Below are 72,089 nucleotides of genomic sequence, written 5' to 3' on the forward strand. Positions count from 1 at the left end.
ACAATCTTAGTGCCTGCCTGTGAAAGGGGGACATCTGTGCCAGGCATATGGAGTAAGATTTGCAATGAGTAATGAGGGAAAGCAGGAGTAAGGTAACTTCCAGAATACTTTTATATCTACTTCACAATTTTTCCAAGGCTCACATGCATAGTTATACTTTGTGTGGAGACTTAGTTCAGATGTATTTCATTGGTCCATTTGGCACTATTGAGATTTGGGATCCCTTGTATTTTATGATGAAAATGGTCAATAGGATAATAATCATCAATGAAGGGCAAGCTTCAGTAAGGTATGCTGCAAGATCAGCATATTCTGGAGATTAGTGTTTATCAAAAATTTTTTAAAGAAACTAACATTCCCTTTTTGGTAAACAAAATATCCCCCACAAAACACCTCTAGAAACTCACAAACCTTCCTAAGCTCCCACCCCAAACATGCCTCCAGTACTTGAAAATCACCAATGCTGTCTACAAGCAACAAGAAAATATCATGGAGCTTTACTTTCCTGAGCTCATGTTATAAAGATTATGGTATTTTTCATCTTTCAATATTAACCTTTATTATAACATTGAGTTTTATATTTCCATACTATGACTCCCTTCCCTGCACCCCCAAGGGCTTCTCCTGTCTCCCTGGGTGGGGGGCTGTTCTATGCCTAGCTAGCACCTTGGGGTGCATGGCCTTAGCAATTTGATTGAGTCTACTGGGAGATAGAGAAGGTGTTGCCATATTGAAATGTATTCTGAAAGCTTTATACCCTACTCACCCCATTTCAGTTGCTCAGCCTGTGATATTATGGTCAAAGAGGTGGGTCAGTGTGTATAGTACGTTCTTACTTTGGGTTGTTATCTGAATTACACACTGGGAATTTTAATTTTTCAGTTTTTTGACACAATTAAAAACACTGAAAAGTATGTATATTTGGTGACTGATGCTAATTTGGAGCATAAAGTATACAGCAAATGAAAAATATTTGACTTTTTATATCAAATTTCAGGGGTAATATTGTGAATAAAAAGCATACCCCATATAAAGAAGGAACACCTTGTGCCAGTTGCCCCAATCACTGTGAAAATGGACTATGCAGTAAGTTTGAATTGATAACTTTCTATTATAATAGACTTAATGTTTCTTTTTTCCTTTTAAGGAATAAGAATTCTTCTGAAAGTAACCAATTTAAGTAATTTCCTTATGCAAAAGACAAAAAAGTTACTTAACAGAGTTGGTGTTTAATTATTTTACACATTTCAATGACCTACATGTTATTTTTAATGAAAAGTATAATACCATATGTATTAGTTAGGGTTCTCTAGGGAAACAGAATCAATGAGAGGTGTCTCTGATGATTATCAAATTGTAAAAGCGACTCATGCAACTGTGGGTATGCACGAGTCCAAATTCTGTAGAGCCATCAACAAACTGTCAACTCCAAGGAAGATGTCCGATGAACTAACTCCTCAGGAAACGAACCAGGAACTTTGACGAACTCCTCAGGAAATGCTTCATTGGGCAGCCGAAGAAGAAGTGAAGGTCCTCTATCTGTCTTGCTTGTAAGTCTTCAACTGATTAATTGGATTAAATCCAGCCAATTGCATTCTCTCATTGTGGAAGGCACGCCCTTTGGTGGGTCATCAGTCACAGCTGCAGTCAATTGACTGATGACTTAATAAACCAGCCTCAAACGTCCTCACAGCAATTGTCAGGCCAGTGTTTGCTTGACCAGACAGCTGGGTCACCTGGCCAAGTTGACACATGAACCCAACCATCACAGTCCACCCCTTGTCAACTTGGCAGTTATACACATCACCTAAAATCATACCTTCAAAATGAACATTACAGCTTATGCCATATGATAAGGGGATAAGACAGAGAAGAAAGCAAAGATATTTGCTTTACAGACAAATACAAACATACTCATAACAAAATGAAGAGGAAATATTCATGTCATCATAGTCCTCGTTTCTGTAACTGGTCACATGGCCGTAGTTCATACTTATCACGACCTTCTTCCACTACCCATTCCATGCTCCCTTTACCCTCAGCAAGCACTTCAGCTGGCCATGGTTCTTTGCCTGGTGGGGTGACCCAAACCTTCATTCCTGAAGTTTCTTGGCCATTGGTAGTCCTGCCTGGATTGTGTTGTTGCAGTTTTCCATTGGCTTGAATCACAGAGCATGGTAGTACTAGGAGACGCCCTAGGGGATCTCCTGTATTCCAGGAAAACTCTTCTTTACTTCCATTGTGTAGTTGCAGTGCTATTTCCCCTTGATAGTCAGGATCAATCAACCCAGCCAGTACAGTAATCCCCTTCCTTGCCTGTTGATTCAGAGGCATAAGAAGCCCAAAGTGGCCAGGTGGCAGTCTTAACTTCCAGTTCAATGGGTTTGTTGTTGTGTTTCCTGGTGGAAGCACTCCTCCTTTTGGAACCAAGACCTGTAGACCAGCAGAGCTTAGGCTTGCAGGGACAGGAAGCAAAAACTTACCTAGTGGATCACTAGGAGGGATAGTGAGTGGTGCCACTCCTGTTTCCACCCCTTGATTCCTGGACCCATGAATCCTGGCTATGGGAGAAACAGCACCATAGAGTGGATGCTGATTCAGAGCATACACAGCCTCCTGGAGAACATTGCCCCAACCCTGCAAGGTATTGCCACCTAGTTGGCACCGTAATTGAGTCTTCAACAGGCCATTCCACCGTTCTATCAACCCAGCTGCCTCTGGATGATGGGGAACATGGTAAGACCACAGAATTCCCTGAGCATTTGCCTATTCCTGCATTTCATTTGCTGTGAAGTGGGTTCCTTGGTCCGAAGCAATGCTGTGTGGAATACCATGATGGTGGATAAGGCATTCTGTAAGTCCATGGATGGTCGTTTTTGCAGAAGCATGTCATGCAGGGAAGGCAAACCCATATCCGGAGTATGTGTCTATTCCAGTAAGAACAAATCGCTGCCCCTTCCATGATGGAAGTGGTCCAATGTAATCAACCTGCCACCAGGTAGCAGGCTGATCACCTCGGAGAATGGTGCCATATAGGGGACTGAGTGTGGGTCTCTGCTGCTGGCAGATTGGACACTCAGCAGTGGCTGTGGCCAGGTCAGCCTTGGTGAGTGGAAATCCATGTTGCTGGTACCAGAGAAGTGGGGTGCTTTTGCTGTTGAGTCTGCAAATACCAAACATGTTGGAACGGCTTTTCAAATGGATAAGGGGAAGATTCTGGAAGAATTGTGAGGAGCTTGATAGAAAAGGCCAAACCTGCTTTAAAGAGACTGTTTATGGAAATATGGACTCTAAAGATACTTCTGATGAGGACTTGACCAGAAATGATGAATGTGTTGTTGCAAACTGGAAGAAAGGCGATCCTTGTTTTAAAGTGGCAGAGAATTTGGCAAAATTGAGTCCTGGTGTCAGATGGAAGGAGGAATTTGAAAGCAACAACCTGGAATACTTAGCTGAGATCTCCAGACTGTGTGTGAAGGATGTACCCTGGCTTCTCCTTGCAGCTTATAGTAAAATGCGAGCGGAGGGAGATAAACTTAGGACTGAACTCTTGGGTTCAAAGAAACCAGAAGCTGATGGCTTGGAAAATTATGAGCTTCCAGGGGGTGGAATCCCAGAAGCTACAGCCCAATGTGAGGATGTAACCAAACATGGAACCCAGATGCCATTTCAGTACAAGCCAAGATTGGAGATGGAATTATTCAGAAAGGATTTGTGGAAAGTCCTATTGTCTGATGGCTTTGACCCCTGCATGCTTCATGCGAAGCCAACAGAATTTTTGCAAGATCTTTACAGACAGAGCCATTGCCAGTCTGGACTGGAGAAGACAGACAAGGAAAAAACTGAAGGAAAAATTTCGTCAAAGACAGAGCCATGGAGATTGAGGTCTGGAGTCAAGAGGTCTTGGGCTGGGAGAGCGGAGTGGCCCACATGCATGGAAAGGGTGAGTTTGCCCTGGAGGTCGAGGGCGGGCCTTCCGCCTCAATGCTCAGTAAATGTCCTACCACCCCAAGCCCCAAAGAGGATGGAGCACATTCCCAGGGAATTGGAGAGAGCCTGGCTGCCACCGCACTGTTCTGAAGGGGTTGAGCATGTGCCCCAGAGATGGAAGGGAATCTGGGAGCTGCCCTGATGTTTGAGGAGGGTGGGGCCAAGAAGGTGGTCTCCCCAATGTGTGGATATGTTGGAGCACTCACATAAGCATTTGGAGAGGAAAGGGCTGCCACAATGGCCCTTAGGAGGGGTTAGACTCCCGTTCTCTCAAGCCCCAAGGATGCAACATTGTTCTGTAAATGACTCTCAGACTTTGAAATCTAATGGAGTTTGCCCTGAGGGTTTTAGGAACGGTTTTGGTCCTGTTAACCCTGTTTTCCTTACTGTTTCTCCTTATGGCAATGGGAATGCTTATCCTATGAATGTCCCTCCTTTGTATACTGGAAGCATATAACTTGTACTAAGTCCACAGATCCAAAGCTAAAGGAGAATGATGCCTTAGGACTCACCACGCCTGTAATTGATTTTGATAGGATCTTCTACTTAACTTTTGTTACTGAAATGATTTAAGTTTTTGTGATACTCTGATGGAATGAATGTATTTTGCATTTGGAAAGATAATGTCATTTTGGAGTCCAGGGGGTGGAATGTGCCAGTTTGAATGTATTGTGTCCCCCAAATGCCATTATCTTTGATGTAGTCTTGTGGGGCAGATGTTTTGGTGCTGATTAGATTTGCTTGGAATGTGCCCCACCCAGCTGTGGGTGATGACTCTGATGAGCTATTCCCATGGAGGCATGGCCCCACCCATTCAGGGTGGGCCTTGATCAGTGGAGCCATATAAATGAGCTGACTCAAAGAGAAGGAACTCAGTGCAGCTGTGAGTGACGTTTTGAAGAGGAGCAAGCTTGCTAGAGAGGAATGTCCTGGGAGAAAGCCATTTTGAAACCAGAACTTTGGAGCAGATGCCAGCCATGTGCCTTCCCAGCTAACAGAGGTTTTCTGGACACCACTGGCCATCCTCCAGTGAAGGTACTCGATTACTGATGTGTTACCTTGGACACTTTATGGCCTTAAGACTGTAACTGTGTAGCCAAATAAACCCCCTTTTTATAAAAGCCAATCCATCTCTGGTGTTTTGCATTCTGCAGCATTAGCAAACCAGAACACCATACCTAACATAATGAAACATCAATGCATTTTTGTCACTAGGCTGAGCCCATTAATAGTAAAATATATACACATATTTTTGGTGGAATCATCAAGTTTAAAAAGTACAATGAAGATAGTAATTTGAAAAATCAAAATATATAAATCTAAGGGTGTGAAATCACATTATGACTCAGTCTGGACAGGGACAACAAATATTACCATTTTATTTTGCATGACTTCATCATGATGAATTCCTCACTTTTTTCCCATAGAGGAATTAGAATCATAGTATTTGCCTTAATAAATGATCACTTGTGGTTGATTGTAGTGTTTGTGCACATTTTTAATGACAAAACCCAATTTATGTATAGTGTTAGCTCACAGAACTTGCAAATAAATTGTCACAAACGGTAAGAATAAATTAAATGTCACATATCTCATTTCTAATGTCATTAATAGAAGTAAAAATAGCCTTGGTTTTCTGAAGTAGGGTTACTTTATTAAAATCATTAGGAACAATAGAGCTGACCCATTCACTGCCTTTGACCCATTCAGTTTGCCTTTCAACTGCATCCACATTTAGTTAGCATTCTTTGTTACTGATCATAAGTGATAATTCAGATTATTTATATCATAGCTATAAATCAACTAAAGCAGAAAAAGTTACTTAACCTCTGCTGAATGCACTGTACTAAATAGCTTGGGTTTTATCCTATTAGCAATGAGCAGCCAAATGATAATTTTAAATAGGAGAATGATAAGTTCATTATTGTGTTTATAAAGAGCTTTCTGGTAGTGGTATGAAGAAATATTGGAAGGATGCCAACTAGGTGGTTGTTGCGTTATCTGTATTTGTAGATGTGCTATAGGAGACAAAGAGGAAGGCGTTCTGGCTGATACATCATTCTTGGCTTGAATTGCTGAGTCATCTGGAGTACAATTTCACCAAGATTGAGGGAGGGGTGCAGGGAGACTTATCCAAGAACTTCAGCTTTTGGGTAGTATGAGGATACTAGTTTCAGGTTTGTTGAGTTTGGAATCCCAGGTGTAAATGGGGTATAGTCTCCTTGTTTTATCCCTGTATCTTTCCATAAATATAACTCATCTCACAGGGAAAGCCTGGTGGCACTAGAGTCTAGAACAGTGCTGTTGAAAAGAACTGCGTGAGATGATGGGAATAATCTGTCAACACTGTCTTATAAGTAGCCACTATATCTGCATGTGACCTTTGAACACTTGAAATGTTATTAGTGAGATTCAGGAACTAAATTTTTCATTTTATTTGAGTTCATTTAAATTTAAATAACCACATGTGGCTAGTAGCTACTATATTGGACTCTGCAGATGTTGACATTTAATTACATTCATTTTATTCTGTTTGCTGAGGGAAGAAAGTAGGTCAGTTCATTCTAGAAACATGTCAGCAAGTTCAAAATAAAAAACTAATGGATTAATGTTCTAGTTTGCTAATGCTGCAGAATGCAAAACACCAGAGATGGATAGGCTTTTATAAAACGGGGGTTTATTTCAGTACACAGTTACAGTCTTAAGGCCACAAAGCATCCAAGGTAACACCCCAGCAATCGGGTACCTTCACTGGAGGATGGCCAATGGCGTCTGGAAAACCTCTGCTAGCTGGGAAGGCACGTGGCTGGCGTCTGCTCCAAAGTTCTGGTTTCAAAATGGCTTTCTCCCAGGATGTTCCTCTCTAGCAAGCTTGCTTCTCTTCAAAACATCACTCCCAGCTGCACTCCGTTTCCTCTCTTTGAGTCAGCTCATTTATATAGCTCCACTGATCAAGGCCCACCCTGAATGGGCGGGGCCACGCCTCCATGGGAACATCTCATCAGAATCATCTCCCACAGCTGGGTGGGGCACATTCCAAGCAAATCTCTGCCCCACAAGACCACAAAGATAATGGCATTTGGGGGACACAATACATTCAAACCCGCACAATTAATCAGTGGGCTTAATACATATCTCTCTCAAGAAGTGAAATAGCTATCATAGTGTAAGTGATGCTAACTTGTTTGTTCCATATTAGCCTTCCTTATCAACTTTTAATTTATGGATTGTTTTGATGCTGTGGAGGAAAATGATAATGAGATGACTAATCTGTTTTGTTGCAGCTAACAGTTGCGAGTATGAAGATTCCCTTAGTAACTGTGCAGAATTGAAGGATACAGCTGGCTGTGAACATGCATTACTGAAAGAAAAATGCAAGGCTACGTGCAATTGTGAAAACAAAATTTACTAAAATATCCAACATGCATCATGTGGGGCTAAGTGGAAAAGGGCCAAATCATCTACTTAGATTTAATTGACATATACCAGGAGGCAAATTTAGGCATGCTAGTTACAAATTTGATTCCAAACAGTAACAAATCATTTTCTCCTGGATCTGCTTTTCTTTATAGAAATCTTTCTGTAGGTGAACAAGAGTAATGTAGTCTATGATAACAACTTTGGATTTTGACATGAATTTAATGCATTGAATCAAGTTCAGGATTTTAAAGTTGTAAAACCATTGAACTTAGAACTCTGGAATAAAACTGAGTTACGTGTTTCCTGAAACAAAATGTTCAAAAAGTAAAGACTGAAACATCTTTTTCACTCCTCCTACATGATTTTTCACCTGTATGTAGAATGAATTCAATGATTTATGTCTATGTTTGTCTTACGGCCTTCTCTTTGAACAAATGTAATCAGCTTTTAGAATAAAGAAATTGTCTAAGCAACTACCTGGATGTGATTCATGTGCAATATTTCTATTGTATTTATAATTAACCCCATTTATACTCTTAGCACAAATAACTGATTAGACAAGGCGCAATTTCTAAAACATTTGCCTTAAGTTAAATATTAACTAAAAAAATTCATAAGTTCTGTTTTTACTTGCTTTTTGATCTACCTGCATTTTAGTCAACCAAAAAAACAAAAAAAACAGAAAACAAAAGAAACAAAGAGGGGATTATCTTACAGCATATACAAATATACCATTCAAGGAACAAACAGGAATAATAATAAATATCTCAGAGAGCTCTACCATTTGTATTTTATTACATTCTTATTTAACACTGATAACATGGTGAAGCAGGCCCATTTTATAGATGAGAAAACATACACTAAAAATCTAAAGCAATTAAATAGGAGGAAAGTAAAAGTAGTTAGAAAATGGGTCTGGCCTGACAGACAGTGAATTAGCATGGACAACTGATGCTTTCAAAGTGAAATAGATAATCAATTTTTTCAATAACTATTAAAGAAATTGAATTTGTAATTCAAAAGTTTCCATAAAAGAAATTTCCAGGCCCAGATGTTCTCACTGTAAAATTCTACCAAACATTTAAAAAATTGACGTCAATTTTACACAATCTCTTACATACAATTGAAGAATACTTCTCAACTAATTCTTTAAAGACACCCTTATCCTAATAACAAAACCAGACAAAGACATTACAAAAGAAAATAAACCTACACATCTATAGCTATGATGAACATAGATCAAAAATTGTAAACAAAAATTTAGTAAATTAATCCAACAATATAGTAAAAAGATAATACACTCTGATCAAGTGAGATTTACCCAAAGAGTGTAGAGTTGGTCTAACACCCAAAACTCAGTTTAACTATATTAGCAGACTAAAGAAGAAAAATTGTTCTCCTCAATAGATGCAGAAAAAGCATTTGGCAAAATCCAATATACAATCCTGATAAAACTCTCAGTATACTAAAAATAGATGGGAATGTTCTCAATTTGATAGAGATGTTACAAACAAATCTACAGCTAATTTTATACTTAATAGTGAAAGACTGAATGCTTTCTCCCTAAGATCAGAAATAAGGCAAGTATGTCCAGTATCACTACTTCCATTTGTCATTGTGCTTTTCTGGTCGCTTGATAAATAGGCCAGAGTAGCACACCCCACAGAGGAATATTTTGTTTCCAGAATCCAAAGAGACAAACTAAGGGTTGTGCCTCTTTTTTGGTCATAGGAGGGGCCAGATGCAACAACTTATCCTTTACCTTAGAAGGAATATTTTGACATGACCCACACCACTGGATACCTAGAAATTTTACTGAAGTGGAAGGCCCCTGTATTTTTGTTGGATTTATCTCCCATCCTCTGCCACACCAATACCTTACTAACAAATCTAGAGTAGTTGCTACTTCTTGCTCACTAGGTCCAATCAATATGATATCATCAATATAATAGACCACTGTGATGTCTTGTGGGAGGGAGAAATGATCAAGATCCCTGTGGACAATGTTATGACACAGGGCTGGAGAGCTGAGAGACCCTTGAGGCAGCACAGTAAAGGGATACTGCTGGCCTTGCCAGCTGAACACAAACTGCTGCTGGTGGTCCTTATTAACAGCTATTGAGGAAAAAGCACTTGCCAGATCAATAGCTGCATACCAGGTACCAGGGGATGTGTTGATTTGCTCAAGCAATGATATCACATCTGGAACAGCAGCTGCAATTGCAATCACCACCTCGTTAAGTTTACAATAATCCACTGTCATCCTCCAAGACCAATCTGTTTTCTGCACAGGCCAAATAGGAGCATTGCAAGGAGAGTGGCATTAATCTCTGCAATCCCTCCAAGAACATGTTTTTGCTTCTGGTATACTATTTTGCTAAGCAGGGGCAGTTCTAGTGGCTTCCACTTGGCCTTTCCTACCATAATAGCCCTCACTCCATGAGTCAGGGAACCAATGTGAGGCTTCTGCCAGTTGCTGAGTATGTCTATTCCAATTATGCATTCTGAAACTGGGTAAATAACCATGGAATGGGTCTGGAGACACACTGGACCCACTGTGAGATGGACCTGAAATAAAGCTCCACTGATCACCTGACTTCCATAAGCTACAGCTCTGACTGGTGGGTGAGAGTGATGTTTTGGGTCTCCTGGAATTAATGTCACGTCTGAACCAGTATCCAGTAATCCCCAAAATATCTGATCATTTCCTTGTCCCCAGTGCACAGTTACCCTGTAAAAGTCTGTAGGTTCCCCTGAGGAAGGCTGGGAGGAAGAATAATAGTATAAATTTTTGGCATTGTAACAGGGTCCTTTCCCAAAGGTACCCAGCCTTCCCCTCATTCAAGTGACCCTGTGTCTCTAAACTGTCTCAAGACTGGGAATTGATTAAAGGCCATGACTATTTTTGTAATTCAAGGTAGACTTTTGTTCACTTGACCTAGAATGCTTCTGTTTATACAAATCAAATGAATTTAGTAGACTGCCCATCTATTTTACTTCTAGGTACTCCATGATCTACTAGCCAATGCTATAAGGCTCTGTGAGGCAGATGATTTTAACTGCTGCTTTAAGCCTGTTTTCCATTATGGTATCCACTCCCACCTTGTCTTTGGTGATTAACTGCTGGTGATTAACAGCTTCTGCTGACTCAGGATCCAATTATCCCCATTGTGTTTAAGGATTCCAGCTCAGTGACAGCAGTTCCCACAGTAATATTTGACCTACACAGAAGGGGACTACAGAGCTCTTCAGGGATGATGGAGCTGGTCTCACAAATTTATTCCCTGCAGTCCTGGTAAATGGTGTGTCCTCTGGACATTCCAAGGGTGTGAGAGCAGGTCTTCCAAGATAAATACATTTGAACATTCCAATCTCTCTAAGCCTTTGAATCCCCTCCTCTACATTACACCAGGACAGTTCTGGCATTTCAACCTCAGGTACTGTCAGACACCTTCCGATCCATGTTTCAGTCAACCACCCAAACAAACTGATAACGCCCTTTCTAACCCCTTGAGCTACAACATTGAATGCAGAATCTCTGCTTAGTGGGCCTATATCAATAAATTCAGCCTGATTCAACTTTATATTCCTCTTACCATTATCCCACATCCTTAATATCCATTCCCTCACATATTCCCCTGATTTCTGTTTGTAAAAATTGGAAAACTCATGCAATTCTTTGAGAGTATAGCATACTTCCTCATGGGTCACACTTTGTACCTCACCCTTTGGTATCTGTTGGGACTTTAGTTATAGGTCTTGAAGAAAAGTCTGGTGGGGAGGGGTGGATCATGAAAAGAATTAGAAATATCCCTCAAGCAATTTACCTCAGGATATTCCACTGCAGTTTCATCTCATGAAACAGGATAAATCACACCAGACAGAAGAATGAGGGCTGCTTCCTTAGTGGAGCTGATTATAGGTTTAGCAGGCACTGAAGAGGTTAACCTCTTCAGGTGGAGGTTGGATGGCAAGCTCCTCAGGGCAAACTGGATGTTGGGAAGCTGTTTCCTCAAAGCAGGCTAGAGGATGGGTAACTGTGTCCTCAGGGCAGACTGGAGGCTATTTCCTCAGGGCAGACCGTTACAGGTATATCTGGCAAAGACTCAGCAGAATCCAGGGTTCCAATGTCCTCACTGCCATTATTATCAATCCATATGTCCCCATCCCAAGTGTCAGGATCCCATTCTTTTCCAACCAATGCCTTTACTTTAAAAGCAGACACCCTGCGAGGTTGAGATTTTAGTTTATTTTTGTAAACCTGCTACTTGCACAATGAGACTCTGGAATTGGTTTTCAGAAATCTCAAGTCTGAAGCCACAGGAAATAAGATTTTCTTTCAGGGCACACGTAGAAACCTTTACATCTATCATACAGCACTTAAGTTTCAAATTTGAAGCTTTTATCTCATCCCTTTTTCTTATAACTTTATCCAGCATATCTAAGAGTAACCAGTCAACATCATTATACCTCTACTCCACAAAACTCTGTTAAGGTGTCAAAAACACTGTCATCTAGAGCCTTGCTTAGTACAAGAGTATGATTAGGAGAATCAAATGGTGATATTTTCATATCTCCATTGCCAACTCATGCCATGAACCATCAGTGCCATCTTAATTATTGGAAATGGAGTCATTAGTGCCTTTGAATCTAATCAAAATAGAAAACGAATTGCAAAAGCCTATTTTAAGATTCTGTTTCTCAAGAACCACTCCTGGTATCAAGCTGTATTATTTAGGATTCTCTAGGGAAACACAACTAACAAGAAATATCTGTAAATAGAAGATTTTACAGAAGTGTCTCACACAACTGTGGGGATGCACTAGTCCATATCCTATAGGGCAGGATACATGAGTCCAAATTCCATAAGGCAGGCAGCAAACTGGCAACTCTGATGAAGGTGTTTGATAAACTCCTCAGGAAACACTTCGCTGGCCAGCTGAAGAAGTAGTAAAGAGTCTCTCTCTCTCTCTCCTCCAAAAGTCCCCAACTGATTGGATCAAATCCAGCTGACTGAATTCTTCCATTATGGAAGACACATCCTCCATTGCTGCAGTCAGTCACAGATGCAGTCACTGACCAGTGATTTAACAAACCAGCCTTCTGTTTTATCAACCAGCCACAAATGCCCCTGCACTAATGGTTAGGTCAGTGCTTGCTTGACCAGACACCTGGGCACCAATACCTGGCCAGGTTGACACATGAACCTAACCATCACAGTGATGTTCAATAAATATTTACACTTTTCATTTTGAAAAGTTTTAAAACATGAAAGAGGGATTAGACTTCTTCCTATCAAATCCTCCTACTTTACAATGTCAACACTGAGATGCATACAGTATTATTATTTTTTAATATTCTTGTGTCCTTGGGATCTTGCTTTTTTCCCAAGAGACTTGTTATTAAAAGGAATACATAATTTTCATCAAGGGTTTTCCTTGTGACCCTGAAAGCAGTCTGTTGGAAAGGAAAAAAGAGAAGGCTTTCTTGAGTGTCTTCTTTTAGAAGAATGAAGACATGATTCCCCTAACCTCAAGTGACATATTTAAGGGAAAGAGAAATGAAATTTATCCTTGTTATTACTCTTCTATTTTTACCCCGAACATTCTGAGGGTTTACACTGGTATACACCTCCACATTCATATGCCTTTGTCATCTTGAGCTGAGAAAAGCTGCAACAGTGACTGAGGAGAACAAGGGAGATCTCAGATAAATACTAGCTGCATAAAGTAAAAATTCCAGTGCTGCAACCACTTACTCTACAGCTACATTCTTTTCACTCTTTGTATAAATGTTAATGAAATCTGTAAGTCAGAAAATGTTCAATAGCCAAAAATTTCAGGCCAACTCCCATGTTTTCCATTTTCCTCTGTACCTTTGTGAACAAATTGCTCTGATTTTCTCACCTCCCCCTTTTGTTTTATACAAAGACATAGCTTTCATTATTTCTACTATGTAATAAAATTTTGTCATTAGTCTACTCACACTACTCGCTAGAATATCATTGGAGCATTGATTTAGATCAAAGGGAATGTAGCATTTCAAAGAACCGTTTGTTCCGAAATAGGCATGTGGTCAGTCGGGTTGAAATGCTCAAAGTTATTCAGTGAGAACGTTCCATCTTTCATTCATTTAGTTATCTGTACTTCATCTTACAGAGTGTTCTGGATTCTTCAACCCTAGCAATTTTACCTTATGTTCTCTGAGTGTATAATTATTTCCAATTTGGAGATCACAGGAAATAATAATCACTTCAAGATAACCTAAATCATACCGCATTCTGCTGCATCAATTTGGGGCAGAGTGTCTATCACCTTGAATTTATTTCTCATCTGGTTACTTTTCTTCTTGATTATCTCCTCAGAACTTTTCTTTCTTTCCCCCCAATTGATACCATGTCTTCATTAGCTTCTACCTAAAGCGTTCTTTCTCCCCCATATGCAGTTTCTGTGAAGTCAGAAGGAATTCACGGGTATCTCCTTATCATTTGAAATCTGCATTTGTCACTGCCCAGTACACACACAATATTCTTTATTGGCTCTTTCTTTGAAAACACTCTTACCTTTATCCAAACTTCAAACTATGGCTCATATTTATTTTTCTACTTCCTTTTGGCCTTTGATCCAAGAGGCTAGAAAACCCTGGCTATCATCTATAGGGATTCCAATTTCATAGACTTCTTCCTGGTCTTAGATTCTGTCACCCTCCATTCTGCTCCCTGCATGCCTTCCTAGAGAAATATAAGAACCGCAACACTATGAGGCACTTTCTCTCCAATTACATTCTTCCTCTTTTAATTCCTTCATTCTCACTGAAACTACATTTTTCTCTCACTATGATTTTAAATTCATAACACATTCATGTTATTAAAACCAGCAGCCTCTATAGAAACCTTTTGGATTCTGTGGTTAATTTATTAATGCTGCTTTCCCAACAACCCCAAATACTATGCTCTTATATTATGCCATCAGACATGTAAGAGGAAATTATCTAAACCAGAAAGGGGGGAGCATACACTTAGGTTACCCCAGCCCTAAATAATAATTATATATGGTATTTGAATGGTGTTTTATGGCTTATAAGCTTTAATATGTCCTTCCCTCACCTGAAAAGTACAAATGATAGTATTATTACTATTTCAAAGTTAGAGAAATGGAAAATTATGCAAATCACTTAACTACTTTCTTAGTAAAGATATACAGTGTACATTCTAGCTTCCATTACTTTGACTGTTACACTTACATGTATGATTTGTGCTCCAGAAATTCTTAGAACCAAATAGAAATACCCACATTAACAGGATCAGGTTCTTTAGTTACAGTCATGTCATACTCAAAAGGATAATGATTCTTTGAGGCATGCATCTCATTAACTGTGTGAAAACATGTCACTTTCAAGCCTCTAAAATATCAGTCCAAGCAGTGTGGCTAAGGGTACTGTTCTGCTGAAATCTTTCTTCTTAGATCTTACAGGCTGGGACTCGCTTGGTACATACTGTTGATTCCTTTTCTTAGAAACCATTTAACTATAACCACCAGGGAACTGTTGTTCAAATGTATTATGGTATCATATTCTTTTGTCCTGTCTTACAACTTATCATCTATATGTATTTCAGATGATAGTTTTATCTCAAAACATGCAGAAATTTATATTGGATTCACTATAGAAATTTGAAGCTGTGATCTTCCCCTGGGCAGCTGAAGAAGTACAAAGAACTTCTGATAATATTAAACATTTACAATGTTTTTAAACAGTCATACTTGAATGATTCTGATTTGTCAGATGGGCAATATTTCATTTTTCATTGATTAGTTTATTGTTTCAGCTAATGTATCTTTTCTGTGCGTCTTCAAATCATTTTTTAATCTTCAGTCTTTAAAAACTGATTTAAAGCTTTGGTTTAAACAACACTCAGTTTTATGTACTGAATTCTTACTTGGTTTTTATAATAATCCCTTGTGGTAGGTTTAAGTATCCTCATTGACAGATTGAGAAAAACAAATTCTGAAAGGTAAAGGCATTTGGCAAAAATTGCATAACTAGTAAGTGATCTCACAAGTTTTTTTGTTTGGTTTGGGTTTTGGTTGTTTTGGGTTATTCTACTGTAATTATCATATTCCTTACAGGTCCTGTGTATATGAGAATGTTACTGCTTCTCTAACCTTTGTATGTTCATTAGTGGCTGAATTAAATGTTCTTTAGGATCTTTTCTGTTTTTCAATTGTGGTCTACAGCTTATGCCTGGCAATATTTCCCAGAAGTCTAATTCAGATATGATCTCTTTAAAAGGTCATAAAAATATTATATCACCAGCTGACAGAAATAGCAAAACCTGCTAATTCCTTTATGATGCTAAAACTATGTTTGAGGTTTAGGTTAGGAAATTCATGAAAATTTTAGAAAGTTTAATTCTCCAGAACCTTGAAATAATCAACAAGTGCTACATGCTAAGAGTCCTCTGTCAATCTCCCAACCGACTTCTCTGACTCCAGGCCCAGCACTGTGCAGCACACTTTTAACTCAATCAAACATTACAGGTTCTGGTCCCAGTAGCACCTCCTCTAACCTCTAAGAACATGGGTAAGTCTCTAAATCTCAGTTTGTTAAAAAGAGAAAAATAATCAAAGATCTTCTAACTTCTTGATTATTTTTGAAGTCTAAATGTGAAATACCTGTGACAAAAGTTCATTAGCAAACAAATTTAATAACTGTTCTTTTCCTTCCCCTCCTTCCTCACTCTCTTCTCCCTCCCTCCCTTATTTCTTGCTTATTTTCAAATTTATGTGCCACCTATGTCTCCAGCATTGTATGGGACACTGGGATTGTCATTCTAAAATACACTGTCCTTTTCCTTTAGTCCAAATTCCTTAGGCTGGAAACCTTTCCCTTTAAGACCTAAAGCAAGACACCTAATCAACATTGTACTGGAGCTCTAGCCAGTGTGGTAAGACAACACTTATCAATAAAAGACATCCAGATTGGAAGTGTAGAAGTAATAGTCATCATCTCTGCCTCATAATCTGACTACATGTATAAAATAGCAATGAACCTAATAAATTATTTAGGAAAGGAATGGGTACAAGATCACCATACAAAAATCTATTGTATTTCATTATACTAAAAATCAGAAAATTGAAATAAAAAATTGCAATATTATTGACAACAAAAACATAAAATACATAGGGATAAATCATACAAACTTTGCAAGATTTGTACACTAATAACTACAACACATTGATAAAATTAAAGAAGCACCAAAGAAATGCTAATGGATTGGAAGATTCAATATTGTTAAGATGACATTTCTCCAAAAATGCATCTATAGGCTCAATGAAACTCCAATATCTCCAAAACATTTTTTGTAGAAATTGACTAGCTGATTCTAACATTCATATGGAAATGCCAAGAGCCTAGAACAGCCAAAACATGTGTGTAATCGAAGAAAATTAGGAAACTAAACTTACTTGATTTTAAGACTTTAATGAACTTAATAGTAATCAAGACAATGTGGTATTGGTGTGAAGAACACATAGATCAGTGGAGCAGAATTGATATTCTAGCAATAAATAGATGAACAAAAACTTTGATACATACCTGGTGTCACATACCTGGTATCATACACAAACAATAACACAAAATTAGTCATAGACCTAAATTTAAAAACTATTACTGTAAATGTCTAAAAGCAAATGTGGAGAAAGTGATTTTGACCTAGTTTTAAGCAAATATTTAGTTATGGCACCAAATGGGCAAACCATGAAAAGAAATATAAATTACGTTATCAAAATTGAGTATTTTTATTCTTTGAAATACATTGTTAAAGAAATGAAAAGATGAGAGAGAGAGAAAATATTTGAAAGGCATATATCTGGTAAATTAGTTGATATAGAATATATAAAGAACATTCAAAACTAAATAAGGGGACTTCCAGAAAGATGGCAGACTAGGAGAGACAGAGTTAAATTCTCCTGCATGAAAAACACTACATAAGGACAGAAAGTGCCCTAGAACAGGAGCTCCAGGGATCCACTGGCTGGGCAGGGACACCTACACCACATAGTGAGTGCTTGGCTGGAGAAGCCAAGAGACTGCTTTCAAGACCACTGAGTGCTCAGCCTGGAATGCTGCTGGGAAACAGGTGGTTGGATCTGTCTGACAATTGCAGAGAGGCATAGCCTTCCACACCCTATGCATGCTCCTCAGCACTTGGCTGGGGAGATAACACTTCACAGCCCTGTAGTTGAGAGCTCCCTTGAGGGAATTCAGGATTTGGCAGGCTTGTGACAGCATCCACCCTTCCTCCATGGAAGCCCATGGTGTGCACAGCCTAGAGGCAAGGGCACCACATGGAACTGCCAGGAGTCCTTCCCAATCCCAGGGATTTGCAGGCACATGGCAGACAGGGTCTGTGGGGCATTTGAGCTGGAAGGTGAGATGCGCAGCTCAGCAGCCCCAGAGTACTCCACCCACAGCCCCAGTAATGGCCAGGACCACTGTGTCCTGGAATGCACTCCCAACCAAATTGTACAGGGGATGCCCCCCACCCACAGGGCTGGCAGTCCCCAGTGCGCACAGAAAATTGGTGCACTGAGTTGATTTCCACATGGTTTAGACCCCCACTCAGTGCATAGATGAAGTCGGGGTTGAACTGACTTGAGGGTAAGAGGTGGCTCAAGAGCACCATCTGCTGGTAAGACAGGGAAAATGCACTCCACTAAGCTGTAGCTCTGCCAAATAATATCTACATGTTCAAATAATCCTGTGTATCCAAAAAGAACCCTATCAAGATAAGCAAACTCCAAGAGACCACAAAACAACAGAAAATTTTAAAGCATATGAAGAAAACAGAAGATATGGACAACACAAACATCCAAATTAAAAAGCCAAAGGAGACACAGAACTTGAAGCAATTAATAAAAGAAGTATACACAAATATCAATGTCATAGCTAAGGATATAAAGAATATCAAGAATAACTGAGAAGAACATAAAGAAGAATTTACAAGAGTAAGTTAAAAATAGCAGCTCTTATGGAAATAAAAGAAACTGTTGATCAAATTAACATTCTTGAGACACATAATAGCAGATTTGAAGAGGCAGAGGACAGACTTAGTGAATTTGAGGACTGAATGATGGAATGTGAAAGCACAAAAGAATGAATGGTGAAAAAAATAAAAAATAATTTGAAACAGATACCAGGGAAATGATGGACAACATGAAGCTGGGGTGTTGGAATAGCTGGAAGGAGGTAAATGACATGGTGGAACTGTAACCTATAACATTCTTTGAAATTTGCCCTATCACTACTCATTGAATTGTGTTTTGAAAGTCTTCACTTTTCTGTATATACCCTATGTTTCATAATAAGGATAGAATTGAACCTGTGGAACTGTAACCCATAATTTTTGAAATTACCTATATAACTACTTGTTGAGCTACACATCAAAAGTTAACACCTTTCTGTAAGTATGGTATATTTTACAATAATGGAAATAGCTGAAGTTGTGGAACTGTGACCCATGACATTCTTTGAAATTTGCTATCCAACTACTTATTAAATCATACCTTGAAAGTTATCACTGTTATGTATATATGTTTAAGTTCACAATAGAAAAGTGCATTCAAAAAGTAAATAACAAGAAAAGAAACAACTCAATTAAAAAATGGGTGAAAGATTTGAGCAGACATTTTACCAAAGACGTACAGATCATATAAGTACATGAAAAGATGCTCAATATCATTAGTAAGTAGGGAAATGCAAAACAAAATCAACATGAGGCTCTACTACCTACTTATTAGAATGGCAAAACTTTAGAAATCTGATTATACCAGGTGTTGGCAAGGAAGGGAAGGTTCTAGAAATTTTATACCTGTGGGTAAAATGAAATGATACAATCATTTTGGAAAACTTTGATCATTTCTTAAATTTTGATCATACATCTCCCTTATGACCCACACCTAGGTATATAAGAGACCATGCATACAAATAAAAGATTTGTATAAGAATGATCACAACTTTGTTTGTAATAGTCCACACTGGAAGCAATACAAATGCCTTTACCTGCAAATTGCGGTATATTCAGCTAATGGAATACTAATTGGCAATATAAAATGACTGAACTATTGATACACACAATAACATGACTAAATCCCAAAATAATTATTTAGTGTAAAACAAGCCACATTGTAAGTGTAGATGGAAATCTAATAGAAGAAAAGTATATGATGTTGGAAGTACTAGAAGAAACAGCATATGATAAGCTCTGTTGATACATAAACATTTAATACAATTAAATATCTATTTGTAAGATCAATAATAATTAAAAATTCTTAGAGAAATATGAAAAAATGGTACTTCCTTACTCTAATAAAGGTTATTTGTAAAAACAAAACAGCACAAAAGAACCTATAGTTATCAGCAAACAAATGGCAACATTTTGAATGTTTTGAATGTTTTTCACCTGAGATAGAAGTAACTACGGCCATTTCTATTTAGCAATATACTGAAGATTTTAGCCAGTGCAATAAATAAAAAATAGAAGGTATAAATAATATAAATTAGAAAATAAAATTCTTTTTTATTTGCAAATGGCATGATTGTATACACAGAAAATCCAATAGAATTTACAAACTATTATAATTAATATATGTATAAGGCCACTGGATACAATGTCAAAATACAAAGTCAATTGTACTTCTCTATATTAGCAACATCTTCAATTTACTAGAAATAAAGTTTCTAAATGAAACTTGTAAAACATTGCTGAGAGAGATGAATTAGTGGAGTACTATGCCATATTTATGGATTAGAAGACACGATATTCTTATGATATTAATTCTCAATAAATTTATTGTAGAGTCAATGCAACTCAAAATTCCCAGTAGATTCAAAAATTGACAAGTTGATTCTAAATATTATATGAAAAGATAAAAGGCCAAAAATAGCTAAGAGAATCTTTAAAACATGACCTCAGAATATACACTATGAGAAATCAAGACTATGTACAGAGCTATAGAAATTAGCACCATGAGGTTTGGCCCAGGATAGTCAGCATACAGAAATATACTCACATAATTATGGTCACTTCTAATAGTTCCGGAGCAATAATTTAGCCATAAAAATGAAACTTGGCATTATTCATACAATATCCAAAAACTAATTTGATATTAATCTTATCTAAATATGAAACGCAACACTATAAAACTTCTTCTAGAAGAATGATGATATGTTTATCATCTTTAGGTACATGAAGATTTGTTTAAGAGGACACAAAAAGCACTAGTTATTAGTTTTTGTTTTTTGTTTAATAAAGGGGTTTTATTTGGTTACAAAGTTACAGTCTGAAGACCATGAAAATGTCCAAATTAAGGTATCAACATGAGTATCCCTTCACTGAAGGAAGGCCAATGGTATCTGGAAAACCTCCGTTAACTTGGAAGGCACGTTGCTGGCATCTGCTGATCCCAGGTTGCATTTCAAAACGGGGTTCTCCAAAATGTTTCTAGGCTTAGCTTCTCCAGGCAGACTCTGGGCTGGTATCTCCAAAGCTTCAATGCAAGTCTGCTATCAATGGCCGTCTCCAAAATGTCTCTCTAAGCTGCAGCTGCTCTGCAGTCCTTCTGTTTGCGAGCTTTTATAGGGCTCCAGTAAACTAATCAAGACCCACGCTGAATGGCTGGGGCCACACCTCCATGGAAATAATTTAATCAAAGGTATTACCCACAGTTGGGTGGGTCACATCTCCATGGAGACAACCTAATCTAAAGATTCCAACCTAATCAACACTAATACGTTAGCCCCCACAAGACTGCATTAAAGAATATGGCATTTTGGGAGACATAATACATTCCTGGCATTTATTTATGATTTTACCACCTATATGTATGTTTTACTATATAATATATTGTTTTGTCTTACCTGCTTTTGAATATTAACATACTGTATAAATTCTTTGTGATTCACCCACTGTTATATTTTGCAGAAATATCCATGTGTATTTGTGTGGCTGCAATTCATTCATTTTTTTTTTATTAAATTCAGTTTTATTGAAATACATTCACACACCATACAATCATCCATGGTATACAATTTACTGTCCACAGTATGATAAGATAGTTATGCGTTCATCACCACAATCTATCTCCGAACATTTTCCTTACATCAGAAAGAACCAGAACAAGAAAAAAAAATAAAAGTGAAAAAAGAACACCCAAATCATCCTCCCATCCCACCCCATTTGTCCTTTAGTTTTTATCCCCATTTTTCTACTCATCCATACACTAGATAAAGGGGGTGTGATCCACAAGGTCTTCACAATCACACTGTCACCCCTTGTAATCTACATTATTGTATAATTGTCTTCAGGAGTCCAGACTGCTGGGTTGGAGTTTGGTAGTTTCAGGTATTTACTTCTAGCTATTCCAATACATTAAAACCTAAGAGGTGTTATCTATATAGTGCATAAGAATGTCCACCAGAGTGACCTCTCGACTCCATTTGAAATCTCTCAGCCACTGAAACTATTTCGTCTCATTTTGCATCCCCCTTTTGGCCAAGAAGATACACTCAGTCCCATGATGCCAGGTCCACATTCATCCCCGGGAGTCATATTCTGCATTGCCAGGGAGATTTACAACCCTGGGAGTAGGGTCCCATGTAGAGGGGAGGGCAGCGAGTTCACCTGTCAAGATGGCTCAGTTAGAGAGAGAGGGCCACATCTGAGCAACAAAGAGGTACTCAGGGGGAGACTCTTAGGCACAATTACATGCAAGTTTAGACTCTCCTTTGCAGTAATGAGCTTCATAAGGGCCCCATGATTGAGGGCTCAGCACATCAAACCGCCAGTCCCAATGTTTGTGACAACATCAACACCAGTCCAGGTGAGGAGGTCCAACACATCCGTACCTTCCCCCAGATCCTCGGGGCTGGGGAGGGGGAGGCTGTAAATATATTTTTTATTATCTGCCCAAATTACTCTGGGATGTGTCTCTATTTCACTTCAGCCTATACTAACCTACCGTATTTCACTTCTTATTCGAAGTTCCATGAAATTGTGGTGTTTGAACAAATCGACTGTAGAGTTGTACTGTTTAGAAAATTTAGATCCTGTACCAAATAGATATCTCTTCCCTTGGTCTCATATGGAAGTTGAAGTTTTAAAACACAATCAGTTTCAACCTTTACCCTTTGGCCTGGCTTGCGCTGGTCTTAACCAGACCTGCTTCATTCATATCACTAATTGAAGTCTGGGCTCTGTTTCAGCTTTTTTTTTTTTTTTTTTTTTTGACAGTGGCTTTATGCACTAATACTGACATTCATATCTGCCGAGCTCTAGCTCTGAGTTTCAGGTGTCTCAGAGAGTATGCATTGTTCCAGAGACCAATCAGGTTATACGCTAGGGGATCAGCATCTCAAAGTTTAGAGATAGTCATTACAATTCAGGGATGGAGTTAACTGCTGTAAGAGCTTACAATGTAGGGACTATTACAATTATTATGTCCACATTAGGCTATGTTCTAAGATTCAATTCTGAGTTTACACATTGTAGTTAGTCCATATTGGTGAGGCATCATCCCTCTCACCATGTTTTCTCCAACACTTTTACTCCTATATATATATTTTCCTACAATTTTATAGAGTTATATTCACATACCATACATTTATCCACAGTGTACAATCAGTTGTTCATGGTATCATCATAAAGTTGTACATTTATCCCCACAATCAGCACTTGAACATATTTATTACTACAAGAAAAAATTTTTTTTAGCAATATGAAAAAAATGATAAAAAGAAAAATAACATCATACAATACAATATACTAGTAAGGACAGCAAATAACACCACTACCAAGAATCCTATATTGCTCCCCTATATTCCCCTCTCATATACATTTAGCATTGGCGTATTGCCTTTGTTACATTTAATGGAGGTATATTACAATGTTACTGTTGAGCATAGATTCCAGTTTGCTTTGATTATGTTTTTTCCTGAATACCATCCCCTTTTCAACACTCTACATGGTTGACATTCATTTGCTTTCCCACATGCAAAAACATTTTTATATTTGTATATTTAGTAACCGTCATTGGCCACTCCAGTTTTTGCCACGTTATACAGTCCCAGTCTTTATCATCTACCTTTACCTCTGGTGTCATACATTCTCCTATCCCACCTTTTTCAGCTTTACTCACAGACATCTTTGTTCAGTGTACTTACAACACATCTTTGTTCAGTGTACTTACAATACTGTGTAAAGTAAAGTAATACTGTGTAAGTAATTTAGCCATAAAAATGAAACTTGGCATTATTCATACAATATCTAAAAACTAATTTGATATTAATCTTATCTAAATATGAAACGCAACACTATAAAACTTCTTCTAGAAGAATGATGATATGTTTATCATCTTTAGGTACATGAAGATTTGTTTAAGAGGACACAAAAAGCACTAGTTATTAATTTTTAAAAATGATAAATTAGATTTCATTAAAACTCCTCTTATTCAGCAAAATACAGCATTTCAAAAGTGAATAGCCAATCCACACACTGGGAACAGTATTTCCAGTACATATCTGACTAAGGAGGCACATCCCATATATATATCAAGAGAAATATGAGCCATCCAATTTTTTTTTAAATGGGCAAGTGTCTTGAACAGAAAAGTGATATCTGTGGCCAGCAGAATTCTAAGATGGAACACATGAGTTTTGTCCCTGGTGTTACTCCTGTGATTATGTTCTATGATGAAAGGTATTTTGCAGATATAATTAAGGTTACTAATCTGCTGCCCTTAATTAAGGTGGGCTTAACCTAATCACACTAGTCTCTTAAAAGATTAGAGTTTTCACCAGCTGGTAGCAGACGGGGAAGTTGGAGAGATTAGAACCATGAGAGGGAAGTCTTCTGTTGTTGAGATGGAGGAGCCCACTGGGCAAGGACCTGAGAATGGCCTCTAGGAACTAGGATAGGTCCCCAACTGACTGCCAGCAAGAAATTGGGGACTTCATCCCTACAACGGCAAAGAACTGAATTCTGCCAACAACTGGAATGGGTTTAGAAGAGGATCCCAATCTCCAGATGAAAACACTGTTGGCCTACAGCTTGACTTAAGCCTTGCGAGACCCTCAGCAGAGAACCCCATCACACCACACAGATTTATGACCTACAGAACTGTGAAATAATAAATGGGTATTATTTTAAGAGAATAATTTTGTGGTAATTTATTAAACAGCAATAGAAAATTAATATGCAAGTGGCCAATAATACACAAAAGGCGTTCATCATCAGATATCAGAAATATGCAAATTAATGCCATAATAAGACACAATTACATCACAAAAAAAGTGACTAGCTTTAATTTAAAAAATTGATAATGCTAAGTGTTGGTAAGTTCTAGAATCCTCATCTATTCTTGGCTGGAATGTAAATTAGTACAAATGTTTTGGAAAACTGTTTCGCAGTTTCTATGAAAGCTAAGCACATGAATTTACTAAAAGCTGCCAATTCCACTTCTAGGTATATTTCCAGTAGGAATGAGGGCTAATATCAACCAAAACCATTTAACCAATATTCACAACAGCTTTATTTATACCAACCTCAAACTAGAAACTACCTAAATGTCCATACCATTAGAAAAATAAATCTTATAGCATCAGTACAGTGAGAAGCAACATAGCAAGGTTAGTGCTATACACACTGACAACAATGAATCACCTACAAAATGTTGAGAGAAAGAAATCAGAAGCAAAAAAAAGTAAATCCTACATGATTTTCTTTATGTGAAGTTTAAAACTAGCAAAATCAATTGATGGATACAGATGTCAGAAAAATGGTTTCCTTTTAGGGTGATTACTGACCCAAAGGGACACAAGAGAGACTTCTGTGTTGTGGAAATATTTTGTATTTTGCATCACAGTCAATATTGCATCCTTCCCTCCACCACAGTTATTGTGAACACTCCCAAATAAACTTCCTCTGGGCAAATCTTTGTTTCAGAGTCTGCGTCCTGGGGAACCCAACCTGTAATACCATACCATGCTTATAGGCAAGAATGACAATAGCTCACTCTTTCTTTCCTACCTTCTAAAATATGTCTGATAGCACTTGCTTGACTTTGTTCAGTAATGGTAGATGTGTACTTCTCACAATAAGATATTCCATGATTTTATATCTTGATTGTTAAACGGAATTTATTATATTGAGCAAAACTTGTTCCTACAGTGATCTGCACCAATTATTTGTAGTTTTGTTCTATGGCTATCCAGGAAATAAATGAAAACCTTCTCCGGTAGGTCAGAACTTCTATTAGTGACTGAGACACCTTATGTCCAGATCGTAACCTCATTTTCATGACTACTGAACTCACAAAATCAAAGAAAATGCAATAAAGTGAGATTGGGGGGATTTCTTTTAAGTTGGCTATCCATGAGCTTCTATGTATCTTCTTTTAAAACTTGGCATATCTTATCTATATTATTAATTTCAGTTTTTATTTCCTTCTTTCAGCCAGAAGTAAAGAGAATTGTGTTGTGTTTAATGTGCAGGAGGCATGTATAAAGCTTGGTAGTCAATATGAACACACACACACACACACACACACACACAAAACCCTGCAAAAAAACAGAAAATCGGATTACATGTTCAGGATCTGCAATCCATTGCTGCCTGAAAGGATGTTAACCTATGGAGTTAGAAGTCATGAAAGAAACCAAAAAACAAAAAGCGGACCCATCTTAGCCAAGTTTTTAAAATTACCCCATTACTCATTAATTTATGGCCTAATATTCCTATCCATTAATTCTGTAATGAATAAAAATTAAATAAAATATAATATTTCAGCCTGAACCTTTAGGGGCAGCAGTCTTTCAGACAGGAACATTGTGCCTGCTTGGAAGCAAGGGTCAGAATACAGAGTGGGGCTTTGAACTCAGGAATGGATACAGAGAGGAAAAATAAAAACCATAGCCACCTGAACTTCTGTGTTAGGTGGGATTCTGGGACCAATTCTATGTATAGTGTGAAAAGAATATTGTAATTGATCAGTTATACATATCAAGAATTCTTTGGGGAGAGTCAGGATTGTTGGGAAATGCAAAGTATCTGTTGTCCCTGAAGCAATGAAAATGATTGCAAGAGCTTTGCAGAATTATAGAATCCTTGTAACATTCTCATATTGCTTATACTTTTCCTCTGTTTATTGATAGAACTCTTAAAATAAAAATAACCCAAGTACATAGTCTCTTGAGAAAAATGAACCCAAATCATAGAACAGAGGAAGAGTACTTTAAGAAGGAAAGAGAAGTGACTTTTAAGTGCTGCTTCAGTGTAGTGACAGAGCATTATTCTTTACCTCCCTAACCCTACTTTCTTCCCAGGAATGGGTAAAAGGGAAAGCTCTTTCAAGTCTACTCTTATTCTATGTACTATGGTTGGGCAGTGAGGCTTAACCTAAGATTCCCTCTCAGGGACAATCAGTATGGGTTAAGAGCTAGAAAGAAGGGAATACTATGGCAGATAGAATAAGCACAAATAAATGGGTAAAGACACCCAGGAAAGACACTATCACTCTTTGCCCACAAAAGGCTTTTAAGCAACAGAACTATAGTCTTAGCAGTCTCTCTCAGATATGATGCTGAGTGATGGCTCATGCTGGGAGAAATGACAGCTTTGTTCTTTTTTGGAAAAGGAAAATTGGACTGACAACAATTTATATTGGCTACCTACAGACATTGCTTGAATGATTTGGGGAAAAGATATTAACAAGAAAAGCACCCCCTGATGCCTTGCCTGACTAGTTATAAGTTGCAATTCTCAGTGGGGTCACCTTATTGCTTTTATTTACTATGTTGGCTGTTTTCTAGCTTTGGAGGGGAGGGGGGAGAAATCCTACCATTAAATTAAGTTGGATACATTGAGGTTAGCAAAGTCAAGAGGTATACTGTGTCTCTATAAGCCAAGAGGCCCTTTTGCTGTAAAAGCTACCTACGTACATGGGGAAACACATGGATATCACCTGCCCATTATGTCAAAGACTATTTTGAAATGTGGATGGAATGCCATACAAGTAGTCATTTATGGAATCAAAATGGTATAGAAGATGAATTCTAAGGTGAAGTAGAAGCCACATACCACTTATGGCTCAATTCTGCATTTCCAAAATTATGGAATTCTCAGACAAACCTGCATCTAGGAGCTGAATATGCACAAGTAACTAACTCCTCTTTTTGGTGCCTATAATATATTTGCATATACATGCACCTATGCCACAAGCACTTACTGGCAATAGCTCTTGTGGTGACATAATCTACATTGGTCCCAATGAGGCAAAAGAAACTCAAGATTCTTGGAAAATTGACCAGATATTATGAAGTTAAGGGAAATGGCTTTCTTAGAATCTCACTACCACAGTGAAAACTAATTGTTAATCCCAATGGAACACTAGAGGGAGGTCTCTACCAGTAAATCTGGCCTGGCTGGCACTCTATCTGCAAATAAAATGAAACAATCTATAAAAGGACTGGGCATATCTCCATATTAATGGAGTACGATCCTTAGGAGTAACATTGAGAAGGACTATGAGCGTATTAATTAAAATGGAATCAGAAATAATTTTTAAAACTGTAGTAGTGTTATGGAGCTCCATGCTCAGTGGGTACCTCTATTGGAGCACTACTTCAAATCTAAATTATGACAAAACTCCACCCAACAATGTGGTCTTTATCACTGTGCCTTCGTGGCCAAGGTTCCATGAATAAAATTTTTGACCACCTTTCCCATATTACAATTGGTTGGGATTGGACAGATTAAAGACCAACATTGTGTCATGCACATGGAAGCTAGGTGGGACGTGTCTGCCAATGATATAAGAAACTAGATCCATTGTGGTTGGGGTATTCTATGCCTCAAACCTGATTTAACCCAAACTTTCATGAATGATGCCTTCAAGCAACAGCTATGGTTGTTGGAAATGTATAGTAAATGGGAAAACAACATTTCTACTGTGAATGATGGAAATTGCTACCATAATATTATCTCCTGTATAGTATACTAAGCATATATTTAATTATTTGGCTATAGCTATAATACATAATATATAGACTTGATCTGTTTATACAACTAATTTTTAAAAATTAAAGTTGTATAGGTGATAATTCCCAGGATAAAAAATGTATTTTGTAAAACTTCCAATTATATATAATTTTTATTGTCCAGGATGGTGAGGTTTCAATATGCACAAAAGGATTGGGCACCATAATACAAATAGAATTGACCATCTGTCTCTCCTCTAAGTACTGAAGAGAATTAAGTTTCTGTGACCCCAGACACACACACACACACACACACACACACACACACACACACACACACAAAGGAATCAGGATTAAAAAAAGGTGAGAAAAAAGATCTCAATCTATTGATATTTGATATCTCAATTTTTAAACTTCTTTTAGTTCTAAATTTAAAAACTTTATACTGCTTAAATTTGAATGGGATTATTTTGCACAGCTTTCCTGAAATATGAATGCCATGGGGTTTGATCAAGAAGAGCATTTCATTTAAGAGGATGTTCCGATTTGCTAATGCTGCTGTTATGCAAAATAACAGAAATGGATTGGCTTTTATAAGGGTATTTATTAGGTTACAAATTTACAGTTCTAAGGCTACAAAAGTGTCCAAGCTAAGGCAGCAACCTGAGGATACCTTCACTGAAGAAAGGTCGATGGCGTCCTGAAAACCTCTGTCAGCTGGGAAGTCACATGGCCGGCGTCTGCTGGTCCTTTGCTTCTGAGTTGCATTTCAAAACGACTTTCTCTAAAATGTCTCTGTGCTTTTCTCTCTTAGCTTCTTCAGCTCCTTGTGCATCTAAGCAGCAGCGTCCTCTCTTAGCTTCTCCAGAGCAAACTCTGGGCTACCATCTCCAAACATCTCCAAGCATCTCAAAGCATCAGCACGTGTCTCTCCAAAAGTCTCTCTCAGCTGCTCTCTGCTCCTTCTGACTGTAAGCTCTTTTATAGGATCCAGTGATTTAATTAAGACCCACCCTGAATGGGCAGGGTCCACATCTCCATGGAAATAATTTAATCAAACATTTCTACCCTGATCAACAGACTAATCAGTCTGCCCCTAAAAGATTGCATTAAGGAATATGACTTTTGGGGGGACATCATATATCCAGTACAGAGATCTTGTACAGGAGATAGACAGATGTGGACTTGATTCTCAGCACTGTCACTTATGCCCCCAAATATGCACAAGTTACTTAATCTCAAAGACCCTTGTTTTCATCATTTTCAAGAAAAAAAAATCCTGAATAAACCATAAGGATTAGTTGAAATAATGTACAAAAACTTATTTTTGTGCCTGAAAAAAATTTAGCACTCATTAAAATTGCAATCTGCTTTTGAATGTTATTGGCTGTGACACCAATAGAGTACAGACACATTACATATGCAAACACAGACAGATGACTATTTAATCTCCTAAGTATTTCAGTATACCTACAAGAAAGATATGATTAAGGCATTCCCTTTTTACAGATAAAACTGTCAGACTCAAAAAAATTAAATAACTTTTCTAAGTTCTCCCATTTCGTATGTGGCACCAAGGAAATATGAAACAAGATATGACTAACTCTGGAAACTTGCTTTTCTTTTTGAAAACACTACATATCAAAATTTGTGATGCTTTCAGGAAAATTTATACCCATAAATGTTTATATTTTGAAAAAGAAGATTGAAAAATAATAAACTAAGGATCCAGCTTAAGACAGAAAGAATTGTTGAATTAACCAAAGAAAATAAAATGAGACAATGAATTTATGAATAGAAATCAGTGAAATAAAAGACAATATGCAATAGAGAGAGCATCAGTAAAGCCAAATAATGTTTGCTTATTCTTTGAAAGCAATAATAAAATTGATAAACTCCTGGTAAGGCTGATCAAGAAAAAAAGGCACATCTAAATATTATTTACTATTCTTTGATTCTGTGATTTTTGTTCCTGTTGCTGCTGAGCAAGTAGGGTAATGCTCACTGAGACACATTTGGTTGGGCTTGATGTTCGATCCTAGGTTCTGGGATTATGTTTTAGGGTATTTTGAGAGAGAATAAAGGATTCGTTGCTTCAGTCATCAGTTTTTAGTGGCTCAAAAAGAATTTTAGTTCTTTATTTGACAATTTTGTAGTGACAATAAATTAATTTAGTTATCTTTTTACAATTCTTTTAGAGAGTCCTTACTCTTGCTACAATCAAATCCAGCCTATTGTAGCAGAAGAAATATATAGAGGCATATATTTGCCCCATGAAATTCAGAAAGGCATGATATAAATTAAAGAAAAAAAATTCAAGAAAATCAAAAGGGGCCTTTTATATTATGATCCATCAATACATGTTGATTGAATTTAATAAAATAAAATTAAACACCATAAACAGTTTTCCTGTACAAATATCCTTAGATATGAAATTTCTTTTCATTCTCCCTGTGATCTTGCAAAATTTCCAAATACCCATCACAGTTTTGTGTGTGTGTGTGTGTGTGTGTGTGTGTACGCATATGTATGTATGTATATCAGGAAAAGGTAAGGTTGTGTTGAAAAAATTGTTACAATTTTATGACACATTACCAGGATTGTATAATTATTGAACCTAATGTTTTTGAATCAAAGTTGAATGCATTGGATGTTGAGAAAATTTTGCTCAGTTATGATTCTGTTTTCAATCAAGACTTAGGATACTGTTTCAGAACATTTCTATCCAAGTTAGAATAAAATAAAAACCATATGAATGAAACAGATAAAGAACAATGGGGAGGCAAAGGAGTGGTGTACATGTTTATGAAAACTTCTGCAAAATCTTACACAAAGATAATACTGTAGGAAGAGACACAGAACCCACGGGTTTCACATTACATGGTTACTGGAGCCAAGTTTAATGTTCGGTAGATTCTCAGTACATAGTTGTCAAATTAAAAATGGAAAGCAAGATGAAGAGATAAGAACCAAACTCTTGAGAAATATTCCTATTTAGAGGACAAGAGGAAGAAAGGAGAAAAAGATTTCAAAGTAAAAGAGGAAAAGGGATAGACAAACATGCAAAATATGAAAACATGTAAAAGAAGACTTATTGGACAATATTTTCTCATGCCGTAGAACAGTACCACTCAAAAGTGTCATCCTAAGACCAGGTGTCAATATTTCACCTGGGGATATCTAGAAATACAAATTTTGGGCCTAATTTGTCCTATGTAATCAGAATCCTTGGATTGGGACCCAGGCATCTGTGTTTAACAAGCTCTCAGCGTGATCATTATGTACACTAGAGTTTGAAAAACAACAGTGCAGCATATTTCTGAAGATAGAATGCTACTGGCATAACTCAGTTTGCTGATTTTTAGGAGGTTTCAAGTGGATTTGATTAGAGATTCTTCCCAGAATGAAGTTACAAGGCAAGTATATCAAATTGCTGAGATTAATATTAAAGTGTGCAAAGTAAACAGTTTGATCAAGCTGTATTTCTTAAAATCTTTCCTACAATGACTCACTTGAATTATAGTGAGAGGGAAAGCAACATTAACTTTACTCATTTAACCACACCTAAAGACTATTCAGCTTTATAGACAATCCAGTTCACCATTGTCAGCCGCAGGAAATGATTGTGGTATCTATTTGAAAAGGCCTAGAAATACAAAGTTGATACAGAAAAAAAAAATGTTTTTCTTTGATTATGGTTGTCTGAAAATCTTCCCCACCTCCTCAGTATCAGAATTAAAATCATTTAAAAATTATCTAGTTATGGATGACATTTTACAGAGGACTGGACAATAAATTATTGTCCAGTTCTCTGTCCCTATTGACTTCATACCCTAAAGTGCATCTAAATCAGAAGTTCTTGAAAAATAGGTAACCCCTTTGCATAAAGTATCATAGAAATTATAATTATAATTTTGCATTGTAATGCAAATTAGATATTTCCATTAGGTGATTATGAATCATGAGATCTTAAGCAAAAATCTCCTTTGATCATATGATTGTCTTTGTGTCAGGTTAGTTATTTTCAATTAACAGAAATGTTTCCAGGGAAAAGAAAACTGACTTCCAAATTATCTCTGTTCCTTTTAGGTTGTACTTAGAGGAACAAGGCTTCTCAAACTTGAATGTGCATATAAATCATTGGGAGAAGAATAAAATAGATTCAAATTCAGTAGGTCTGGGGTGGAGCCTGGAATTTTGCATTTCTAACAAAACTGCAAGATAATGCTCTTGCTGCTGGCCTACACACTGCACTTTGAGAACCAATGTCATAGTGCTCCTCAGCATTATCTTATATGGGTGTGTGTTTAAGGTTATGCTCAGACTGTGTTGCAGACATAAATAAGCCATCTCACACGTTGTACTTCACCTGTCATTCACAAATAGATTTTCTGCTTGCACATGTGCTATGAGAACCTTCTTGGTATAAGGAAAACCTAAGCTTCTGTTTGTCCCAGTTCCTAGGGAAGCAATCTTTGAATCCTCCATGATAGGAGAGTCTTTTGTTATTCATGGTGGGCCCAGGACCACACCTGGTAGTTCATACACTAATGTGATGACTGGGTTGGGGGAGGAGGGTCTTAGAGTGGGGAGCTGGCCAGACCCAAAAGACCAACCATGTGATTAGGGGATTGGGGCTTTGACCCACATATAATCAGCCTACCTCCCCAACCTCTGGGAGAGGAGGGAGGCTGCACATTGAATTCAACAACAAGAGCATTGATTCATTGATTCTATCAATCATGCCTACATAATAAGACCATAAACTCAGGATACTCAAAGCCCCTGTGAGTTTCTACAACTGATAAGATACATATCTGTGCTAAGAGGGTAATGCATCTTGACTTCAGGTATAGGCAACAGGGTTGCTTGCACTTGAGACCCTTTTAGACCTTGCTCTATGTATCTCTTCTTCTGTTGTCTTCTTATTTGTATCCTTTTACTGTAATAAAACTAAAATTGTAAGTATACTGCTTTCAGTAAATTCTGTGAGTCATTCTAGAGAATCATCAAACCCAAAGGGGTGGTGGGAACCCCTGAATTTTTAGCCAGTCAGTACAGGCATCCTGGGTCCCTGAACTTGTGACTGGTGTCTGAAGGGGAGTCTTTTAGAGTTTTACCCTTAACCTATGGAGTCTGCCCTAACTCCAGGTATTTAAAGTAAGAATTGAATTGCTTGAGTTACAGCAATATTTGTAGTTGGTGTCAGAAGCTGTTGGAAGTTTTTGGAGTTACAATTTTATGATATGTTTACACTGTTTCATAAGTGATGAATCAGAATCAATGTTCTCCAATTCCAAGGCATGTTTTCAGGGATCCTAATGATCATGCATTCCTCCAAATCTCGGATGACATACCATAATCCATATAATTTTCATCAGTGAACTAACTACTTTAAGAACTCTCTATAGGGAGAGTTCCTCTACAAAGGACATGTTAAAATAGATGTATAAGAGCACTGGATGAATCACCGACCAAAATTTTTTTAGTTGAAAAGAAATATAGATGTCATTGAGGTAATTTTCCACCAATACTGGGCTCTTCTTATCTTTCCCACAGGGTTTCTTTACATATTTGTTCTAACCCAGCTTAGCTCTAAGACCAAAGAACACACCAGGCCATGGAAGTGGACATGGATTTAATTGGGACTTACTGACAGGAGATGATGGTCTCACAGTTGTGGCTGGCCATGGAAAGTGAACCGCATGAAAAAGAGAGAGGAATGCCGAGGGGGTGGCTTATAAAGACATAGGTCTGTAGGGTGTGACAATGGAGTTTTAGCAGGGTCTGGCAAGATTTGGTATTAACAGTGATCAGGGGAGGGGAGTTTCAATGCTTTGTTTACAATAGCCTTCTTCCCCCTGCCCTGGGAGTTCTGACGACTTTTAACGTCTGTCCTGGTCATGTAAGCAGCTGTGTGACTTGCTCTCAAAATGGAGGAGGAGGGCAGGGCCCTGGGTCTTCACAATATTTCAGAGAATGTAGCTTTGTATTTCTCAAGACAAGATTCCTTACCTTTAAGAAAGCTCAAAATATTTAAAGGTCACTTATTCCCTATATTGAAACAGTGTATGTTTCTTCAGAGTTTGCACCTATTAGTTGTAGCTTTGTCCCAAGGAGCTTTGTGAAAACCAAGCTCCTTTTCTATAGGTCACTTCTTTTGGTAGTAGAAAGATGTCCTATGACTGCAACTCCAGGCATTATCAGAATTGACAAGGTGCCCAGAGGACTGATCTTACAAAATGAGATGGTGAGGAGTTTATCTTTGATTTTCTATTAGTTTAATGGGAGTAGCAGAAAGGGAAGGTATCACTGGAAAATTTAGAGAGCCACTAAATTGGCCAACTATGCTTATCCCTTATGATTGTTCCATTTTATTTGGCTAAACTCACATATAAGTCTGTTATTTGCAAGTTACTTTCCTTGAGTTATGCCAATAATCTCAGAAATCCCAGAATATCCAAGAGGAGTTAATGGATTTGGAACACATTACATGGTATAGTCCTTTTAAAGTTCTAAAACAGAGGAACTCAGAATACAGTGGACATCAAAGATCTATTACAGAAGGAAAGAATACTCAAAGGAAGTTTTTTTTTTTGGTTTTTTTTTTTTTTTTTTTTGCCTTGAATAATGTGTGCTAGAGAGGCTGAAATGAAAGGAATACTGTGCTATTCAATATTACTAGGAAATGAGCAAAACAAGAGAAAGAGATTTATCATTTTTAAATTTTTTACCTCTGCCTCCAGGAATACTCTTTGGGCAGCATGGGACAACTAAATTATTATGGATGGTTTGTGATTCCCTCCCTCAGATTCACAATTACAGGCATACTTTGGAGCTATTGCAGGTTTGGTTCCAGACCACCTCAATAAAGTGAGTCACAATTTTTCTTTGATTTCCCAGTATACATAAAGGTTATGTTTATACTCTACTGTATTATATTCAGTGTGAAGTAGCATTATGTCTAAAAATAAACCTACATAACTTAATTTAAAAAAACTTTATTGCTAAAAAATGCTAATAATCACCTGAGCCTTCAGTGAGTCATAATCTTTTGTCAGCAATACTATTTGATAGCTTTTTACCCATAGTAGAACTTCCTTTGAAATTGGGGTCAATCCTCTCAAAACTTGCTGCTGCTTTATTAACTACATTTATGTAATATTCTAAATTCTTTGTTTTCATTTCAGCAATGTGCACAACATCTTCAACAGGAGTAGAATCCATCTCCAGAAATGACTTTCTTTGCTCATCCATAAGAAGCAAGTCCTCAAGCGTTAAAGTTTTATCATGAGACTGCAACAAATCAGTTACATCTTCAGGCTCCACTTCTAATTCTTGTTCTCTGCTATTTCCACCACATCTGCAGTTACTTCCTACAATGAAGTCTTGAACCCTTCAAAATCATCCATGAAGGTTGGAATCAACTTCTCCCAAACTCCTGTAAATGTTAGTTTGACCTCCTCCCATGAATCACAAATGTTTTTAATGGCATCCAGAATGGTGAATCCTTTACAGAAAGTTTTCAATTCACTCTGCCCAAATCCATCAGAGGAATCACTATCTATGGAAGCCTTATGAAATATATTTCTTAAATCATTATACTTTCAAAGAATGTTACAGGTTACAGTTCCATAGTTTCAGTTATTTCCTTATTGTGAAATATAACATATAGGCAAAAAGTTGACCAAAAGAATAAGCTTTTTGTCTTTTGGTTTGGTTAAGTATTATCTTGAGAGAAGTATTATTGGTCTTACTGAACTTCCCAGGATTTAAGTAGAATATAAGGGACTTTGCTCCACAATTTCTTTCCCAACAGTACAGGGCCCATTCATGAAACCTTGTCATTGTGAATATGTAAGACCAGAATTTTAAATAAAAATGGTGAGAACTCTGAGACTTGGAAGACCTAAATAGTCCCATAGAGAATTTCTAATTAGGTTAATTTTACATTGTGTTTCTCTACAATGACCATAGTTACTGCTGAGTTGCTTCCCAGAATACCATAGTTTAAAAAAATTGAAAATAACTGATCTAGGACAATAACCTCCTCTTACTGATGAGATAACAGAAATCTAAAGAAGTGATTTGTTCAAAGACTAGTGATTCCAAACTCTATTACTGGATGATATTGGGTAAGTTATTTAAACCCTCTATTCTTTGATTTATTAATTAAAAAGTGGAGAAAATAATACATTTTTATATGGTTCTTTTGCATTTCAGAAAAGGTAGAATATGTAAAACTATAGGGTCTTGTTTATGCAAGCACTCAATAATAGATTATTATTCAATTGACACTAAAACTCATGCTAAAACTCTTGCACCAAAATAAAGGGTGGCTGGAGAATGATGCAGTAGAACATGACAACTTCAAAATTTGTTTGAGTACAAGCCAATTTTTACATTCAATTTTGGGAGTAAATTCAAATTCTCCGTGGATTAAGCCTGAGTCACAAAGTTTCCTATGTAAAGTAGTATAAATATTTACATTTGATGTGTTCTTCCAAGTTTGGCACAAGGAGTTTCCAAAATAGTCATTTTTGCAGCAGCAGCCCTTAGAGGAAGAGACCCACTACTGCTTTACAGTACAAAAGCAAAAAAGAAGCTTTTATTTTACTATGACTTCATGTTCTCAATCCTCCTAAAAGAAATTCTGGAAACAGGAAAGTCATAAAATTAAGCATTTTTTACTTGAATTTGCTTGTTATGTTGACAACTTTTTTTCCAGAATATTTCTTCTTCTTTTTCAGTTGAGATATAATTTATATAACATAAAATTCACCAGTTGAAAGTGTATGTATCATTCAGGGTTCTACCAAGAAACACAACTAGTAGGAGAGGAAAGATAGATAGATAATAGATATAGATAGATAGAAGATAGATAGATAGATAGATAGATAGATAGATAGATACTGATATTTTAAAGAACTGACTCACTTGATTATAGGGGGTGGTAAGTCGGGAATCCATAGAGCAGTCTAGCAAAGTGGAAACTCAACTGATGCCACAACGTTGATACAGAATTTCTTCTTCTTCAGAAAACTTCAGGATTTCCTCTTAAAGCCTTTGATTGGAAGAAGCCCTCCCGCATTATCAAGGGTGATGTCCTGTACTTAACAATTGGTTATAGATGTTAATCACATCTACAAAACACCTTTGCAGGAAAAGCTAGATTATTGGTTGCTTAAATAACTAGATACTATAGCCTAATCAAGTTGACACATAAAACTAATCATTGGCAAATACAATGTATTGATTTTTAGGGTATTCACAACGTTGTACAAACAGCATCAATATCTAACTCCAGACCATTTTCATCATCCCCATGGAAACCCTGTACTGGTTTGCAGTCACTCCCAAATCCTCCCTCCCCTCATTCCCTGGCAACCATTTTCTGTCTCCATGGATTTGCCCATTCATGAAAATCCATATAATGAAATCATGCAATATGTGACCCTTTGTGTCTAACTTATTTCACTTAACATAATGTTTTCAAGATTCATGAAAATATTATGGAAAATGTGGCATTTTTCAGTATTTCATACCTTTTTATAGCTGATTAAACTCCACATTTTGTTTATTCACTCATCAGTTGATGGACATTTGGATTGTTCCCACTTTTCGACTATTATGAATAAAAAAAAGCTTCTATGAGTATTCCCATACAATTATTTTGCATGAACACCAATTTTTAATTCTTTTGGGTGTATATTTAGAAATGGAGTTGCTGGGTAATATGGTAACTTTTCATTTAACTTTCGAGGAACTGCCACTCTGTTTTCCACAGCAGTTGCACAATTTTACATTCCAATCAGCCATATATGTAGGAAAGTTCCAATTTTCTACATTCTCACCAACACTTGTGATTTTCTATTATTTTTTGTTATTATTGTAATCATCCCAGTGAGTGTGAAGTGATGTCTCATTGTGGTTTTGATCTGCATTTCCTAATAATGATGTAGAGCATATTTTCATGTGTTTATTGGTCATTTGTATATCTTCCTTGGAGAAAGATGAATGTAGCTCCTTTGCCCATTTTTAATTGGATTATTTGTCTTTTTTTATTGAGATGCAAATGTTCTTTATATAGTCTGGATACAAGTCACTTATCAGATATAAAATTTGCAAATAGTTTTTCCCATTGTGTATGCAGTCTCTTCACTTCCTGAAGTTCGAAAAGTTTTAATTTTGATGAAGTCAAAGTTTGGCTGTTTTGGCTTTTGGTGTCATATCTAAGAAACTGTTACCTCATACAAGGTCACAAAGATTTACCCTTATGTTTCCTTAAAAAAGAGTTATATAGAGGGGAGAGGGCGGCCCTGCGCCACCCAGTATGGAGGGTGGAGAGAGCCGCGCAGCCAAAGCTCCCTCGCCGGGCGCCCGGCCCGGCCTCAACTACCTGGAGGCGATGAAGAGCGCAGGTGCACAAGGCGGAGGAGTGTGTGCAGGGCCTGCAGCAGGAGCCGGCCAGTGAGTGCGAGCAGCGCGGGAAAACCGAGGGTGATGTGGCAGCCCTCAATCGCTGCATACAGCTCGTTGAGGAAGAGTCGGACAGGCCCCAAGAGCACCTGGCCACAGCCCTGCAGAAGCTGGAGGGGTCCGAAAAGGCTGCCGATGAGAGCGAGGAATGAAGGTGACAGAGAACCAGGCCATCAAGGGCGAGAAGATGGAGATCCAGGAGCTGCAGCTCAAACGGGCCAAACACATCCCCGAGGAAGCCGACCTCAAATACAAGGAGGTAGCCTGGAAGCTGGTCATTCTGGAGGGTGAGCTGCAGAGAGCCGAGGAGCGGGCGGAAGTGTCTGAACTAAAATGCGGTGACCTGGTGGGCGAGCAGCTCAAGAACGTCACCAACGACCTCAAGTCGCTAGAAGCTGCCTTGAAGAAGTATTCTGAAAAGGAGGGTAAATATGAAGAAGAGCTCAAACTTCTGTCTGACAAGCGGAAAGAGGCTGAGACCCACGCCGAATTCACAAAGAGAACAGTTGTAAAACTGGAAAAGACGATCGACAACCTGGAAGAAAAACGTGCCCAGGCCAAAGAAGAGAAAGTGGGCTTAGGTCAGACACTGGTCAGACGCTAAACGAACTTAACTCTTTAAACGTAGGTCCTGTTCAGAGCTCCGTGTCTTTCCCTTCTCTTGTAAGAAGTTTCTTTTGTTATCACATCCTTCTCTGTGCTAGAAATGTCGAGCAAACTATGAATCCATTACCAAAAATTTTTTATCAGAGAAGCTTTGAGCACCACTTGTGTTTTTCCTTCCTTTTTTTTCCATGGCACTGGCTTTTTCAGCTCTGTTTCCTTATGTTGCTTTTATTCATTAGGCAGGGTATTTGATTCCTGGGAGAATAGACATCCCCACACTTCCAAGGACACAGACTCCAATATCTAGACATGTGTGGACTTAAAAGGCAGAAGAACAGAACCTTCCGGGCCCAACTTTGGTCACACTACAGGAGGTCAGGGACTGTCACATTAAAATGTTGGGGATTTTCCATCCAGAGCAAGGAAGGGGGCGGGATTATTGTGGAAAGTCATAAACCACATCCTGATTAGCTTCATCATTTGGCTGTTCTCCACACTCCACTGTGCACAGCAAACATCCTCTGGGTAGTCAGCATGAGCATGCGTGGGCAATAGTCATGATAATAACCCACGTATTTTCTGCATAGATTCTCAATATTTGTTTCTTTCATTCTAAAGCCACCCTCTGGAGAGCAGATGGTTTATTCCATAATGACCCTTGGCTGTCTGCTTTGATGAAGCCATTTGCTCAGCACGAATGAATATGGTAAAGTTCAGTACAATTCAGGGCTATCATGTCAGTGAGAATGCCAGCCATCAATAAACTGGGCAAAAGGCTTTTTTTTTTTTTTTTTTTTTTTTAATTTACAAATATCATGCAGAAGGAGTCTCTGGCAGCAAAGTAGAAATGAAAAAGTAACTGGCCCAACTTCATCTCCATGCTTCAGGGAATGGCAAATTGAAGATTTTCTGATTTAGCACTTTAGTTCCTTCTTCAGGACCAAGTGAATAAAAGACCAATAAACTGATTGAACTGGATGGGGAACATTTTATAGACAGAGCTACACATTTTGGTTTTGTTATAGTTCTGCTTTCTCAGTTAACATCTCAGAGCTGAAACATTCCACATTCCCCAGAAGTGTGGGGGCCAACTTGAGTTCACAATTCTGGCTAACGTCACCCTACTTCTAGTTTATCCAAATCCCCTGCCCCTCACTCCTATTTATTAAGTATCACATTACCCAGGAGATAGACTAGCAAACTGAGCAACTGAATAAAACCCACACTTTTCTTGCAACTGTATCATATGTAATAGTATCACATATTACATTTTTCTACATTTTGGCCAAATAAATTTTGACATCAACTACCAAAAAAAAGAGTTATATAGTTTTAGCTTTATGACTGTATCATATGTAATAGTATCACTTTTTCTACATTTTGGCCAAATAAATTTTTACATAAACCACACAAAAAAGGAGTTATATAGTTTCAGCTTTACATTTAGACCTTTGATCCATTTTGAGTAAATTTTTGTGTATGATGTGAGGTAGGGTTCCAAATTGATTATTTTTATATTGATGCCCAGTGCCACCTGTTGAAAAGGCTACTATTTTCTCATTGAATTTTTTGGCATTCCTATCAAAAATATATTGACCATAGACATATGGGTTTACTTCTGGACTTGGTTCTATTCTATTGATTTATGTGTTTATCCTTATGCTTGTATAACAATGCCTTGATTATCACTGCTTTGCAGTAAGTTTTGAATTTAGGAAGTGTGAGTACTCCAACTTTGCTTTTCTTTTGTGGGATTATTTTGGCTATTTGAAATTCCTTATATTTCCATATGTTTCAGCTGTTTCCATAAGTTTGGCATGCTGTGTTTTTGTTCTCACTTATCTGAAGTATTTTCTAATTTCCCCTTTGATTCTTTTTTTGAACAATTGGTTATATAGGGGTGTGATGTTTAATATCCACCTATCTATGAATTTTCTAAATTTTCTTCTGTTATTGATTTTTAATTTCACTCCATTGTGGACAGAGAACATACTTTGTATAGTTCAATCTTTTCAAATATATTGATACTTGTTTTTTATACTAACATATGGTCTATCCTAACATGTTCCATGTTAGCATGAGGAGAACGTATATCCTGCTGTTATATGTGTAGTGGTCTATACATGTCTCTTTGTTCTAGTTGGTTTAGAGTGTTGTTCATTTTTTTGTTTACTTACTAACCTTCTGTATATTTGGTGTAACCATTATCCAAAGTTGGGTATTGAAGATTCCAACTATTATTGTTGAATTGTCTATTTCTCCCTTCAATTCTGTGTCCTTTGCTTCATGTATTCTGGAGCTCTGTTGTTAGGTGCATAAATGTTTATAATTGTTGTGCCAGTTTGAATGCATTATGTCCCCCCAAATGCCAATATCTTTGATGCAATCTTGTGTGGGCAGACCTATCAGTGTTAATTAGATTGTAATTCTTTGAGTGTTTCCATGGAGATGCACCCCACTCAACTGTGGGTGATGACTCTGATCGGATAATTTCCATGGAGGTGTTGGCCTGCCCATTCAGGGTGGGTCTGAGTTAAATTACTAGAGCACTATATAAGATCAGACAGAAGGAGCAAGCTGCTACAGCCAAGAGGGACACTATGAAGAAAGCACAGGAGCTGCAGATGAGAGAAAGTTTGAAGACAGCTGTTGAAAGCAGACTCTTGCTTCAGAGAAGTTAAGAGAGGAAAAATACCCCAAGAGCAACTAAGAGTGACATTTTTGAGGAACTGCAGCCTAGAGAGGAATGTCCTGGGAGAAAGCCACTTTGAAACCAGAACTTTGGAGCAGATGCCAGCCGCATGCCTTCCCATCTAACAGAGGTTTTCCAGACACCATTGGCCATCCTCCAGTGAAGGTACCCGATTGCTGATGTGTTACCTTGGACACTTTATGGCCTTGAGACTATAACTGTGTAACCAAATAAACCCCCTTTTATAAAAGCCAATCCATCTCTGATGTTTTGCATTCCAGCAGCATTAGCAAACTAGAACAATTGTCTTGATGGATTGACCTTTTTATCATTATATAATGTCCTCTTTGTCTCTAGTACCAGTTTTTGTCTTAAACTGTATTTTGTCTGATATTAGCATAGTTGTCCCAGTTCTCTTCTGGTTATTACTGGTATGGAATATCTTTTTCCATACTTTTACGTTCAAAGTATTTACATGTGTTTTGAATCTAAAGTGAGTCTTGTGTAGCCAAGAGTTTCATGTTTTTAAACCCAATCTGCCAATCTCTGCCTTTTAATTTTAGAGTTTAACCAATTTATATTTAATGTAATTACTGAAAAGGAAGTAATTACTCTTGCTATTTGACTATAAACAATCTATATGTTTTATGCCTTTTATGCTCTTCACTTCCACCATTACTGCCTTCATTTTTTCAGTAAGTAGATATTTTCTATTGTATCATTTTAATTCCTTTATTTTTCCTTTTACTATATATTTTTGAGTTATTGTCTTAGAGGTTACCCTGGAGATTACAATTGACATCTTAACTTATAAGAGTTTAGTTCAGATTGGTACCAATTTAATTTCAATATTATAGAAAAACTTTACTCCTCTATAGCTCCATCCTCCCACCTGAAGCTGTGCCCATAATCACAATGTAATAATTTATATAGATGAGTCTCTTTTAAATCAGATAGGGGAAAAAAGCATCACAAAGGAAAAATAAAAATACAGTTATATTGTCTTTTATATTTACCTATATAATTACTTTACCGGTTGTGCCAGTTTGGATGTATTATGTCCCCCAAAACGCCCTTATCTTTGATGGAATCTTGTGTGGGCAGACATATTAGTGTTGGTTAGATTGTAAATTTTGAGTGTTTCCATAGAGATGTGACCCACCCAACTGTAGGTGATAACTCTGATTAGATAATTTCCATGAAGGCATGCACTGCCCATTCAGCGTGGGCCCTGATTTGTTTACTAGGGCACTATATAAGCTCACACAGAAGGAGTGAGCTTGTTACAGCCAAGAGGGACACTTTGAAGAATGCACAGGAGCTGAGAGAGGAGCTTCAGCTTCCAGAGACATCCTGGAGACAGCCTTTGAAAGCAGACTTTTGCTCCAGAGAAGCTAAGAGAGGACAAATGCCCCAAGAGCAACCAAGAGTGACATGTTTAAGGAGCTGAAGCCTAGGGAGGAACATCCTGGGAGAAAGCTCTTTTGAAACCAGAACTCCAGAGCAGATGCCAGCCACATGCCTTCCCAGCTAGCAGAGATTTTCCAGATGCCATTGGCCATCTTCCAGTGAAGGTACCCAATTGTTGATGTGTTACCTTTGACACTTTATGTCATTAAGACTGTAACTGTGTAATGAAATAAACCCTCTTCTATAAGGGCCAATCCATTTCTGGTGTTTTGCATTCTGGCAGCATTAGCAAACCAGAGCACCAGAATTCTTTTCACTTCATGTAAATGCCAGTTAGTGTTTGATGTCCTTCATTTGAGGCTGAAGGACTCCCTCTAGTATTTTTTATAAAGCAGATTTTCTAGAGATGAACCACCTCAGTTTTTGCTTATCTTGGAATGTATTAACTTCGCTTTCATTTTTGAAGCATAGTTTTGACAGATACAGAATTCTTGACAGATTTTCTTGTATGTTTTTTGTTTTTTCCTTTCAGCACTTTAAATATATCATCCCACTACCTTCTGGCCTCCATTTTTTTTTCTGATGAAAAATCAGTGGCTAATCTAATTGTGGATCCGTTGTACATGACAACTAATTTCTCTGTTGCTGCTTTCCAAGATGCCATCTGTGTCTTTAGTTTTTGACTGTTTGGCTATGATGTGTCTGGTTCTCAATCTCTTTGAGTTATTTTACTTGGAGTTTGTTGTTCTCAGATGTGTATTTTAATGTTTTCCACCAAATCTGGAAAGTTTTTGGTCATATTTCTTTGAATATTCTTTATACACCTCTTCTCTCTCCTCTCCTCTCAGGCCTACAATAATGCCTATGTTGGGATACTTGATGGTGTCCATAGGTTGTGTTCAATTTTTCTTCATTTTTGGACTTCTTTTTCCTTCAGACTGGATTATCTTAATTGACCTGTCTTTAAGTTCACTGATTCTTTTATCTGCCCTTCTAGGGGAATTTTATTGAAGTTATTGTGCCTTTCAACTCCAGAATTCCTTCAGCTTCCTTTTTTTATGCTTTTTTTCCTCTTTATTGATATTGCCAATTTGGTGAGACATTGTTCTCATACTGTCTTTTAGTTCTTTAGACATGGTTTACTTTAGCTCTTTGAACATATTTAAAATTGTTGATTTAAAGTCTGTCTAGTAAATCCAATGTCTGGGTATTCTCAGAGCCAATTTTATTAATTGATTTTTTTCTGCTTACGTATGGAACATATTTTCTTATTTCTTTCCCTGCCTCATAAATTTTGTTGAAAACTAGACATTTTGGATATCATAATGTAGCAACTCTGGAAATCATATTCTACCCCTTCCCCAGGGTTTGTTGTTGATCTACTTGTTGTAGTTGTTTGTTTGTTTAGTGGCTTTTCTGAAGTAATTCTTTAAAGTCTGTATTCTTCATGGTATGTGGTCACCAAAGTCTCTGTTTCAATATTTTAGTGGTCAGCTAAAGATTTTATAGAAATTTCCTTAAATTCATGAAGCCAAGCAATCTCCAAGTTTTTGTTGAGGGACTCTATGTGTGTGTTGGGCTATACCTTCAATACTCAGCTAAAGAGTTTAAAACTCTGCCAGTGCCTTTAGTTTCTTCATGTTCAGAGCCTCAAAGTCAGCCAGAGATGAGAGCTTAGGTCCTTTGCAGCTCTTCTCAGTGCATGTACACAGTCCAGGACATACGTACAGCCCTACGCATGAGCATGTACATGGCCTTCTAAATTCCCAGGAATATCTCAGAGTTTTCCAAAGCCTCTACAGACATATCATTCCCTAACCTTTCTTCCCAAGCATTTTGTTAGTTTATTGTTTGCCCCACCTGTTATTCAACGTTTCAGGCAGCAGTGATTAAAACATTTCCCTGTAGATGTTTTCAACCAAAGCCCCATGGGGAGTATCTTTAGCACTGTGTGAAATAAAGGAAAGCCTTTCAAGTGCAGTCTTTTAGGAAAACATCAGTCAGATTAAGTAATGACTGTTCTATGAAAATGAGACTTTGAAAGAACTTTAGCCCCATTCTGCTCCCTTTGGTACTAGCAATGTGGACTGTTATTTTTCAGGGCTTTCACTGAGCTTGAGTGGGGAATGGTACTAAAATGAGCTTAAAAACCACGAAGCTCACTGTTCTTATGAAGATTCATTTTTCTTAAAATAAGCACTCCCGGGATTGCTATAAGCTATGGTTAATCTCCAGGTTTTGGAAAAAAGTTGATTCTGACAGTTATCAGCATTCTTTTCATTCCTTTTATGGTGTGGCAGATTTTCAGAGGTCCATACTACATCATTTTTGCTGACCTTGCTCACTAAGTTGATGATTTAAATTCCTTGTTTTGTTCCCTGATAAATAATTAGCTTCTAGAAAATCCCAACGAGGTGAATTTTGGAACTCAGTAAATAATTGTTGAATAAATGTTACATGGCAGTATTGAAATAGTCTTTCTCCTATCATCTGAAGTTGAATTCTCAATTTTATTTCTTTCCCAGAAAAAAAGAATAGCTGAATCAACTTTTCCAGATTTAAGTCTAACAGTTTCCCTTAGTATTTTATAATTTGAAGCATTTATTTTTAAAGAACAACAATCATTGGGCAAGTAAGTTCATCACTTGTGATCCCACTTTCCTCACATGTAACAAGGAGATTTGTCAGAATCTGTAAGAAGCTTCATATGCTTTATATATTTTTTCTGTATTCCTTATATATTTTTTTCCTATAATTTTATTGAGATATAGTCACATACCATACAATCATCCACAGTGTACAAACAGCGTTCACAACATCATCATATAGTTATGCATTCATCACCACAATCAATTTTTGGACATTTTCATTACTCCAAAAAAAGTAATAAAAATAAAAATAGGAAAATAATTAAAATAAAAGTAAAAAAGAACACCCAAAACATCCCATACTTCCCTATTATTCATTTACTTTTTGTCCTCATGTTTCTACTTATCTGTCCATACACTGGATAAAGGGAGTGTGAGCTACAAAGTTTTCACAGTCACATGGTCACACTATATAAGCTACATAGTTATATACTCATCTTCAAGAATCAAGGCTACTGGATTGCAGTTTAACAATTTCAGGTATTTCCTTCTAGTTATTCTAACACACAGAAAACTAAAAAGGGGTATCTATATAATGCATAAGAATAACCTCTAGAAGGACCTCTCAACACCATTTGAAATCTCTCAGCCACAGAAACTTCACTTCTTTTCACTTCTCTTTCCCCTTTTGGTCCAGTGGTTTCTCAATCCTATGATTCCATGTCCAGGTCCACCTCTGGGAGTCATGTCCCACGTTGCCAGGGAGATTTACTCTCCTGGGAGTCATGTCCCATATAGGGGGTAGGGCAACGAGTCTACCTGCCAAGTTGGCTTAGAGAGAAGGGCCACATCTGAGCAACAAAAGAGGTTCTCTGGGGGTGACTCGGGCACAACTGTAAGTAGCTTTAGCCTCTCCTTTGCAGTAATAGGCTTCATAAGGGCAAGTCTCAAGATCAAGGGCTCAGCCTAGTAAATCTGTAGTCTCCAATGCTTGTGAATCGTAAGCTTTATCAATCTGTGTCACAGATTCTATGACTATGTGATTATTTTCCAGCTGTTTCATAGAATAAATGAGTTAAATCTTCTAGAGCAAAGTGTGGACCTCTTTCAGCTTATTAAAATTTCAGGAAACCAGATCTCCATTTGCCAAGAAAAAAAAAAAAAGGAGGGCCCCTTCCTAATATCATATACAAAAATCAACTCAAAATGGATCAAAGATCTTAATATAAGCACTAGAACTATGAAACTCCTAGAAGAAAATGTAGGGAAATATCTTCAGGACTTGTGTTAGGCAATGGTTTCTTAGACTTTATACCCAAAGCACAAGCGACAAAAGAAAAAATAGATAAATGGGACCTCATCAAAATTAAAAACTTTTATTTCTCAAAGGACTTTATCAGGAAAATAAAACGGCAACCTACACAATGGGAGAAAATATTTGGAAACCATATATCCAATAAAGGATTAATATCCAGAATTTATAAAGAAATCCTTTAACATAACAACAAAAACACAAACAACCCAATTAAAAAATGGGCAAATGACTTGAGCAGTCATCTCTCCAAAGAAGATATGCAAATAGTCAGAAGTACAAGAAAAGATGTGCAACATCATTAGCCATAATGATACACAAATCAAAACCACAACGACATATCATTTCACACCCACTACAATGGCAGCTATTTAAAAAAAATAGAAAATAAGTGTTGGAGAGGTTATAAAGAAATAGGAATACTCATTCATTGCTGTTGGCAATATAAAATCATGCAGTCACTCTGGAAGACAACCTGGCAGTTCCTCAGAAAGCTAAGTATAGAACTATCATATGATCCAGCAATCATACTACTAGGTATATTGTACCAAAGAATTGAAAGCAGGGACTTGAACAGACATTTGCACACTGATGTTCATAGCAGCATTATTCACAATTGCCAAAAGATGGAAGCAACTGAAGTGTCCATCAACCAATGAATGGATAAATAAGATATGGTATTAACATACAATGGAATATTATTCAGTTGTAAAAAGGAATGAAGTTCTGATCCTTGTGACAATGTGGATGAACATTAAAGACATAAGGTTGAATGAAATAAGCCAGACATAAATGGACAAATATTGTGTGAGCTCTCTGATTTTAAACAATTAGAATAAGCAAACTCATAGAGTCAGAATCTAGACTATAGGTTTTCACAGGACAGGATGAGGATAGGGAATGGGAAGTTAAGGCTTAAGATGTACAGCGTTCCTATTTTGAATGATGGGAATGTTTTGATAATGGATGGTGGTGATGGTAGCACAACATTGTGAATGCAATTAACAGCCCTGAAATATAGATCGGAATATGAATAAAAGGGGAAATTTTAGATTGTATATATGATAACAGAGCAAAAATTTAAATAAAAGAATCCATGGAGCTACAGTACACAAACAGTGTAAATTCCAGCTCTTCCTCATTTCTTTGAAATAGCAAACTTTGCAAACATGCAAATTGGATCTGAAGCACTTTATGTTACATAAACAGAATTTAAATCATAGGATCTGGAATTGTGAAATTGAAAGATTTATTATAGTAAATTCATAAACAATACCTAAAACCTTATTGTGCACTCCTTTATGCTATCTGCAGTATTTCCCAAATGCATTAGTGAATCCAGAATATCCTGATCATGTTACATTTAAATACTTACAAATTAAATGAATTTAAATAAATCACTTAAACTCCCTGTCTCTCATTATTTGCATTTGTAAAACAAAGTAATCTCAATGGAAGCTTCTACCTCTAAAATCCTAATATTCAGACATTCAACAATTTACTACAAGGGGCATTAGAATTTTTAGAATTATGTATCACATATAATAGAGGATCAAATTACTGTAATACCGTTTCACCCTGATGTTTTAGCAACCCAAATAGATATCTCTTTCAACTATAATGTTCCTTAAAGATTGTTTCTTTATGAGAGTCTAAGATAACACAAGCAGACTTTATTTTTGTGAGAAAAATTTAATACTCTTTTTGTGACCATCAGTTCTTTGAATGTGGCACTATTCAACCATGCATAGAAATGTTCTCTGTCTGATAAGCCTCAGTAGTTAAAACCACTTCCCAAGAGAATCTATAAATAAAAGGGTACTGTGTTACCTTATTCCAAAATACCTGACTTGAGAAGGAAGATCTGTTGACATTTTTTTCCTAAGAAACTCTCTACCATGAAGATTTACCTTTTTTTCTTTATTCTGCTCTTCTTTGGGGTCACAATTTTACCAGGTAACATGGAAATGTTTATGGAGGTATTTATACTATTAAATTTGAGGAGACAGCAGATAATTGTTACTTGTTAAAAGTATGACAATGCTATATGGATCAGAGGATCATTACACTAAATTGGTGTGGTTCTGAATCAGACCCTGAAACAGAAAAGGGCCATAGTGGGAAAACTGGGGAAATATCAGTAAAGTCTGTAGTTTCGTGAATAGTATTGCACTGATGTTAATTCTTAGTTTTGATAAATGTAGCATGTTTATGTGAGATTTTAACACCAGAGAAAGCTGGTTGAAGAGAATATGGGACTTTATTCTCTTGTAACTCTTCTGTAAATCTAAAATTACTTCAAAATAAGAAGTTAGAAAAAAGAACATAAGATCATTACATTAGTCCCACAACTTTCATCTAGTCGTAATCATTTAGAATCTACTCTGTCTTGATGGGGGAAAAATATTCTTTACCACCATCAAGTGGTAAGGGATAGATAACTCAATGTTATAGAGAAACCTACTTACCTTTTCCTTCTCTTTAGCCTATGTCAATGGACTATTTTTTTCTTCTCTTTTCTTTTTTTTGTGGGGGGAATTATATGGTTAGGGCCTAGGAGACAGAATAAATGAATAAATACAAGATAATTTCTGGTCATGTGCTATAAAGAAAACAAAACTGAAATGTGCAAGTGCTATAAGGAGAACAAAACGAGATTGTACAAGAGTGTTTTACCAGGGAGAAGGGGAAGTGAACGGCTGGAGGGAAGGATTTCCTGGATTGTGACTACCCTAGAAAAGGGAGCAGGAAGTCCCGGACCCAGAGACCCAGTCTTTTCTCTTGGGCTGTTTCTAGTCTAGGTCCTGAGGCCTGTGGTGGGCTTCTCTACCCACTCCTCGCAGAGCTGGGAGGGCTGGGATGCTTGAAAATCCAGTCCTGGCCTTGGCTTGGATCACTGCCTCCTCGCTTCCCTTTCCTAACCCTTCTCCTTCCATCTTAGGGCAAGCAAGTAAGAACACTTAGTATTTTCTTCTTGTTACTACAGACAAATCGTGTCCATTGATAGACTTCTTTAAGCATTTCTGGTGATACTTTTCTCTTCCCACTCAGACAGTTACAAAATGAAAAGGTATCTACACAAGAGTCCTAAATTTTCTATGTAGGGAAATTTCCATTCAAGTAACTTAGCTTCTTCCTTTTCTAGAGGTTATAAATCCCCAGAATATTTAGAGAGAAGGGATAGTGCTTCATCTTCCCCTTTCTCTCACTTTATCAGCCAAATATAAAAATATCATTGGCAACCATCACTTTTCTTCGATCTAGCATGCACTTTCTATATCAGACAGAATGGTGGTGTGAGGTCAAGGTAGCCGTGTTTTTCTTTCCTGATTCCAAGGAAGTATAATGGTAGTCAAAGGAATAAAATATCAGGGAAGTGAAAATAAAAGTAAATTGTGAGTTGAAGATTTATTTTAGAAAACATCTTGCCCAGTTCTAGTTTAGACAGTTCATAGGACTATTCGTATTATTTAGAGAAATTCCCTAGTAAGTCAGATGCTAGATGAATGAAGTGCCATGATAGAACAATGGAAGAAGGAATTACTTTCCCAAAAGTGGTCAAAAGAGACTTCAGAGAGAAGATAGTATTTGAACAATTTACACTACATACAATTGGCTTGTGACAGCATCACTAGACCAGTGGTTCTCCATGGGGATGGGGGTATTTTTCTCCCACCAGGGACATTAGACAATGTTTCGGAGACCTTTTTGTTAGTAAGAACTGGAGTTATTCGCATGTTGTAGGTAGAGGCCAGGGATACTGTTAAACCTACTACAAGGCACAAGACAGCTCCCATAACAAAGAATTGTCCAACCCAAATGTCAAAGGGCCGGGATTAAGAAACCCTATTCTAGAACCTGGCATATAGCTTGACAAAGTAGACAATAGATATTAATTGAATAAGTAAATGGATGTGTACAAAGATGAATATTGTTGGTCCAAAGACACAGACTTGGGGGGACACTCACATTTAGAGGTCAGAAGGAGGAGAAAGAAGACAAGAATAACTTAGAGCTGAAATAGGACAAGGAAAGAATAAGAAAAGGAGCAAGATCATTTCGAAGAGGAATATTGGACAACAGTGTCAAATGTGACAGAGCTCTTGGCTGAAGTGAGTATAACTCAAGTTTCTATTAATAAGAAATTGCAGATAGGTTTGAAAATAGTAACTCCCCAGATTTGTCCTAGATGATAGCATCACTAGAGCAGTGGTATAAGTAATGCTTTTTAAAAGTTAATTTTAAAACTGTGCTAGCAACTGCTTTTCTTCTGTGCTTTTGTTTCTTTATTTGTATCGTATTTGGTATTGCTTCAGGTATATACTGAGATGAGAACTAATGGTCATAGGAGAGCTAGGTTTTATAGGTTACCTATGCCAACAACACGGATAATGTATCTGAGTCTATGGATTCAGTATTAGGTATCACTACTCATCACTTCTCAGCTGCTGGAAATGTAGATAGATTGGGTGGAAGGGTCTGGCCTTTAAAGGGACTGATTGGAACACCAAATCCCAATTCATGACAGAAGCCAATGGCAAAATTTATTTACTTTCACATCACAAATATGACAAGAGTTGAATCTGCCCTTTGGTCAACAACTTGCCAAACTTAGAATTCTCCCATAATGGTTCCCCTTAATCTCATCATATGAGGAGGTTGATGATTTACCAAAAGCTATGCATATACAAAAAAAAATAAAAAAAAAAAAAAGAGTCCAAAGCAAACAATTTCTGAAAACACAGGGACCAGGGCATAATTTGAAACAAAATAATCAAAAACTCTTTGACTTGGAAGGGCTCTTACAGCCCAGCAGCCCAACCTCCCTCATACACCACCCCCGGCCCAGTATCTCCAATGCTCCTAAATAATAAACTTACACTGAATTTAATCTCCAAGCTACAGGACAAAACATGCATCTCTTCTTAAAGCTTTGGCCATTACAAAGTCATTTGTTGTATTGTGCCAAATTTTGTACTTCTTAAAATGTGCAAACTATAGTTCCAGTTTTGCTCTTCTGGACGTGGAAAATGCAAATATCTTTTTCTACATGACAGCCTTTCCTATATTGTCAGAAGGTCAATGATGACAGCTACAAATTCCTCACTCATTCTTTCATGATTGATGAGAAGATGAATTGGAAATAGTATTGGCAAACTTTTTCTAGAATTGAGCCACATAATAAATATTTTAGGCTTTTCGAACCATATGATCTGAACTGTCCTTACAGTATAGAAGCAACTGAAGGCAATATGTAAATAAATGTTTGTGGTTATGTGCCAATAAAATTTTATTTACAAAAAAAGGTTGTGGGCTGCATTTGGCTCAGTAATTCTTGTTTGCCGATCCCTAATTCAGAATACCTATGGCACAAAAATAGCTTAGGATAAATTCTTCTTAAATGGCTATTCTTTCAGAAATTTTGTAGCAGAAGAAGAAAAGATAGCACTGGAAATTTTACAGATCACCTAATGGCCAACAATGACCACACCTTTCAGTCAACTCCATTTCTTCTGCTTTTTAATCAGTGCTAGCATCACACACGTTTGTCTAAATTAAAGCCTTTCTTTGGGGGAGTAAATCCCTAAATTTCAAAGGGAGTTTTGGAAATTCAGAAACATTGTCAAGCATGACCTATCTCTCAACATTTTAAAAACCTAAAATCAAGCTGCAATGAATATCTTTTGAAGTAAAGAAATCACAGAGCACAACATTCTATCTAAACAATGCTTGTGAAAGAAGAAAGGTGCAGCCCAAATGCATCTAGATAATTCTAAAGATCAAGCTTGACAGAAGATAAATTCTGAGCACTTTTTTTTACTGTTGATTTTGGGGATCATGGCTGATTTCTGTCCAATTCCTTATAAGGAAACGAGGAGGTGCATCCAACTTAAGCCTGAGACACTTTCTGATTTCTGGGATTTATCTTGCAACAAGGGACAGTAAAGCTGCTTAAAATTCCCCTGGTAGGTGAAGATTTTCACAATCATAAATTAAGGAGAGAATTTTTCTTTTGTTCCATTCTATTATTTTTCTTCTTGGACTTTCTCCTTTTAAAACCTGAAAATGTCATAGCTAGATCGCTAATTCCAGTCATTATTTCCTTTTTACAGCCAAAAAGAAATATCCCCATTATGGTAGCGTGGATATGAGGAGAGAGTGCATAAGGGGTAATGGTCGATGTAAACTTGAGTGCCATGAAAATGAAGTTAGGATTGCCTCCTGCATAAGACCTGGAACTCACTGCTGCTTGCAGAACTAAGAATGAGAGAAGAAAAGAAAGAGACAATACTCCAAGGACAGAGGACTGATGTTACTAAGACTTATCAGCACATCCTTCAAAGTCAATGTGTCTCTGTAACATGTAATGAGTTAAATAAAATTTAATATTATCTCTTGAACCATTCAGAAGTGGTTCTATGTCACACACCTATCTGGTGCCTTTACACTGTATTTCTTTCTTAATCCCTTGGTACCAGATGTACATGCAATTTATTCTATGGAATTCCTCAGGAGCCACCCAAAGTTCTATAGATAGTTGACATGATATGGTAGGAAACCATAGTTCAAAAAATGGGAGAAGCATAATCTGAGATTCAAGCCTCTGATAGAAATGTGCTTGATTATTTTATTAGACACAGCTCTATAGATTACTCCATGAAAAACAATATACATCCACTAGGCTTGGGAGAGACTAGATATGGATGATGAAGCTTCTCCTCATGATGAGACAATGACCAGAGTATAAGAACAGAAGAGTAGAGGAAAATCACATGCAGCTAAAATTTCTATTTTTACTTATTATTTAATAGAGAAAATGTGTATCAGGAACCAGAAGAGAGATTAAAAGCAGAAGAGAAGAATTTAAGGATGGAGAAGAAACTATACATAACTAATTTTGACCAAAGAAGCCAGAAACTATAGCTCATACTCAGCTTTTCCATTCTGAAAGAGGATCCTGTCTGAGGAGATACAATGCAAGAGGAAAGTGGAGTAACCTTCACTCTTAAGCTCCACTGTCCTTCAGTTCCTCTTACCACTTCCTCTGAGGACCCACAGTGTTCTTTCTGACAACACTCTGCACATCTGTACAATACAGTTTCCATTCAACAATGCTAATTCTGTGGCTTTTATGACTTTAGAAATACAATTTAGCCATTTATATTCATTCAAAATTCTTTTTAAAAACTACCATTACTACTAATAAAATAATAAAACAATCAAAAACCACCTCCCACCGCAGCTCACTCCCACCCTTGCATACAAGACCAGATCTGTACTCAGGAAGAGATGAGAAACCAAAGAATTTCCAGGAACTGACTATTCCCTTCATCTTTTTATTATAACATCTCTGTGAATCTGTTCCATTTTCCAAACACAGATATGAAATCTAAGGACCTATGTGCATACTAAGTATTATCTATAAGAGTAACATGCATGGTGAAATATATTTTCCCTATTTAGACAAAATTGCTAGATATATTTTCATCACAAAAGGCTGTTTAGTTTTTATTGCTCTATTTTAATAAACATATGAATTTCTATTATGAAACAGTTCTTTGCTGAGCACACATTGGAGCCTTACATGCATTTATCTTTCACACATTCTAATAACTTAAAATAGACTTTGCTTAATGCACCCCTTTGAAATACAAGTATATTCAAAAGTATTTTTACAATATTCATTTATAACAGGGTTTCTCAGTCTCAGTATTTTTCGTACTTTGGGCCAGATATTTCTTTGTTGTGGGGGGCTCTCCTATGCATTATTGGATGTTTGCATCATCCCTGACCCCTAGTCCCTGGACACCAATAGCACACAGCCTCCGCACTCATTTGTGAACTCGAAAATGTCTACACACGTTGCCAAGTGTCCCTTGGTGGAGAAAAACTGTCCCCATTTGAGAACCACTGATTAGTAATGCTGAACATGCATTCTTATAGAAATTAAAAAATACAAATGGAAACGCAATTGAAAAATCAGTAGTGTTTTCAGGTAGTAAATAATATTTTTCTATGTCTTATGAGAGCAACTATTTGAAATTTTCAGATATAACATATGGGTTGTAGTGGATGTAATAATGGCCCTAGCTAAAAAAAAGGAGTCAACCTTTAGGGCAACAAATATCTCAGTGATGCTTATAAGCAGATGAATAAAATTAAATACTTGAGATTAAAGTTTGATTATTATTTATCCTACATATACAGGCTGAACAATCATTGTATCAACACCTATAAAGTGGAATTCAGGATGCTAATCTACCATTAATATGGGGAAAATAAGAATCAGTCTTTTTAGTGGCCCCTAAAAAGTGGTGGCTTGCATGAGGGCATCTAGAAGACACTGAGACATCTCTGCACATGTACTAGCCTGCACTAAGAGCACTGGTAGACTTTCATGTTTGACAGAAGGAAACCAAAACTATCAAAATCTCTGAGCTGGTCTTTTTTGTGTAGTCCACTGTAAATCCTTAGCACTCAGCCCAAAGGACAAATGCAGCATACTTGACTGGAGTGTAAACATATATGCAACAACTATGAAATTAGTATCCTTCCCTAGAATAATCTTTCAACTGACATCAAGACTAAAGATTCCAGATGCTTTGCCCTTAGAGAGAGATAGAGGTATTATTTAGTTATTCTTATTGCCCACAGAATTTGCATGTGTCTAACTCTGTAATTAATTAACAAAATAAAGAAAGGAAAGGGAAAAAAAGCAAATTTCTATAAATGGGAAGATTCCCAGGCAACTTTCTTTCTCATATTCTGTAACTTTCAGTACATGTATTGTTAAAAGAGCTAGATAATGTAAAGTTAAACTAGTTAGCTTTATAAAACTGATAGCTTCACACTTTGCCCTCCCTTGACCTACAATCTAAATTTCTGTAATACTAGGTATTTCCCTTCACTTTCAGTTTTTGGTGGGCCTAAATTACTGGTGACCCTGATGAAATAGAGAGCAACATGGATATTTTTGCCATTATTTGGTAGTTCAATACTCACATGAATCAATTAACAGATTTATATTAGAAAGCAGAATTGAGGGATAGCAGCATCAAATTCCAGCATAGATAAGGAGGAGAAGAATTAGAATCTACCTAACACTAGGCATTCAAACCCAACATATTTCAGGATTTATTTCATCTCAAATGTCCTTGAAAAAGAACAAAATCCAATTCCAATTAGCAATTTGTTTGTTTAGGCAACATGTCATTTATGGTTTACTTCTTCCCAGGCATGGTTTCATGGGTTTTGGATTTGGAGATTAAAAAAAAAAAAAGCAAAAAAAAAAAAAAAACGACAGCTCCTGTCTTAAGGAACTGGTATTTATTGATCACAAACTGAGCTTTAAGTACTACCTAATTTGATAGAGTTCAAAATAAGATATGGGACCTGCTCCCAAGAAGATCAACATCAATTAAAAATTCTGTCAACACACAAGTTACACACTGCATTCAATACCCTCTCCCTCATTTATTTACCCATTCAATAAATTATTGAGCACCTCCTATGTGTCAGTCTTAGTATAATATGTTTAAGATATATTAATAAACAAAAGAGATGATATTCCCTGTCTTTATAGAGTTCACATCCTAGTAGGTAGAGATAGACATAAGCAATAAACTAATAAATAAGCAAAGTATGCAGTATGTAAGAATGCCATCAGTGTTACAGAAAAGCAATCAAAAGAATTATGGGGTCCAAAAATGTTGGTACGCTGTAGTAATTTTAAATACAAATTTCCAGAATTACCCTTATTAAGAGGGTAACATTTGAGCAAAGAGTTGAAAGGAGTGGTCACACAGATATCTAGGGCAAGAGTAATACAGCAAGTACAAAGGCACTAAGGTCAAAGCATACCTGAGATTTGTAAGGAATTCCAGGCAGGCCAAGGTGGTTAGAGAAGAAGGACTCATGGGGAGAAATTACTGGGAGACGAGGTCAGGGAGGAAATGTGTCAACAGATTACCCAGGCCTTTCTAGGTGCTAGAAATTACCTTTTATTCTGAGAGAAATCCAGAGAGTTTTAAGCAGAGGGGAGACCTGATTGAATTTGGTTTTATAAAGATTTCTCTGAAGGGCTTTCATGAGTTAGGAGACTTAAAATAATATAGGTGATGATTTATGGTAGCTCAGTCCAGGGCGGTAACAATTAAGGCAATGAGAAAATAGTAGGATTCTGGATATCTTAGAGGTACAGCCAACCAGTTTTCATGAGAGATTTAATTTGGACTATGAGACAAACAGAAGAGTCAAGAATGACTCCAAGATTTTTGACCTAAACAATTGGAAAGATAGAGATAGAGGAGACAGGAGGTGGAACAAGTTTGGGTAGGAAGATTAGTTCAATCTGTGACATGTGAGGTTTGAGAAATCTAATAGATTTTCCAAGTGGTAATGTGGAAAATGCAATTAGAAAATAAGTGTGGCTGTAAGAATCCTTTAAGTTGGCAAAAGGGGATGACCTCTTATGCCCAAATTGAGGGATTAGCTTTACATCACAGCATGAAGATGTCTCCAGCAATAGGAGGAATACAGAATAACAGGAGTGGGTGCTGACAGGAAAGTTAATATGGCAGTGAAAAGCTGTGGTAGGTCTCATGATTTTTCAGTTGGATCACTGGAAGCAAGATCATTAGATGACAGTGAAGATCGAGAAGGAGGCTTTGGGTTTGTGAGAAGAGAAGACAATTTGTGAAAAAGTCTTCAAGGAGAGCAGGAGATTTGATAGACTATTAATATTCTTTACCTATTTCCTTCCTCTTCCTTCCCTCACTTGTTGCTGATTTTTCTTCTTTTAAATTGACACATATGACTTTGCATTTTTGTGAAGTTAAAAAAGATAAAAAATGTCAGCCATTTCCTATGGCTCTTCTTAGGAAATACAAATATTCTCAAGTTTCTCTTATCCTAGAAATAATCCTCCCTTAGACCTTGTTTATTTTTCTTTGAGCTACTTTCTAGTCTGTCATCTTCTGCTCTTCACTACACTTGAAAAGTAGCCAAGACCCATGGTCACTATGTCTATTGATTCTTATCCACTCTTGCCCCATACATTCACCCACATCAGTTCACTGAAATGCCTCTTGCCAATGTTATAAATGTTTCCTAAAAGTAAACCTAAAGGCCCATTTTAGTCCTTCGTCTTGCTGGACTTCTGAACGCTTGCTGGAGTTAACCACTATTTTCACAATTATCAATTGACTTCTTGTTTTTGACAGTCTCTTAAATTCCTGTGGCCTCCAGTGTTATATCTTTCAATCCCTTTTCTTCTTGTTTTGTATACTTTGCTTAAATCATCTTGCTCACTCTCATGACTTCTGCTATCATCATTTTCCTCAACCTTCCCCCCAAACTCCACCTCTATTTCTTACTACCTATGGAACTAATTCACCCGGAGGGCCTCCAAATTCTTTAATCCTGGTATGTTAAAAAGTTCCCCACAAAGTTTGAAGTCTGTTCCTTTTATTCTTTGTTTCACTAATTGCTATCATCAACCACAAAGTCTTAAAGGCTAAAACACTTGGTATCATCCTTCTCACTTCCATTACCCCCAGCCCAAAAGTTACTAAATTGGATTGCTTCTAAATCAGAAATATCTCCCAAATTCACTTTACCCTGTTTATTTTCAAGCCCCATTGCCTTAATCCTCTTTCTCCTTATTTATTATTTATACTGTTGCAACAATCTTCCCTATAGCCTTCTTGCTATACAGTTTTCTCTAAACTCTTTATTAAGGTAAAATGGAACTTAAAATCTCTTTAGTTTCACCAATCTATTCATTATAATATTCAAACTTCTTAGCATCATAAGGCCTTTTGTCACCTGTTCCCAATTTCCCTTTCCTGTATTTTCTGCCATGACTTTACTCCATGCCCATATCACTTCAGTTATGCTAAAAAGTTATTCCATTCTGAATAGATCTCAAATTTTTTCAAAAGAAGCTATGTTCAGGTCATTTCCTTTAGCTTGGAATGCCTTCCCCTTAATTCCTTGAAAATACATTAGTAGCTTTTCAAGGCCCGATCAGTAATCTCCTCAGGGAAGCAATTATGCATACTCTTGCTTTGGAATCCAATACACCCACCTTTGAATCCTCCCTATCTCCTACACCCCCTGAAATCTTCTACGACATTCTTAACTTCAGTTTGTGGGTGAAATGAGAAGGGTTATTGCTGTCTCATAAGGTTATTGGAGGATTATTCAAATTATAAATATAACTTGATTAGCAAAGAAACTGAAACACTGTGGACCCTTAATAAAAGATGACCATTAGCAGTGGTTGTAATGGTAGTAATAACAGGAGCTATTATAGTAACAGAAAAAGACTTTTCCAAGAGAAAGTTAAAGCTCTTTATTTTGTCTGGTGAGGATATTTTGTTTATATCTCAGAATTGCCTTTAATGTGATATTATATATATTTTTCCATTTCTATGTCATCATCTCTCATCAAATATCAATTGTTTTTTGGGGGGAGGATGCCTTAATTATTTTATTCATTTTTGTGCCTGAAGCCAGCAGAGTGCCTTACTAAATGCGTGTTGTATGAATCAAGAGAGAGACCAAAATCCTTACTTAATAGTTAAAGTGGGGAGAATTTAGTGTGTTAAAACACTGTTATTTTAATTGGCCACAATTCTATAATTCATTCATATGAATAACAATGAAAACTTTACTGATTATGGGTCACAAAATATTTCCACATCCCTCATTTCATTTGATTGGCACATCACCGTCTGAAGTAGATGATTATTATTAAACACATTTTACAGTTGAGGACACTAATTTAGGGTGTAAGTTATTTGCTCAGTTGATGAGAGATTGTATTAAAGCTCAGAAAGTTTTTTTGGTGTATAACACCAGTTAGGTTCCTATCTATGATAACATTGTCAGTCAACTTGTCAGTTACGTAACGTATTTATTGAGCATGTTATTTACCTTTCAAACATTTTACTACATGCTGAAAATAAATTGAAGAACAAGGCAGACAGCAGGCCTAGCCTAATGAAGCTTTAAGATTGGTAGTTTGTGCTTTCACTGTAACAAGCATAGACACTAGTAACAATGCTTTACCTGATGTCAGGTTTAAGTGTGAATCCCAAAGGGAGGTAAAGGCAAAGGGGATGAGAATAGACTGTTTTTACAACTTCTTGGTTGACACTATCAGAGATTACATATTGTATCTCATTCATCTTTTAAAATTTCACAAAACTTAATACCTTTAAAAATTCACAAACACCCATTGGGTTAAACCACTTGTCCAGTGTTGCACAGCCAATAAATAGAATATCCAGGACTGACACTTAGTACTGTCTGACTCTAAGAGGTCATACCCTTCCAACTATATCATACAAACTTCCAGTTGACCCATGGATTGTTCCCACCTTCATCTTAAGTCCGAACCAGCAAGAGCAGACATCCCCCCAAAACTGCTTCCTCCTGCTCTCAACATCTGCCTCTCTATCTGCAGGGAGCATTGCAAAGTGGGGGAAGAAATTACCTGCAGGGAAGTTATTTTCTAGGAAACGGGAGATGTAGATCACACGTTTCTTTTGGGAGGATGAAGAACCCTACGGAACTGGGGAAAACTCAAATTGAATAAACTCTATGGAAGGTACTGAGTTTTTAACCCTTGTTTCTATAAAACAGTGGCTCCCCTGTATCTGCATGCAGTCCTCGTTGCAGGTTGCTATCCACAGTGCACCTTGTCTGTATTTGTGGTCCTTCACTTTAGCATAGACTCCCAGGAATCTTTCTGGAATATATTCCCTGGTAGAAGCCCAAACCAGTGTTTGCATTTCCTACTTTGCATCAAAATTAGTTACCTTGGGCCTCATTTTTCCAGGGATGCCTAAAATGTGCAGAAGTATAACTGGGTGAAAAATGCCTGGCACATAGCAAGTGTCCTGAAGTATGTGTTAATCAATCAATATAAAAATACAGAAATCTCACCATTCAAATTAGCACAGAGGAGGAAATGATACTCCTATTGGATATACAACATTTTCCATAATATTATTTTGGCATTTGCCATATTTTCTTCTATTGTATTTGTTTGTACATCTTTCTTAATATGAACCAAATCCCTTGATTAATTTCTGTGTGCCTCAAAGCCTGAAACACTTAAGAAATGCTAAATTAACATGACGAATGAAATCAAACTTTCTTAAAACTTAACCTATTATTACTGAAAATTTTTAATATTTATAGTACAAAAACTCGAAACAATAATAGGTATTCTCATCTCCACAGAATAAAATAGTAGAGGACAGTTTGTTTTGCTATATGCAGTATATCTTTGTATTATGTTGGACTTTACATGCTTCCTTGCATATACTCAATGTATTTGTGTTCAGGATAAAAGAATAAACCATGTTAAAGCACTCTTCTTAAAAAGACAATGTTCAGCTAATGTTGCTTGCTCCAGACCCCACAAACTCAACTTATCAATGATGCAGATCTGGGGTTCAACCAGCCCAAGTACCTATGCACAACAATATCTGGAGAGTTTCTTTAACATGGAATTTAATGAATATGATCTAAAAATGTGTTAAAATACTGTTAACAATTTTTCTACGCTTAACTGTATTTTAGGCTATGCATTTATGTTGACACATTTACATAAAATTAACTGTAAAGAAACACACAGATGTTTCAATATTTATGACCATTTCCCCTTCATTCAATACTTGGTAAAACCTCTTCACCAGGAATAACTAAGAAAGTTCTCTGCTCTTACACATCATTGATAACTTGTCTTAGGCCCTGGCAATCTCTTTACAGTTGTCCATGTTGTTCTCCAATGAAAAACAATAGGAAGGTTCTTTTTAGTTGTGAAAGTTTCATCTTTTTCTATGCATTTGCTCAAATTTGCTTATAACTTTAATGCTATTCCTATTTCATCAACAAAAAGACTGGCTGCTTGCCTTTTTTATTACAATGAGAAGGGAGTCTGCCTGTTTACTCAAACAGCCACTCTGCCTTCAAACCCAAGAGCTTATGTATTCAGCCAGATGTTCTTGTCTCCTTACCCAGGTACTTCAAAAAGCTGTACCCACTGAACTGCAGTAAATAAATGAGTTTATTCAGCTTTCACATTGAGAATGGTAATGGCCTGATGGAAGAATAAGCTAATATTAGATAATCTTACTCTGTGCTATTACTATCAAACCTTCCCCCGGGTAGTATTTCCTGCCCAATATCATATAAATTATCATGTTTTTGAGTATACATTTTGTCTCAATCATCTGCCCCTTTGGTGTTATCTTAAAATAAAGATAATACATCCCATAGTGGACATGGGCTATTTCATTTAGCACAATATTCTGCACAAAGAAGGAATTTTAAAAATTATTCAATGAAATTCTTGACAATCATGTATGGGATTGTTTGTATAGACTAAGAAGAAATGTGTATTTGAGAAAGTGTGAACATTATACATGGAGGGATATTTTTGTATATATATACAAAAATTATTAAAAATTCTTTGATTATTTCCAATTGATTTTTAAACTTGTCCATAAAAATTACTCACAGATACTATAAACTAATATGTTTTAATGATCTCATGATTATCTTCACTGAAATATCAAGTTTCTTTCTACCTTACCTAGCTAGCTTAATAGCATCATCTTCAACCCTATCTCTCAAAAGTGAACACTAAAAAATGTTTTTTGCTATTCTTTTAAATCTCCATGATTGGTACTGAGTCTCTTTAAGTTTCACTTCCTTCTTTTTTATACTATCTTCATTAAGTATCAAAAAGTTAGTACATTCATTAGTCTTCTCTAGTTTCTGTTTGGTTCTTAACCTAACTCCTGAAGAATACTAGATACTCATATAAATGCCATATTGAGTTGAAATGAAAAACCTTTGTAAACTTCAGTTAGTTTCTTTCCCGACAATTGGATTGTAACAGCTAATACTATATCATTTTAATCTAAATTAAATTCAATTCCTTGTCCAAATTTTAATGAAACTATTTTGGGTTTTTTTTTTCCTGGCACACATACATATACAATCTAGTATTAAAAATACATTTGTGATAGATACCTTCCTGATATTCTTTCACTAAGATAGGTGGAATGATTTGCCCATGATATGATAAAATTTGAAAAAACATACACCTGATTCCAAAGTCTCTTTTCTATTGGGTGCAGTTCAGTTGAAACATTAAAAAGAATAAACCTTAAAGTAACAAAAGTATTTGCCTCAATTTACTACAACTTAACATATGAACACAAAGCTGTGAGTCTGGAATCTTGTAACATCCTTCTTTGAATTGTCACAGATGATTCACAAGAAATTAGAAGACTAATTTGGGGTTCCTGTTTTTACTAAATACTTAACTCGCAACCAAACTGTATTTGTTTGTGCATATCTAACGTAGTTTACTTTTATCAACAAATGTCTCTATCAGTAAGTATTTGCATGCCTACTGTGTTCTCATAATTAGGCTATAATTGGTAGGTTCTAACAAAAAGTCAGAAGAAATTACATCTATCATATAGGGGTTTATATTTTGGCTGCAAGACTAAAAGTAACACATCAAATATTTGTAAAAATATATAATTAAGTACTAAATTGTGTTATGCTATTCATTCATTAAGTGTTACTATAGGTTGGCAAAAGCGACAGATCCATTTGTTCTAGTATAGAAACAAAATTTCAATTAAGACTAAGTTCTGGAATGGAGAAGAAAGCATTGGATAAGAGTAAGGGAAGTTTTAAAAAATTGAGAAAACATGAGCCCGTGGGAGCAAGCCAAAGCAGTTTAGTACCAATATGTGTTGTAAGATAATGTCATGCACATTTTGTGCAAGTAAAATGTTTGTAGGTTAGTCATTTTCTGAAACTGCTGATAGATTGCGCTCAAAAACAACCTGACATCCCAGACTCTCCATCTCCCATACCTATGTTCTCATCATGACTAGAACAGATTTTGTTTCCCCTTGGTAAGAAGACTCCCAAATGAACAATGGATTAATGACTTTCAATGTTTTCTCTTCTGTTTTGTTTTGTTTTTTTGCTTGCAGCCAGAGGTGTCCTATCTTCACCAAAGTATAGATTTGAGAGATGCCAAAAAGTGAAAGGAATATGTAAAACATTTTGTGATGATGATGAGTATGACTATGGATACTGTATTAAGTGGCGAAATCAGTGCTGCATATAAACTTTGGAAAATAGAAATACTTTGAGCATAAAAATCTGGAACATAAGTGCATCTTAATGACTCAAGAGTAGGTAAAAAAAATTTGCAATTTTTGATGGAAATAAGCATTTTAAATCCTAAATATCACTATTTACATAAATAAAAATAATACTTTGACTCTTCTCTCAATTCATTGACTGATGGATGTATATATTTATCAAGCAAGGGAACATACTCAAATTAGGCTCATAGTCTCATTATTGACATTCTGCCATCCAGACCTTCATACCAATTATCTGAGTTGTTGTACTGTAAATATCTGTAAGTGACCTTACTGTCAGCTTTAATATGAGGATCATATTTTCATATATCTTTGTTTCCATGTCAAAACCTCTCTCTCTATTCAGATTTCCTCAAAATAAAATGTGTGTTAACTTCCTGTCAAATATGAGGCACTCTAACCTTGGCTTGCCCAAAGACTTTTTTGTATAAATTTAACCAATTCTTATGCTTTTCAGATGACACAAATTTAATAAGGTTCTCTCAGGAGTGTGAACAAATGGATAAGTAATGAGTTTTCAGAGACAATTCTTTTTTTTTTTTTACTTACCATGCAATCCTTTATTCAAATGAAATGCCACAAAGTACCTCAGTAACTAAAATAGAGCTGTTGCAGTCCCAGCAGTGGAGGGGGACTCGTTTTTGGCCAGCTCATAGAATGTGTCATGTGAGGAATTTTTAATTCTGTTGAGGCAAGAATTGGAAACTCACAAGTATGGAAAGTCTTATGTAGAAAAGCTTAGTTACTGATGAATGAACCTGACCAACTACTCAGAACCCCCTTCTGTAAGAGCCCCCAGAAAACCTAGCAGAGATAGTTTTATCGAAGAGGGTAATGATGTTGGAGATGTTTGCGGGAGTGACTTCAGTTTTCAGAAACAGCTCTGACCACCATGTAGATGATGTCTGTATGGATGACTTGGGAAATGTTATGGTGAGCCAAAGGAAGACAAAGACACATAGAAAACAGAGATCATGTGATAGCCAAAAAGCAGACTCCCTTGGCCACCCTGGAAACCACTAAAGATTAATTATCCTAGAGCTACTCACTGAAGAAGAGTGGCTTTGGGTTTCCAGAAGTTGTGCTACTCTGGGGCCAGCATGGGAAAGATAGCTTTAGTTCATCAAGAGATTACTGTTATGGTGACATACATGCATGTGCTTAATTTTGTTTATACCATTCTACCTAAGATAAATTATAGATGCTATATTGATATAATAGATAATATGTCTCCATTTTGACTAAACAAGTGATGAATTTCAGGACTGCAAATGCAATATATCTCTGGCCCCTAGCTCTTTGAACATAATACTATTTAGCCAAGCACAGAATTTATCTCTCTCATAAAATGCCCTAGGAGACAAGAATTCTGTTACTTCATTTCAACAACACCTGATATGAGAAGAAATAGCTTTCTTTTCTACTAAGAAACTACCAAAAGAATATTCTTCTTTAAAAAAAAAAAATTCTGTTCTTCCTCCTGAATTCTCTATTTTTTTTTCTTTACAAGCAAGAAAATGTGACTAATTCAAGTTCATCACATCTGATTAAGTGCTACATTGTTTTTTCATTGTTATTTTATAGATTAAAGCTTTGTTGTAAATCATAACAATCTCTAGGCAAGTTAATCATTGCTTTCCTCACCTGAAACATCAGGGGGTTTGAATAGATCTTCTAATCATTACCATATATTTAATTATCCATGACTCTGTGATTTCTTTTTATTTCCTTTAGCAGAGTTCAGCAAACTGTAGCTTGTGGGACAAATCCAGCACTCCTTCTGTTTTTGTAACACATGTGAATTAAGAGTGGTACTTACAGATAAACATCTGTAATTGATTTGATTAAGTATAATGTTAGCTGAAGATTCTGACATATCAATTTTTGTGGCCTGCACTCAAGAAGATTGACATTGGGGGTTGAATCATGTCCACCACAAAAGACATATTCGAGTTCTAACCCCTGGTCCTGTGGGTAAGAGCCTATTTGTAAATGAGACCTTTGAAGGTGATTATTAAATTGTGGCCAAGGTGAGTGAGGATGGGCATTAATCTAGCATAGCTAGAGTCTTTATAAGCAAATGAAATTAGACACAGATGTAGAAGCCAGAAGTAGGCAGAAACCAGAGGAGCAGACAAAAGGAGAGAGATCACCATGTGACAGAGATGGAAGCCTGGGAACTCCAAGGACTGCAGCTAGCCAGCACCAAAACTTCACAGACTCTGGGAGAAAAATGGCCTGTGGAAACCTTGGAGGCTCCTAGTCTACAAAACCATGACAGAGTAAATTCCTGTTGTTTAAGCCAATCAATTTGTATCTGTCATAGCACCCCTGGCAAACTAAGACAGTCACCAACATTCCTAGAAATGGAACACAATACATAATTGATGTACTGAACTCTCTCTCTGCCCTCTTTCAATTACCTATTCAATAAATAGTCAGTGCCCACCAATATTGTGTCAGGCTCAAGACATGATTGGTTATCAGTATTTTTGTTGTATCAATCAAGAGAAGATGGGAAAAAGTTGTTATTTATTAATGAAGGTGGGAAGAAGTTGTTGATTTAAAGAGGATTGTCTTAACCTGACACAAATCTCTAATTCACTAATGTAATAATGAAAACCTATTTGTTGAATTAGAGATTTTAAACATTTCCACATCTGTTTTCCCATTTGATTTTCACAAAAGAAATTATTAAGCCCTTTTATATTTCTTGAAATTAAGAATTTATAAAACTTGCATAGGTTGGCAAAGGAAATTACATAGATAGAATGTTTAATGGATCCCAATAGTGATTCCTGAATACAAAAGTACCTAACTACAGTGACATACTCATGCATTTATATATTCCATCAGTCATTCAGGACATTGAGTCTCCATTGTGTATTTTGGAGGTGCTTAAGGTACCTAGGTGAACAGGGTAGATAAATATACTGCTCCACTGTCACCAGTAGACACTGGTAGCAATGTTTCTCTGGGAAACTGGCTCTGATATTGAGCCAAAAGGGAATTGAAGGCAAAGCAGAAGGGAACCAGCTGTTATTGAAGCATTCATTTGTGCTGGAACCTGTTTTAGCTATTTATTTAGTTGTAACTTGTTTAAATTCCAGAGCATTTCCATTGACTTTTATGTTAATGTGCTGAGGCTCTAAGAGGTTAAATAAATGGACCTAGGTAACTCAGCTAGTAAATGGATAAGCCTAGACTGAAACCTATGATTGTCTGACTCCAAAAATTCATAATGTTTCTATTATATAATAAAACCTTCCATTATACCATGGCCTTGGGCTTGCCTTGGACTTAATTCTGACTGTTAAGAGCAGACACCCTCCAAAACTTACCTTGCCCTATTCTCACCTGCTGTTCTGGAGAGGAGGAATGTTACTTAATTAGACACAGGAAGATCTACACTAAACACTAGCTCTGGGAGTATGAATCACACCACAGAACTTGAACATATGTTGAATCAGCTATATAGGTTCCATGTGACATTTTAAAAATTAAGTCCCCATCAGGGTTGTCTCTGTGCATGTATATGTAGGATTTATATTACATGTAACAGTCCATGGTGCCTCACACTAGCTAAGACTTCCTGAAACCTTTGAGATATACAACAAAACCAGTATATAGATTTTTCTTCTTCCCATTAAAACACTTAATTTGAATCTTGTTTTCTAGGGATGCCCAATTATGCTGATGTTTAAATATGGCTATGTATAAAATGTGTCTTTTCCATAAATGTCATGTGTATTAATTTTGTATATGTATATTAATTTTGATGTAGCATATATCAACTAATTACAAATATTTGTAAACAAGCATGTTTATGCACATTGTGGTTAATTAGCATTTAAATAGCATTTCTCAGGTTACAAATTGCTTTCAAGTATATTATCTCACTGATTTTCCCAAGCTTACATTCAGGAAAACTAAGATTCCAAATAAATATATTACATACTTACTAAAGAAGTGGCAGAACTGATTTTGAGCTTTCCATCAAGGCCACATGTTCTTTCTGTGCCTTATTGCTTCACAACTAAAAACATGCCCACATGCTCAAAAAACAATTTAAATAATCTATCAAAGAAAAAATGAAATATGAAATGCATTAATAACTTAATTTCTTAATTTTACCTTTCCTAATTTAATATCTAATACTTCCCTTTATAGAATCTGGTTTTTTAAAACACAAATGTGAGATGTTGATCCATGACCAAACTTATCACACCCTATGGAAGTACACAATTCACTGGTTGGTCTGGAGATATTCAATTTAGAATGAACCTCTTCATATTAAAAATTCTTCAGTACTGGATAAGGGAGCTCAGTGAAGACTGTAGCAATGTAATCACAGACCCATAAAGTTTGACCTTGGATTTTTGAATACGTGATGTTTATATTATGGCTTCTCCAGGCCATAATTCTCAACCATGTCCTGGATATTTAGAGAGACATAGAGATGAATAAAAGATAGTGCCTAATGTTAAGAGTTTACACTCTGGGGAAGGGGACAAACAAAAACCCACAATTACAATGTAACATGTATTATCATAGTTGGTAACCATTTAGTTCAGATCTATAGGTAGAATTTTTGGATCTATGTCTAAACTTATTCTGCAATAATGAAAATGATGGTCAATTTCAGTATAACATTTGACCAAAAAAGAATTAAAACTCATCATCTTTATCCCTGTATTACTTTCTATGTTTGTATTCTCTTTCACATCTCCATAAACCTTTTATAATTTTTTAAATTTTTTCATACAATTTTAATGAAATATATTCACATACCATACAATCATTCAGTATACAATGAATTGTTCACAGTACCACCATATAGAAGTGCATTCATCACCACAATCAACTTTTGAACATTTTCATAACCCCCCAAAATAAAAATGAGAATAAAAATAAAAGTAAAAAGAACATCCAAAATATCCCATACTTTTCCTCTCCTCCATTATTCATTTACTTTTTGTCTTCATTTCCCTACTCATCTATCCATACACTAGCTAAAGGGAATGTGAGCCACAGGTTTTCACAATCATACAGTCACACCGTATAAGCTATAGAGTTACACCATTGTCTTCAAGAACAAAGAATACTGGGTTGCAGTTCAACAGTTTCAGGTATTTTCTTCTTGCTATTCTAATACACTAAAAACTAAAAAGGGATATCTATATAATGCATAAGACTAACCTCCAGAATGCCCTCTCAACTCCATTTGAAATCTCTCAGCCACTGAAACTTTATTTTGTTTCATTTTGCTTTCACCTTTTGGTCAAGAAGATTTTCTCAATCTCGATATGCCAGGTCCAGGCTCATCCCTGGGAGTCATGTCCCATGTTGCCAGGGAGATTTATGCCCCTGGGAATCATGTCCAATGCAGTGGGAAAGCTGTGGGTTTACCTGCAGAGTTGGCTTAGAGAGGGAGTCCACATCTGAGCAACAAAAGAGGTTCTCTGGGGGAGACATTTAGACACAATTGTAAGCAGACTTAGCCTCTCCTTTACTGTACAAACTTCATAAGGGCAAGCCCCAAGATTGAGGGCTCGACCTACTTGACTGGTACTCCCCAATGCTTCTGAGAATATCAGGAATTCCCCAGCTGGGGAAGTTTAATATTTCCACATTTTAGCCCAGTCCCTCAAGGGGGCTTTGCAAATACTTTGTATTCTCTGCCTAAATTCCTCTGGGATGTATCAGGGCTTCATGCTAACTTGTACAAACCAACCAGATCTCACTCCTTATTCAAGGTTCCATGTAATTACAGTGTTTGAATAAACTGTCCATACAAGGTAAATTATATAGTGCGTGACACAAAATATAGATTTTCACCAAATAAACATCTGTTCCATTGGTCTCACACAGAAGTTGAAGTTTTAAAACACAGTCAATATCATCCTTTCTCCTTTAGTCTGATTTACTTGAGTTCCACCCAAGTCGATTTCATTCATATCTCTAACTGAAGTCTGATCTCTTTCTCAACTTCTTTAACAGTTGCTTTATGGGGTAATGCTGACATTTATAGCTGCTGAACTCTTGCTCTAAGTCTCAGATGCCACATAGATACCTGAAGTTCCAAGTACTGACCAGATTATACACAAACAGCCCAGCATCTTGAGAATTTAAAAATAACTGCTCTAAGAGCTTACAATCTAAAATAAGCCTTCCCCTGAAAACCTATGCTCTCAGATTCAATTCTCAGAGTTTGCACATTATAGTTAGTCCATATTAGTGAGGTGTTATAATGTTTGTCTTTTTGTTTCTGGCTTATTTCACTCAACAAAATGTCCTCATGGTCCATTCACCTAGTTGCATACCTTACAACTTTATTCCTTCTTGCAGTCACTCAATATTCCATTGTATGCATTCCATTCCTTTCTGTTCATCAGTCAATGTAACCTTAGGCCACCTACATCCACTGGAAATCATGAATACTGCCACTGTAAACACCAGTGTGCAAATGACCACTCATGACCCTGCTCTCAGTTCCACCAAGTATATCCCAATAACAGGGTTGCAGAACCATATGGCAACCCCATAATTATCTTCCTGTGGAACCACCACATTACCCTCCAGATGGGCTGCACCATTCTACTTCCCCACCAACAGTGACTAGGTGCATCCCTCTCTCCACATTTTCTCCAGCACTTGTATCCCTCTGTTTTTCGTTAAACATTTATATTCACACACCATCAAATTCATCCTAAGTAAACAATCAATGATTCCCAGTATAATCACAGTTATACATTCACCACCACAATCTATGAGGACATTTCCATTTCTTCAACAAAGAAAGAAAAAGAAGAGAAAAAAATGAGGATAAAAAATAAAAGATAGAAGAAAAAATAAATATGAAGTGAAAAACAATGTAGAGTTCAGACAACAACAACATCAAGAATCCTGTATCACTCCCTTATGTCCCCCTCTTATAGACATTTAATTTTGTAATATTGCCTTTGTTACAATTAATGGAAACAAAGTACAATGTTACTGTTAACCATAGACTCTAGTTTGCATTGATTGTATTTTTTTCCTACACCAATTTTCAACACCTTGCAATGCTGACATTCATTTTTTCTCCTTCATGAAAAAACACTCTTATATTTGTACATTTAATCATCATCATTGACCACTCTAGGTTTTGCTGAATTACACAATCCCAGTCTTTATCTTATTTTTCCTTCTGGTGTCATACATGACCCTAGCCTTCCTCTTTCAACCATACTCACACTCATCTTTGTTCAGAGTACTTACAATATTGGCTACCATCACACAGTACTGTGCTATCCATTTCTGGATCTATACAATCTTGATGACCATTCTGTACTCTTCCAGCATCAAAT

General features: G+C 36.7%; 3 protein-coding genes and 1 pseudogene across 3 annotated transcripts in view; all 4 read left to right on the forward strand.

The window, feature by feature from the left end:
* LOC119539896 (cysteine-rich secretory protein 2-like) overlaps positions 1-7,402 on the forward strand; it is a 15,366-nt gene extending 7,964 nt beyond the window's left edge. Inside the window, exons 6-7 of the mRNA XM_037843745.1 lie at positions 998-1,086; positions 7,275-7,402. Coding sequence (XP_037699673.1) covers positions 998-1,086; positions 7,275-7,402 — 217 coding nt within the window. The remainder of the gene's footprint in view (positions 1-997; positions 1,087-7,274) is intronic.
* A 30,756-nt stretch (positions 7,403-38,158) lies between these two features.
* LOC119540673 lies at positions 38,159-49,295 on the forward strand (annotated as a pseudogene).
* A 130-nt stretch (positions 49,296-49,425) lies between these two features.
* Positions 49,426-53,789, forward strand: LOC119540674 (beta-defensin 110-like). Its single transcript, XM_037844674.1, has 2 exons — positions 49,426-49,483; positions 53,641-53,789. The coding sequence occupies exons 1-2, from the start codon at positions 49,426-49,428 to the stop codon at positions 53,787-53,789; spliced, it is 207 nt and encodes a 68-aa protein (XP_037700602.1).
* A 10,428-nt stretch (positions 53,790-64,217) lies between these two features.
* LOC119540675 (beta-defensin 110-like) lies at positions 64,218-64,700 on the forward strand. Its single transcript, XM_037844676.1, has 2 exons — positions 64,218-64,242; positions 64,564-64,700. Exons 1-2 carry the CDS (start codon positions 64,218-64,220, stop codon positions 64,698-64,700), a joined length of 162 nt encoding a protein of 53 aa, XP_037700604.1.
* The last annotated feature ends 7,389 nt before the right edge of the window (positions 64,701-72,089 follow it).

This window comes from Choloepus didactylus, chromosome 7 (genome assembly GCF_015220235.1).
Source record: "Choloepus didactylus isolate mChoDid1 chromosome 7, mChoDid1.pri, whole genome shotgun sequence".
Lineage (NCBI taxonomy): Eukaryota > Metazoa > Chordata > Mammalia > Pilosa > Megalonychidae > Choloepus > Choloepus didactylus.

What these genes read in the sequence shown, in the direction of transcription:
- LOC119540674 (XM_037844674.1), top strand. Translation starts at nt 49,426, where the DNA reads ATGAAGATTTACCTTTTTTTCTTTATTCTGCTCTTCTTTGGGGTCACA. An exon ending in TGGGGTCACAATTTTACCAG is followed by an intron (nt 49,484 to 53,640) that starts GTAACATGGAAA and finishes TCCTTTTTACAG; the next exon opens with CCAAAAAGAAATATCCCCAT.
- LOC119540675 (XM_037844676.1), top strand. Translation starts at nt 64,218, where the DNA reads ATGGAGAAGAAAGCATTGGATAAGA. An exon ending in GAAGAAAGCATTGGATAAGA is followed by an intron (nt 64,243 to 64,563) that starts GTAAGGGAAGTT and finishes TTTTGCTTGCAG; the next exon opens with CCAGAGGTGTCCTATCTTCA.